At 45.9% G+C, this 72089-nt stretch overlaps 1 protein-coding gene across 1 annotated transcript; it reads right to left on the reverse strand.

Moving 5' to 3' along the window:
* Positions 1-15434: 15434 nt before the first annotated feature.
* Positions 15435-41881, reverse strand: FBXL3 (F-box and leucine rich repeat protein 3). The gene is made up of 5 exons (XM_068135016.2): positions 41851-41881; positions 40974-41455; positions 40488-40610; positions 40233-40404; positions 15435-17311 (listed from the first exon to the last, which is right to left on the reverse strand). The coding sequence occupies exons 1-5, from the start codon at positions 41879-41881 to the stop codon at positions 16650-16652; spliced, it is 1470 nt and encodes a 489-aa protein (XP_067991117.1). The 3' UTR covers positions 15435-16649.
* Positions 41882-72089: the final 30208 nt, after the last annotated feature.

Genomic DNA, 72089 nt, shown 5'->3' on the forward strand with positions numbered 1-72089 from the left:
GGCAACATGTTTACAACTTTCTGTATAGAGACTGGGGTTTGGGAAAGTACAAAGGGAGTGGACACTGCAAATGCATCATTCTACAGGATATCTGGCAAGGTCTCATGGGAGGCTAAGGACAGCCACTGCAACCAAGGCCAGGAAAGGGGGAACAATGGATTATGCCGACACAAGGCAAAAGCTCACAAGCAGCAGGACTCCTTATTAGGGTATAACACATTCTCAATGAACAGAAAAGGGCTATGAGCATTTAAAGCATACAGCAATCAGTTAAAAGGAAATATATAATTGGTTATGCTTGGATATTGGTAAAGATACATAACAGAGCAAGGGGGGAGGGACATAACAGTCCCCTACATATTGTAACGAATTTGGAAAGTGTAAAGAATGTGAGAACTGGCTTGCTGTGTTTTAACTGGCCCTCGTAGAGTAAATAAGATCGAAAGACGTCCCCCTAGTTAATTCCATGAACCTACAGACAGGCCACGATATATCTTTTTAAATAGCTTATTTCCTCATTCTATGTAGGCTAAATATGTGTTTCCCACTAGATTGACTCTGCATTGCATCAAACGAAATAAGCGTAGGCCCCTCCGATGATCCATGGCAGCTCAAGTGCCAGGGATTCCTCCACTTGAGCTTTGACAGCAACCGTTTATTGCAGTACTGAACTGCTGTGCAACGTGACGGCGCATTACCTGCAGCTGCTGACCGGTTTTCGACATTTGCGGCCATTACAAACAAGGGGAGTGGCTAGAGAAGACCGGTCGCCCCCCTCGTCATAGGGGGGAGGAGTAAGTCGGCCCCGCTCATCCAACCCAGAACAACGGGTTTGGCTAAGAGAGGGCGGAGCGGGAACCCCCGAGAAAGTGCGCGAAGGTTCGGTGAGAAACCAATATAAACCGCCGCGGGACGCACTCCGTCCTTTTGCTCTGACCCCGTCCTCTTGCTCTTACCCTGTCCTCTTGCTTGCTGTCGCTCGTTTTTGCTGGGGAGAAGGAAGACGCCTGAACGAGCAGGTGTGACCGAGCCTGCGAGCCATCATGCGACCAGCTGCGCTGCAGCTAAGGGGACGCAGGCCACGAAAAGGGCGCGCCAGGCAGCAATCCACGCTGGACCCTCCATTGCCTCCCAAAACAACCATCCATCCTCAAGCCATACCTGCCTGCAATTTCCCCTGTGTAAGTGTGAACGTCGTCTGTCTTGAATGTTGTTCTGGGGTTTATAAGTAAACTGCATAGTATAAGCTAATGATTTCCCTGTGTCACCTGCTTCTTCCATCCATTGCTTGTAAATAACTTGATTGCTCCTTTTCTGCTTGTGTATGTATAATAAATCTGTTCTTCCTCTGTACTCTGTCTTCCTCCTCTCTTCCTTCTCTTTCGGTCGCTTTAGAGGTTTCCAAATTGAATACCTGTGGCGCGATTTGGTCAACGTTTGGGGGAGTCGGGCTAATCGGGGATCCTGTAACGGTCGCGGTTGACCATCCGCTCGGCCCAAAGTAACATCTTGTCCGCGACCCGTAACAATTGGTGTCAGGAGTGGGATACGAGGCCCGAACCAAATTTTTAAAACGTGTAGAAAAAAATTTGGTCAAAATTACGAGCTGCCGAAATTTTGTTGTTTTATAAAACCCGAATTTTGAGATCGCGCCATGGACAATCAAGGCGATCGGATGTCGGTGGGGGAGATAGACGGGTTAGGGGTAACCCAGGACTTAGGGGAAGAAAGGGAGGAGGAGAGCAATGAGGTGGTTGAGGGTGTATCAGACGCACAAAATGGCGCTCTCGCGCACGAGGTTACGGGCGCGCAAAATGGCGCCTCGCACATGGCCACGGCGACCGCGCCCGTGACCGTAGCAGCGCCACCGGTGGATTTGAACCTTTTTGTTATACAAATGATGGCCCTTATGGACAAGAATAATGAAGAAATGGAAAACAGAATGATGGGGGCCCTTATGGGACAAATGGGAGACCAAATTGGAGGTTTGAAAAACAGTATGGGGGCAATGAGGGACGAAGCAAGGGCTCAGAGTGAGCAATTGGGGGTAATGAGGGACGAAGCGAGGGGTACCGGTGAGGGGTTAGACAAGAAATTTGGGAAGTTAGACAATAATTTTGAGGGGTTAGACAATAAATTTGGGAAGTTAGACAATAATTTTGAGGAGTTAGACAACGGGATAAAAGAGGTGAAAAATGGGTTAATGGGGTTAGAAAATAGGATGGAGGACAAATTGCGGGAAATAGGGGAACAATCTGCCCGGGAAATCAAACGAATGGGGAACCAGATAGAGGAGGTGCAAATCGGGTTAGAAAGTAAACTGGATGCTCAGAGGGATGAATTGGGACAGATGAGGGTGGCATCTACAAAAGAGATGGAGGAGATGAAAGAGGGGATACGACGAGGTGTAAGTGAGGAGGTTTCGGGGCTACGCGAGGAGGTAAAGCGAGGTGAGAAGCATATGGAGAAAGAGGTGAGGAATAATACGGCGAGGTTACAGGGGGGCATAGAGGGTCTGACGAAGGGAGTAGAGCAGCTGACAGTAGGACAAAGGGAACTAGCGGACCAAGTGGAAAAGAACACTGCAATCATCGGGGGTTTAAAAGCGACACAAAAGGACATTAAAAATAAATTAATAGCGACACAGAAGGAATGTCAAATGGTACATGAGGGATTGACGAAGAGGTTGGAAGAGGTGACAGAAGTAATAGAGACGAAGGACCGGGAGGTGAGGACGCACATAGAAACGGTTAAGGTGGCGTTAGAGGAAGAGATAGAGGGGGCGCACCGGGAGATGAAGGAAGTAAAGGAAAAATTAGAGGAGGTGGAAGAAGGGGTGAGTGAAATTAAGAAGAGACGAAGGGAAACTAAAAAGGAAATAAAGGAGGAGGTGATGGAATTGGTACAAGGTCTGTGCTCGAATCGTGATGAGGTGCTCACTAACCAAATAAAGAGTTTGCAGGTGGCAGAAGAGGTGCGATGAAGAGGTGCCAAGGTGAGTGGCGATATAATCGGAAATGTATATGATGTGAGGGGAGCTTCAGTCGGCTTGGGGGTTGTTGTGGACCCGGGTGTTCGTGAGAGGCCATTGGTGAAGTGTGCGACAGGTCTGGTGTGCGAAAAAAGAGGTGTGCGAGAATGTCCGACCATGGGGTGTGTGAGGAAAAAGTGTGCGCCGAGGAATGAGTGTGCTGTCGAGAGTGAGTCGGTCGTAGCGCGTGTGCGAGGGAGCACATGGAAGCGCGTAGTGAGAAGTGTTACAGAGGATGTAACGGAAGCATGCACGCCTGTGGTGAGTGTTACGGAGGAAGTAACGAAAAAGTGTGCGCAAGAGGATGCGTGAGAAAGGTGTGTAACGGACAGGTGCATGAGGAAAGAGTGCGCTGTCGAGAGTAAGGGTGAGTGCGCTGTCAAGAGTGGTGGTGAAAGTAGTGAGAGTGACACGGAGCGTGAGTTGGTTGTGACAGGTGAGCGAGGATGTACACCTGGAATGGAAGGATGCACACCTGGAATGGTAGAGCGTGTATGGGAATGCATGCTGGAATTGGTCGTGAGGCACGTGGTGGGGTGTGCGAGTGAGAGCACACCTGTGATTGTCACAGAGGAGGTGACCGAGGAAGGGGCGCGAAGAGGTGTGTTGGTGAGGTGTGCGAGCGACGAATGTGTGCAAAGGTGTTCGGTGGTCAGGTGTGTGACCAAGTCTGTGAGTGGAATGAGTGTACCTGGGTGTGTAAGAGAAGGTGCAATGACCAAGAGCAGGGAAACGGCTGGATGTATGAGCAAGAAAGGGGTAGCGTATGTGTGTAAGCATGCAGGTGAGGCATCGACGGTAACCGGGTTAGCGGTTAGAGCGACTTATAGCTGAATCGGGCCCTCGGTGCGTGCTGGGCTTCGCGTACCGCGAGAACCAGCGGGGATCCGAGCCACGGCGGGTTCGAAAGGACCGCCGTACGCGATCCACGCTGGGCCTCGCTTGGAACGGCCGCGTCCGTGCTCCACTAGGCGGAACGGGCAGCCCGATCGGAAGGGTCGTCATGGCGACCACTTTTTGTTGAGACGTTCCGGCAGGTCGAGATCGGGCCATTGGACGGCTCGGTGCCGAGATGGTGCGTGGGATCTCGGCCCGGGTAAGCCCCCGTCCCTGCCCCGAATGCGGGACGTATCCAGCCGCTGGCACAAAACAACCCACATTCATTGCTCGGCTGTACGAAGCCGAGCTTTAGAAGGGAATTGGCGCACCGAGAGGATCTAATAAGTAGACGGATGATGATAATAGTGATAGTGGTTTTGATCCAAAATTTAGAAAAGTGAATAGAATTGGCAGTAAATAGAAAATTTTTGATTGGTTGGAATTTGGACGAGCAAAATTGATAGTGGGACCTCCCCGATGTGGTGGGATGGCAACTCTGTCATCCCTCACGGGGGAGGGGGGGGGGCAAAGGAGCACTAGGTTTAAGGGGTGTATGGCAGTGTAAGCTCGCCGAGGGAGGGTTTGGATAATGTGTAGGGACCTAGAAGATGACATTAGGTAACGTTAAGTTTAGTTAGTGACTGATACCTGTAGTGGGGACGCAGGTAGATTAGAGTGGATGATAATGACGTGGTATGTGCTTAGTTTAAAGGGAAGACGGAGAGCACTAAGTTAGCAGGGTAACAGGTAGATGAGTAAATGATTGTGTGTGAGGAACAGGTGTGATTGCACAGGTGTGCAACTGAACAGGTGGATGGAGCAGTGTATGAGGGAGTAGTGGTGATGTGTGTTGTGTTGACCAAATGGTCCAGGAAGGTAGGAGGGTGCAGGTGGCACCAGGTGTGAGTGCACAGGTGTGCACCAACGGGTGTATGGAGAATGGTTGTGTGAATACATGGAGTGTGGAATATCTGGAGTATTGGAATGGATGGTCGTGGAGTGAGTAGGATGGGAACTGTGGAGTGGAGTGGATGGTGCGGAGGTGTGAATGGGGGAAGAGTGGACCCCCATCACGAATACCCGGGGCGGGTAGTGTAAGTGTTAGGTAGAGGGTATAGGTAAATTGTGGTTGGATATTGGCATCTGTGGTGCGGGTGAAAGAATGGTATTTGGATGGGTGCATTAGTGTTGTGGAAATGGCTGGGCGTGTAGCCTGTTAGTGTGTGTAGTTGGTTTGGGCACTCCACCACTGTGAGGATGTCGGCCAGGTGAGGCCACAGGTGGGCTCTGGGAGCCGGTAGAGTTGTTGTGGATGGGGCCCGAGGATCCGGAGGACGGACCCGGGTAGCCCAGTGCCAGAGGGCACCAAGGGGTGACAGAGCCAGGAGGGGCCTTCCCCAGTAGATAGGTTAGGTTAAGGAGCAGGTAAGCTTGGGTGGCAACTGCAGTGGTGGAGGTGTGCAGGTGGGTAGACCTGCTGGGAGAGCTACACGTCACAGCCCAGAAATTGTGCAAGGGCACCGGGAGATGAATCGGGGGAGTGAGACCCCAAATTGAGAAGCACCACAGTTGGTCAATGGGGATTGGTTCTTAAAACCACATAGAGTAAGATGGCCAATGGATTGGCAGGGAAAGACCCAGGGTAGTGTAAAGTGTGTTAATGTCATTTAGAGGATAGTTAGGATTGAAGTCTCCTCGCACCATCTGCATCCACTCACCTGAGATGAGGTAACTCCACACCATGCCATGTTTTATTATTTTTCATTAATGCAAATGTTTTGGATTGTGAGACGCATCATGACGTGGGTGTGACATTGTGCGTAATTCCATCTCTCCCTCCTTATGAGGATTGATGATGAATTGGTGATGGCAAATTTTGGATAGGGGGATTGGAGACGAATTTGGTGTAGAAGGGAAAGATGGGGAAGACAAGACGTAGTGACGAATTTGTAAAGGTGTAAATTGTTGTAAATATGGGGTAAGGGCAAGGGTAGTGTAGGTGACAGGGGGGGTGACGTACGGTAGGGACGAGTCTTTCTCACTTCGCTCTCCGTACGCACTTCACCCTGCATTGCCTTTATTGACGTGTACCCTTGTGACATTAACCCTCGCTCATTTGTCTTCCCCCCTTTTGTCTCCCACTTGAGGACCTGTGTGCCATTGGGCGCCGAGGGGAGCGTGCGTGAGGTGGCCATTGTGTGCACGAGATTCTCAGAACCAGCATGCATTGCGTTGATGTACCACTTTATGGACCGCTGTTCTGCGGCCAAGTACCACTTGATGGACCCCAGGTTCTGGGGCAGGGCACCTCTGTTGGAGACCGGCCATAGTGGCCAGGGAATCTTGCTTGCGGACCTCGGTAAGGTGGCACCTATGCCAAACAGGTGGACCACCCTTAGTTGGCCCCTGAGGCCCTAAATAAAAATGAACACAAGTTGTGCTTTTTATTATTTCCAAGTAGGCCGCATGAAGCCAGAAGACGTCGGGAAGAACATCGGCCCAGCAGAAAAAGAGAAGACCACCACCAGTTGTTTTGTTGTGTTTATTATGAACAGTGGTGACTGTGCACCGAGTGGTGCTTTTGGTGCTTTTTGGTGCTTTTGGTGCTTTTGGGTGCTTTGGTGGTATTGGTACTGGTGCATCGATGCAATGCGTGCTGTCTCCTCCCTCCCAACAGGAATTTCATTTTCTTGTTCCCTAAAAAGGAAAAAAACACAGGTCCTGGGTTGCGTTGTAAATAAGAAATAACGTCACTGTAAATAATGCTCCACACCGTAAATGTATAGTTTGAGAACAATTCCGTAATTCGGTTAGCTGTGGGCTTGAGTCTGTTAGACAGGGTGCAATGCAATAGGGGGACATACTTATTTGTGTTTTAAAATCGTCACACTCAGGGTCAGGTTAAAAGTAGAGGGAACTACACCTACGTGTCACACTAAATTAAAGTTGTAGGCCCGGGGACGAACCTGAAGAAAGGAGGGTGCAGTGTAACGAATTTGGAAAGTGTAAAGAATGTGAGAACTGGTTTGCTGTGTTTTAACTGGCCCTCGTAGAGTAAATAAGATCGAAAGACGTCCCCCTAGTTAATTCCATGAACCTACAGACAGGCCACGATATATCTTTTAAAATAGCTTATTTCCTTATTCTATGTAGGCTAAATATGTGTTTCCCACTAGATTGACTCTGCATTGCATCAAACGAAATAAGCGTAGGCCCCTCCGATGATCCATGGCAGCTCAAGTGCCAGGGATTCCCCCACTTGAGCTTTGACAGCAACCGTTTATTGCAGTACTGAACTGCTGTGCAACGTGATGGCGCATTACCTGCAGCTGCTGACCGGTTTTCGACATTTGCGGCCATTACGAACAAGGGGAGTGGCTAGAGAAGACGGGTCGCCCCCCTCGTCATAGGGGGAGGAGTAAGTCGGCCCCTCTCATCCAACCCAGAACAAGGGGTTTGGCTAAGAGAGGGCGGAGTGGGAACCCCCGAGAAAGTGCGCGAAGGTTCGGTGAGAAACAAATATAAACCGCCGCGGGACGCACTCCGTCCTTTTGCTCTGACCCCGTCCTCTTGCTCTGACCCCGTCCTCTTGCTCTTACCCCGTCCTCTTGCTTGCTGTCGCTTGTTGTTGCTGGGGAGAAGGAAGACGCCTGAACGAGCAGGTGTGACCGAGCCTGCGAGCCATCGTGCGACCAGCTGCACTGCAGCTAAGGGGACGCAGGCCACGAAAAGGGCGCGCCAGGCAGCAATCCACGCTGGACCCTCCATTGCCTCCCAAAACAACCATCCATCCTCAAGCCATACCTGCCTGCAATTTCCCCCGTGTAAGTGTGAACGTCGTCTGTCTTGAATGTTGTCCTGGGGTTTATAAGTAAACTGCATAGTATAAAAAACCACCTTTAGAGGCCATTTTTCCCCGCAAGTGGGGGTTGGCCTTTTTCGGGAACCGTGGTAGTTGTTGTTTTTCGGTCCCCTTTTTGAAGCAATGTTTTACGGCCGGATGCCCTTCCTGACGCCAACCCTTTTTGCCACCTTTAACGACAAGCAGGGAATTACCAGTGAACTGGTACTCAATTAGCCGACCTCGGAAGGATGACAGGCTGAGTCAACCCCCCTGGCGTTAATTCAGCGATCGACCGGGTTTCGAACCCAGGATCCTAAGCTGACACCCTAGCCGCTAGCCCAACACCAGGGTTTGTATAAGCATAGTATAATGAATACATGAATAGTATATATTCAAACTGCATAGTATAAGCTAATGATTTCCCTGTGTCACCTGCTTCTTCCATCCATTGCTTGTAAATAACTTGATTGCTCCTTTTTGCTTGTGTGTGTATAATAAATCTGTTCTTCCTCTGTACTCTGTCTTCCTCCTCTCTTCCTTCTCTTTCGGTCGCTTTAGAGGTTTCCAAATTGAATACCTGTGGCCCGATTTGGTCAACGTTTGGGGGAGTCGGGCTAATCGGGGATCCTGTAACGGTCGCGGTTGACCATCCGCTCGGCCCAAAGTAACATCTTGTCCGCGACCCGTAACAATATATACATACATACATACATACATATATATATATATATATATATATATATATATATATATGTATGTATGTATGTATGTATGTCGGTCATGCATTTAGTTATGCCTTATCTAATTATAGTTTGCATTTAAAAGTGGTTGCTTTATAAAAAGGATTAAGCTTTCTATGTTCCCTCTTGCTTCGAACTATGCTTTACTGTCCTTTACTTTACTTTACTGTTCTTTACTGTGGCAAGGAATGTAGAAATATAGTGAAACTGCTTGCTCTGTTACACTCCCTCGTGAAAACACGTCTTTTTGTCCTTGACCAAAAGCCAGCATGAGAAGGTGCTCTTTCTCCCGCATCTTTCCCTTGGCTCATGCCAAAGAAGATAGGGTCTCGGTGGGTGGTATCTAGCCCGTTTTCCTTTGTCCGCGCTCATTTTTCAGCGGAGGTTTTTTGTATATTTTTGTGTATATAAAGAAACTCTGGGTTGCCAATTTTCCAGGAGTGTCTGGAGTTGTGCTGTTCAATTGAATTGTATAACTCTTACACCCTCCACAGCACTGTGTTATTGGTTCATTAATAAATGCTTGTTATCCCTTGAACTCAAGGTGTGGAACATGGTTCTATTCCAGAGAATTTGGTGTCAGAAGTGGGATCCAACTCTGAGCGATATTTGGGAGGCAGACCCTGTGGAGACTCAGCGGAGAGGCTGGCCAGCACTGATTTGATTAAGGTGAGCTTTCATGCTGAGGGGTCATTCCAAATTGAGCTCCATTCACTCACCCCGGCTGTCTGTCTCCCATTTCGTCGCTCCGTGCTTGGATCACAAACAAAATTGGAATCTGGTTTGTCAGTGCAGGCCTATTTGGCTCGGGGTAACGAGTTGTCTGTTGATCTACCAAGGAATGGGGGTCAGTTAGCAGAAAGGGGGGACTTCTTGGTAAAGCCAAGAACTTCCCAGGCAGGGCAGTCTAGAGACAAGATGGAGTTGATGGGGTTGATAGTAACCAGAGAAAGTATTGGCTGCGGGCTAACGAAGGAGACCCAAGGAATATGGCCAGGATAAGTAATAAGTTAAGCTAGGTTAAGAAGGGAGAACCCCTTTAGGGAAGCCCCGGCATGGGTTAAGTTAGACAAGTTAGAAGCGAGTTAGCGCCGCGGGAGGACCGGATTGGGGAAAGTTCGGCGCAGTAAACCAAAAGGCAGGATTTTTCGGTGGATGGCCTCGGGGTGCTGCCTCGGGGCGCTTCCTTGCGCCTTGAACGCATCACGACCTGCTTCTTGCGAATGGGGGTCGTGCTGCCATGCGCCGGGAGCGACCGCCTGGGCGCATGGACGGGAAAATGTTCCGTGCACGTTAATTAATATCTTAAGGGAGATTAAGGTATGTCGGAGTAATACTCAATCTGAAGTAAACTAGAATGATTCGAGTTCTGGAGACGGAGTGCGTGTATTCGACGCATTCGGGTGGCCGAATCAGGTGGAAAAACGATTATATTGAGCCAGGTACAATGATTAAAACGAGTGAGATATGGAAAGAAAATGATGCAGCTAGGTGTTGTTGAGCTGCACCTTTATGAACAACGTGAGTATGAAGTTGCTTGGAGGATGTGTGCCCAAATGCATTGTGGGCCATTGCGACTTTGCTGGATGTCGATCGTTCTTGCTTTGCTGGTGGGATGTTTCATGCGGTGTGCTATGCTCCATGTCAGTATAGTGGGGGCCAGTGACTCCTGCCATGCAATGTCATGAGGAATACGTTGTTTGATAATGGAATTATAAGAGGAATGCTGAATAAACGTTGATAATAACGGGAAGTATATAAAATGAGGCAATTGACGTGGTCGAATGGGGGATTTCAAGACAGTAATGAATTTCCGGTGCCAACAGGAAGTCTTGTCCATACAATGAATGATGTACAGTGTGGATGAGGTCTCTCTGAATGAGGTGAATGAGGTTGTCTAGAGCGGATGAAATAGAGAATGGCAGTTGCAAGATCGAGGTGCGGATGTGATGTGGAATGGCAGCTGGAAGATGCATCGGCACATTTGTGTTGATCGATGCGCCGGATAAAGACCTTTGCAGGTGAGCGATGGTGGTATGGTTTAATTATCAAAATGCATATGGGTCTCAGGGCAGATATGCGGGACAAGCTGCCCCACAGGCAGATGGGGGAAAGTATTGGAGACGTGGCAGTTTGGAGAAGATAATGTGGGTCGAACGCTCATCCGAGGGATGAAAACGGTCGAGGTTTCAACTGTCGGTATGTGATGTGGTTCACGCCGGGCGAATGATGTGTGGATGGGGTGCGTGATGCATCTTGGAGATGCGTCGGAGCGAAGACACAGGGAAGGTGGTGAGAGTGACACGGAGTACGAGTTGGTTGGCGCAGGTGAGAGAGGGTACATGGAAGCGCGTGATCGGGTGTGCAAGAGAAGGTGCAATGACGGAGGGCATGGAGACACTTGGATGTGTGAATAAGGAATGTCGAATGGTTTTGTCAGAGGTTGAGGTTGAGGAGGTTGAGGTTTTTGGTCGTGTGAAATGTGGGGCTGAATTAAAGGGATATGCTGAGCGAGCACAGGTGCGGAAGTTGTGCACCAGGTAGAGAGGGTGCTGCATGGTAGAGCATGCCTCCCTAGAAAGGCTGTGGGGTTTGAGGTGAGAGCAAGTGCTCCGCACTTCAATTGAAGATCATTAGAGGTGCCTTGTGTTGGCGGAAGTTCCTGGACGGACCGGTTGGTTGTTTTGGGTACATCGGGTGTGTGCATTTGCAATGTGGAGCTCTTGCAGAGGCAAGTTGTATTTTTTAAGATGACATCTGTTTTAATTTGCTTTGGGATTGATTGAGTTTGGGATTTGACTTGGGAGGATGACAGGCTGAGTTGCTGTCGGCATGGTTGAGGTGTGGCTGGAACCTCGTGTGGTTCATCAAATGGTTGCAGTTGTAATGTGGAGCCAGTCTGTCTGTCTGTCCATCTGTCCGGATGCGGAGCTCTTGGAGGCAGGATGGGATGGGATTGACCAAGCAAGTGTTGGAGTTGTGGGATGGAGACGTCTGTTAGGCGGGCTGGAGTATTCTTTTGATGGGTGATCTGCCAAGAATGACATGTGGTGCTGGGGGTCATGACCTCACCACGGAGGAGGAATAGGGGTTATGGGTTCACCCCTGTGACCATCTGGGTGTGTCTGACTGCGCTTGCAGGTATGGATCAAGGAGGAGGAGCGGTGTCTGTTATGGACCTGCGGTGTCTGCGGTGGTGTCTGCGGTGTTAGGACGTTGGGGGTACGTTTATCTGTCTGTCTGTCTGTGAGCAGGACGTCTTAGAAAGGTGTGGACGGATTGGTATGCAATTTGGTAGGGCTAGGCATTGTAGGGCTAGGCAACCAATTGGCTGGTTACATCATTTGCAATTTTGGGTCAGACGTTAAGGATCAGATAAGTTGTTGTTGCGATAATTCGTGAACTAGGGATGAGATACTGACCAATTTGTGTATGGAATGATGTAAACTAAAAATTAAATTGAGTATATATGGGGGACAGATGTGTGCAACAAAGGTAAATTGATTGGATTTTGGCAAGGTTGAGTCATATATGTGGTTGGATGGGGTGTGGAGGCGAGTTATGACTGCTCCAGGGAGCAGTCCTGGTGTTGGGTCTCATATAATCGTGGTTAAAGTACATGTGCAGACAAAAGTGTACTTTGGTTTGTATGACTGGAAGAGAAAAGACAACATGGGTTTGTTTTTTGGGAATGCTAGCTTTGTGGGGGTGCAAAGGTCACGGCATGCTGGGATATCTTTGTGTACAGTTGATGGCTTGGACTGGCTTGTGTGCGGGGAAAAAGAAAACAATTGGAGCTGTTTCGGAAAAACGGTGGCTGGGTTGGCGGTTGGGATCCAATATTATGTTAGGAGCACGCAATCCTGAGCAGAATGGATTGCCATTGGGCATGTTAATGATTTTAACAGAATGGTGGCTCCTGAGCAAGGGAATGAGTTCTGGGGAAAATGAATTCAATGTTTTATGTATACTGTATTGGTGTGCTTGAGCAAGGCTGTGCGATACCATTCGACACAGGAGTGGTGGAGAGCTTTTTTTTTTTTTTTTTTTTTTTTTTTGTATACCAGATCGAGGCTCGTGAAAGAGCTAAATATGTGATGTGGTTTGAATTTGAGCGAGCTAAATATATGAGCTAAATATATTTTATGAGCTAAAACATAAATATATGAGCTAAATATATTAGCTAAAATACATAAATATATGAGCTAAATTTGAAAGAGCTAAATATATGAACCACATTTGTGATGTGGTTTGAGCTGAAGTGAATTCTGCCAATAGGGTGCAATAGGGTGACAACTGATTTTTGTTGGAAAACTATTTGTTTGCAGTCTTGGTTTGTACGTAAGCTGGCAAAGAGATTATACCAGTCTGAGGAAGTTGTGTCCTTTGGATGGGAGCTGGAGCCTTGTTGGGTTGGGGCTTGTGGCTCACCATTGTCTGTCTGCCAATTATGGTGGGCAAGAGGGAGTAATGATGCTCTGGCCTCCTGCTTGGCAGAAGGTAATTGTGGTTATTGCTGGTTTCACCCCTGTCCAAAATTGAGCTCTCGGGAGCTGAAGTGTGAAAGATGGGGACGTTGTCTTGTGGACAATTTGTGAATGGCTAGACAGACGCGCCTGGAAGGGGAAATTGTTTTTATTACTCATGTGGGTTGAGTCTGAAGGAAAGGTTCAGGAGGAAGTGTGAAGAAGGTTGTTGGAAGTGCAAAGATGATAAAGGAAAGTCGAATCAGATGGATTATTTGTCAATGACAGGTGACTCTGCAGGGATTTGTTGAGAAGGGGAAGGGGTTGTAAAAAGTTGATGGTAAAGGCAGGGAAGAAGGGAAAGTGGTTGTGGAATGTTGGTTTAGTGATAAGAAAGTGATAAAGGTGGTTAGCTTACACTTGGGAGAGTGTGCCAACGAATGGAAAGTTGTGAATTGTATCTAACAAAATTGTGTTAGATTGCTACACGCAGATTGACCCCAATCAAGGAGGTGGTTGGGGGCTGGTGCAGAGTGGATCACGGCTCTGCAGACCAGGTGAACAAAACTCCACCAGGTACGTTGGGATCACATCAATTGAATTATTGCTCATAAGGGGAGGTGATAGGGCAAAATGAAGAAGATTGTCATGGGGACCACAAGGCTAACCCCCGTTCTTGCAGGGAAATGGCCTTGGGATGCTAGTTGTTGTTGGGTGACTAGGTTCTCGAACCTAGGACAAAGTGCAGGGAAAGGGAATATTTTTCCAGTGGTTTATACTGGTGCGAAATTCGCTTGACTAGGAAAAGGGGAAATGGTTGGTAAATCATGTATTATTAGATGTAGGGAAGATGATTAAAAGGAAGGAATTTTTGGAAATTGGTGAAAGTAAATATAGCATTTGAATTTCCAGACACGACGCAGGAAATGCGGCTATGAATAGCCAACTATCTGAGAGATGAGGTAACTAAATGCCAATTGGTGGGGTAGGGGGGCTAGGAATTTGATCATGGTGTGTGTGAGAAAGTATTTTTCAGGATGGACGATGAAGAAATCGCCGACGGAAGACCATGATCTTGACCGCCGAGGCCGTCGACCTGAATGAGCCCCTGGGCGATGCCGATGTGACCGGCGCATCTGAACACTGTTGATTTATTGTGATGATTTTGTTGTAAATCCCCTGCGGGAATTGGCTAATGCTTCTTATGTTTTATAAGCACACAGCTGCACATCTCCGCTTGATCCGACTATGGATCTGACTGCGACGCTTGGTCTGGCTGCCAAAGGACCTGACACTGATACTCTGGATCCACAAGCTGATTATGCGTCCATGAACGACTTTGACACAAAAGGAAGTTTCTCTCCTTACTTTGAATTGAAATGCTCTGCACTCTGACCAGGAACACGTGACCCAAGATATTAATTACATTATGTATTCCTCAGAACAACAGCATGGACGTCGATTAACTTCGAAGATCTGCAAGGACTGCGTCTGTGTGAGGACGGGGAGCCCTTCGATTGGGGGGAATTTCAGCTGCACCTACGCCACTGCAAGGGTGGGTTGGGAGACCCCCCCGGGCAACGTCCCCGGCCGGACCAGGCGCCTTCGTTGCGGATCTGAAACGTTAATAGATCTTCATGTTCTGGACCTTCATGTTCCAAACACGCACAACATGACACACCTTTCAAGTGTGCATGCGGGGTGCTTTGTGTGCGTGGGAGGACACACATACAACACTAAATAAAGCCCGATGTGGCCACATATAACACTATTCTCTTTTGTTTGCGAATAAAGCCCGATGTGGTCTTGTCTCTGTGATACGTAGTCTCGGTAGAGACAAAATGGGGGTATGTCGGTCATGCATTTAGTTATGCCTTATCTAATTATAGTTTGCATTTAAAAGTGGTTGCTTTTTAAAAAGGATTAAGCTTTCTATGTTCCCTCTTGCTTCGAACTATGCTTTACTGTCCTTTACTTTACTTTACTGTTCTTTACTGTGGCAAAGAATGTAGAAAGATAGTGAAACTGCTTGCTCTGTTACACTCCCTCGTGAAAACACGTCTTTTTGTCCTTGACCAAAAGCCAGCATGAGAAGGTGCTCTTTCTCCCGCATCTTTCCCTTAGCTCATGCCAAAGAAGATAGGGTCTCGGTGGGAGATATCTAGCCCGTTTTCCTTTGTCCGCGCTCATTTTTCAGCGGTGATTTTTTGTATATTTTTGTGTATATAAAGAAACTCTGGGTTGCCAATTTTCCAGGAATGTCTGGAGTTGTGCTGTTCAATTGAATTGTATAACTCTTACACCCTCCACAGCGCTGTGTTATTGGTTCATTAATAAATGCTTGTTATCCCTTGAACAAGGTGTGGAACATGGTTCTATTCCCGAGATATATATCCCCCCCACAATATATATATATACACACACACACACACAAAACCACACGATCCATTGGCCAGATGTGTACGAAGCTGCAATTATTTCCGTGTGTTGAAGACTTTATTTCGATGTTGTTAAAAGGTAAGATCTTGCCGTCCAGATCCAAGCGCAACGCCAAAAATGGATGCATGTTCTTTTCCATGGTAACAGTCACTCGTTTCATCAAAAGAGGCTCGGGATTTAATAAAGCACCAAAAGCTGCAATAATAGGCCATGGCTCAGGTATACATCACAAGGTAGTTCTTCATTGAAGAAACATTGGCCAGTGATGCACTATCCATTCAGGGTATGGATAGACTCGACGACCAACGAGGGCAGCTCCAGTTCCAAACACAAGCAAGTCCGAGTCAGTGCGATTCCAACAAAAACACCCGCTCGTCTTTTATCAGGTTAGCCTCCACCTGAAGCTTCAATCATTACATTTCACATGACAAATGGCAATTAACATTAAAAATAAAATGTGCACTTTGGAAACGACAATGAGATTATCATTAAAACAATGTTCACCCATTTTCCGAAACAAGGATAACTACCAAGGATTACAAGGATGAAGTAGAATGTTGGAAAGTTGATCATGAACCAATTGGCCTCTAACCTGAGCCAGTGTCCCAAGCAGCGAAAGCTTGTGAAATGATGAATATGGATTGGGGGAACGAATGCGACCAGGAAGCACAAATTGATTATAAACACAGATCAGTTTGTGGTCATGGCACTCGTAGACCAGTTTGTGATCATGGTTTTCGTCGACCAGTTTGTGATCATGGTGCTCGTAGACCAGTTTGTGATCATGGTGCTCGTATACCAGTTTGTGATCATGGTTTTCGTCGACCAGTTTGTGATCATGGTGCTCGTAGACCAGTTTGTGATCAGTGTTCGTAGACCAGTTTGTGATCATGGTGCTCGTAGACCAGTTTGTGATCATGGTGCTCGTAGACCAGTTTGTGATCATGGTGCTCGTAGACCAGTTTGTGATCATGGTGTTCGTAGACCAGTTTGTGATCATGGTGCTCGTAGACCAGTTTGTGATCATGGTACTCGTAGACCAGTTTGTGATCATGTTGTTTGTAGACCAGTTTGTGATCATGGTGTTCGTAGACCAGTTTGTGATCATGGTGTTCGTAGACCAGTTTGTGATCATGGTGCTCATAGACCAGTTTGTGATCATGGTGCTCGTAGACCAGTTTGTGATCATGGTGTCCGTTGACCAGTTTGTGAGCATGGTGCTCGGAGACCAATGGCTGGCTTCCTGGTTCTCACCAAGTGGGCATCGCGTCTGGATACCAGGGACGACCGAGGTGCCGCGACACTTCTGCCTGAATGTCTTCGAGGCTGCAATAGAGATGGTCGGGCACCAGAACGTCCTCCATGATGGACAGCTGCGTCAGACGATGTCCGCACATACGTACAAACTGCACAAACGCCGAACAGGACACCTCGCACTCCCCGAGCCCGATGGCGGTGAGCGAGAGACAGCACCCCGCGATCCGCAGCAGCTCTTCGTCCAGGTGTTGCATCCCGTTGGCACAAACCACCAGCTCGAGGAGCCGCGGGCAGTACAGGCCCACACGGCCCAGAACCGCCTTGCTCACGGAGCGGCCAAAGTACAGGTGCGTCACTGGTGTGAGGTCGAAAAAAAAAGGCTCAAACTCCTCCTCGGCATCCAGGTAAAAATACATTACCAGGTTGACCGACGGCGAATGACGAAGCAGGGCTTCCCAACTGGAGCGTCGGATCGAACGGAAAGGAAGTCGAGGCTGTCCGGTTGTTGGATCTTCGCTCACCACGTCGACACGCAGGTGCTCCAGATGCACGTGACACTCTGTGGACAGTGCCAGGAGCAGGTCATCGGACAACAGGTGGTAATTGAGCGCCAACTCGCGCAATCCTTGGCATTGATCGGCGACACACATGATACCTGTGGGAAACACTGTGATCACACACCTGGATGCATAATACAATGGTTAAACAACAATGCTCTTCAAAGGTTTGTCATCTGTCAAGAGGCAACCAGCCGGCCAGGTGGTCATCTGTCAAGAGGCAACCAGCCGGCCAGGTGGTCATCTGTCAAGAGGCAACCAGCCGGCCAGGTGGTCATCTGTCAAGAGGCAACCAGCCGGCCAGGTGGTCATCTGTCAAGAGGCAACCAGCCGGCCAGGTGGTCATCTGTCAAGAGGCAACCAGCCGGCCAGGTGGTCATCTGTCAAGAGGCAACCAGCCGGCCAGGTGGTCATCTGTCAAGAGGCAACCAGCCGGCTAGGTGGTCATCTGTCAAGAGGCAACCAGCCGGCCAGGTGGTCATCTGTCAAGAGGTAACCAGCCGGCCAGGTGGTCATCTGTCAAGAGGCAACCAGCCAGCCAGGTGGTCATCTGTCAACAGGCAACCAGCCGGCCAGGTGGTCATCTGTCAAAAGGCAACCAGCCGGCCAGGTGGTCATCTGTCAAGAGGCAACCAGCCGGCCAGGTGATCATCTGTCAAGAGGCAACCAGCCGGCCAGGTGGTCATCTGTCAAGAGGCAACCAGCCGGCCAAGTGGTCATCTGTCAAGAGGCAACCAGCTGGTCATCTGTCAAGAGGCAACCAGCCGGCCAGGTGATCATCTGTCAAGAGGCAACCAGCCGGCCAGGTGGTCATCTGTCAAGAGGCAACCAGCTGGTCATCTGTCAAGAGGCAACCAGCCGGCCAGGTGATCATCTGTCAAGAGGCAACCAGCCGGCCAGGTGGTCATCTGTCAAGAGGCAACCAGCCGGCCAGGTGTTCATCTGTCAAGAGAGGCGAAAATCATAGACATGGACCATTCTTCACCAATTCATGCGGGATTGACCGTTATGGACAAAGCTAGCACAGAGTACATCATGGACAAAGCTAGCACAGAGTACATCATGGACAAAGCTAGCACAGAGCACATCATGGACAAAGCTAGCGCAGAGTACATCATGGACAAAGCTAGCACAGAGCACATCATGGACAAAGCTAGCGCAGAGCACATCATGGACAAAGCTAGCACAGAGAACATCATGGACAAAGCTAGCGCAGAGTACATCATGGACAAAGCTAGCGCAGAGTACATCATGGACAAAGCTAGCGCAGAGTACATCATGGACAAAGCTAGCGCAGAGTACATTATGGACAAAGCTAGCGCAGAGTACATCATGGACAAAGCTAGCGCAGAGTACATCATGGACAAAGCTAGCGCAGAGCACATGATGGACAAAGCTAGCACAGAGCACATGATGGACAAAGCTAGCACAGAGCACATGATGGACAAAGCTAGCACAGAGCACATGATGGACAAAGCTAGCACAGAGCACATGATGGACAAAGCTGGCACAGAGTACATCATGGACAAAGCTAGCACAGAGTGCATCATGGACAAAGCCAGCACAGAGTACATAAAGGACAAAGCTAGCACAGAGTACATCATGGACAAAGCTAGCGCAGAGTACATCATGGACAAAGCTAGCACAGAGTACATCATGAGTAGTGTATATATGTTGCTTCTGGGACACTTTCATTTTCCCATTGACTTGCATGTTAATTTTTCCCCTCCCTCATTGCCCCTAAACACCTCTATTTCTCTCACCCTGTTCTTTACGAACCTTCTAACCTTTTGACATGTTATCCTTATTCATTAGACCACTTAAACAATGGTCCTTCTGTGTGAACCTGTGATCCTTCTGACCTTATGGACCATTTAACCTTTTACTCTTAATATCATCTGGTGAATCATCTTTGACCCACTCAAACAACGACCCTACAAATATTTGTTTATGTGTGGGAAATAATTTAATTCTCCTACAACTCTCCTCACCGTCTAATACATTAACAAAAAATATGTTTGAGTTTGGTTCTTTATTAAGATATTTTAACTGAGCTAAGATAAAATGGTAAACCTCCCTCAATGTTCTTGTTTGAGCGCCTCCAGTGCCACACACTTTTTGGTAGGCTCTGCCCACCTTTTGTTAAGCTCCGTCCACTTTTTGGTAAACCCCGGCCACTTTTTGGTAAGCCACGCCCACTTTTTAATAAGCCCACCCACTTTTTGTTAAGCCACGCCCACTTTGTGCTATGCCCCGCCCACTTTTGCTAAGTCCCACCCACTTTATAAACTCTTCAGCATTGTATCATTTCCAGGTAATACATTACATCATTTTCAGGGAATTTCCATCACATCATTTCCAGTTAAGACACGCCCAGGGAATTTCCACAGGAAATGACACACACCCAGCCCTTCTTATAAAAGGCACCGACCACACAGGCTTTTTCAAACACGCTTTCTGCTTCACTTGAGAATGGACTACTATGCCGAAATGGAATGGGATAACTTTGGTATCCCTTGGAGTCCTACACCTGTGAAGCGCTCAACCTTCAGATTGATGAACTGGACTCGAACCTCTTATCAATGGAGGTAAGTTTGTTTATTTATTTATTTATTTATTTAATTCTTTATTTAAATTTTTATTATTTTTATTTTTTAGATGAGACTCATGTAAGAGTTAACAAAGTTTATTTTAATATTCATAGAGCTTGATTTATACAAATAAAAATATTGTATTAAATTAATACATTGTTATTTTCTTTCACAGGAAATTGTATCTGAGATACGAAATGAAAATTCTGCTTTTAACACAACTTGGGATGAAGTTATTTTTTTGTTTGAAGACATTTTGAACAACCAAGACCCCCAGAACGAGTTCTACCTTGATGACCCAGCCAAAGAGTTATACCTTGGAGATCCACAAAATCCTGAAAAAGAGTTTTACCATGATGATACTTGTTGTGAGTTATCAAAACAAAACCCACTGAACAAGTTCTACCTTGATGAGCCAGAATACAAGTCATACATTGGAGACCCACAAATTTCTGAAAATTGGGAAAGGGGAGTTCTCCCTGATGGTCCGCAGTTATACTATGTGAGACACATCATAGAAACCCTAAAAAATTGTGAAATGGGAATTCTCCCTGATGGTCCGCAGTTATACTATGTGAGACACATCATAGAAACCCTAAAAAATTGGGCAAGGAGAGTTCTCCCTGATGGTCCGCAGTTATACTATGTGAGACACATCATAGAAACCCTAAAAAATTGTGAAACGGGAATTCTCCCTGATGGTCCGCAGTTATACTATGTGAGACACATCATAGAAACCCTAAAAAATTGGGCAGGGAGAGTTCTCCCTGATGGTCCACAGTTATACTATGTGAGACACATCATAGAAACCCTAAAAAATTGGGAAAGGGAAGTTTTCCCTGATGGTCCGCAGTTATACTATGTGAGACTTATCACGGAAACCCCCAATATTTCTGAAAATTGTGGTTCTACCTTGGGGACTTGGAAAGATGGTTATATTTTTGGAGACTCGGAATGGGGGTTTTGTTTTGATGACTCGGAATGTGATACCTATCTTGGAGGCTCAACAGGAATGTGGTTATACCTTGGGAACTTGGAAAGTTGGTTTTATTTTGGAGACTCTACCTGTGGGGTCCATCTTGGAGACTCTTTGGATTCTAAAGCAATGAACAATGTTCTTTGTTTAATGACGCTTGATTTAAGCAATATCAAGAAAGTTCGAGGAAGAAAATGCTGGAAAATTCTTTCTTCCCATTTCTACTTCTTCAAACTTGAAAGCCTTGAAAGACAGAATTGGGAGAAGAGGAAAAAAAAAAAAAAAGAAATACATATTTTAAAAAAAGAAGAAAAAAAAGATTATGTTAGGGTTTGGGTGGGATTTTGAATGTGAGGGTTAGGGATGGGGTTGGGTTAGGGATGGGGTTGGGTTAGGGTTGGGATTTTGAATGTGAGGGTTAGGGTTGGGGTTGGGTTAGGGATGGGGTTGGGTTAGGGTTGGGATTTTGAATGTGAGGGTTGGGGTTGGGTTAGGGATGGGATTGGGTTAGGGTTGGGATTTTGAATGTGAGGGTTAGGGATGGGTTGGGGTTGGGTTAGGGATGGGGTTGGGTTAGGGTTGGGATTTTGAATGTGAGGGTTAGGGATGGGGTTGGGTTAGGGATGGGGTTGGGTTAGGGATGGGGTTGGGTTAGGGATGGGGTTGGGTTAGGGATGGGGTTGGGTTAGGGATTGGGTTGGGTTAGGGATTGGGTTGGGGTTGGGTTAGGGATGGGTTGGGTTAGGGATGGGGTTGGGTTAGGGATGGGTTTGGGTTAGGGATGGGTTTGGGTTTGGGATGGGTTTGGGTTTGGGATGGGTTTGGGTTAGGGATGGGGTTGGGTTAGGGTTTGTATATTATTATGACTCACTCACACATACACAAAAGTTAAGCCCCAACTGGAAAGTTGAGGGATTCTGTGTTTGGGGTTCACAGATTTAAAAACGTATCCCCATTATACACACACAAAAGTTAAGCCCCAACTGAAAAGTTGTGGGATTCTGTGTTTGGGGTTCACAGATTTAAAAACGTATCCCCATTATACACACACAAAAGTTAAGCCCCAACTGGAAAGTAATCCATCATTGCTTCGGATATGAAATCTTTCCTCTTCTCCAATGGCTTGATCTCTGATCATCAATTTGGTTTCAGACCTGGTCACTCTACTCTGGACATGCTGCTTCTGCTGTCTCAACAATGGATGGAGGTCCTCAATGCCAAACAGGAAATTAGAGCTGTCTCCCTCGACATATCACGTGCCTTCGACACGGTCTGGCACCCCGCTCTGCTCACCAAACTCTCCTCCTTTGGTATCCATGGAAATCTCCACGCATGGCTGGCGGACTTCCTCTCTAGTCGTCGTCAACGTGTGGCCCTGAATGGGTTTCTCTCATCTCCTCTTCCTGTTCAGGCTGGAGTTCCCCAAGGCAGTGTTCTGGGCCCCGTGCTTTTTCTGGTCTTCATCAATGATCTCTCTGACTCTCTCGAAAATCCTCTCTATCTCTTTGCTGATGACTCCACTCTCTGCCGCTCCATTCCTCTTCCCTCAGATCGGCAGTCTGCTGCCTCCTCACTCTCTGAAGACCTGGACAAAATCACAGACTGGTCAAACAAGTGGAACATGTCTTTCAATCCTGACAAATCTCACACTCTTACTATGTCTCTCCGAAAAGATCGACTGGACAACCCTCCCATCTACTTTCTCAACAATCCTCTCCAAGAAGTTCTGTCGCTCAAGATTTTGGGTCTCACTATCTGCCATGATCTTTCTTGGGAAAACCACATTTCCAAGCTGGCCTCCAAAGCCAGTCGCCGACTGGGCATCCTCCGTCGTGCGAAGTCCTTCCTCGGCACACCTGAGCTCCTCACCACATACAAGGCTTTCATCCGCAGCTCAATGGAATACTGTTCTCCCCTATGGGCCGGTGCTCCTGCCTCACACCTAGCTCGGCTTCACGCTGTTGAAACCAAAGCTTTCAGAATTATTGGAATCTCCCGCGATGAAGCTATCTCTGAGGGCCTTTCACTCACTCACCGCAGGCAGGTAGGTGGTCTTTCTGTCTTCTACCGACTCCTCTCCGGCCTTGCACCCCCAGCTCTCTCTGTGCTCTGTCCCCCAAATATTCCTACAGGTCGCACAAGATCTGCCAGCAACCCTCTGATGGTTAAACTGCCGAAATCTCGGCTCTCTGCTCACCTTCACTCTTTCATTCCTCTTTTCTCCCGCCTCTGGAACAAACTCCCTCACTCCCTTCAATCCCACTCCTCCCTCCAGGTCTTTAAAACAGCTGTTCACCACCATCTCTTATCTTCCCCCATCCAAAACCTTGATCTTTTCTACCCCCGCTAATTCACCCCAGATCCACCTTGTTTGAAATTCCAACTTCTTTCCTGGAAGTCCTGGCAATGTCCATATGTTTTATACCTCTCCCACCGCCCCCTTCCCACGCCCCCCCCCCAAAGCCCTCGCCCTCTCTCAGATCTCTCGATGTCTCCATGTCTCTCGGTCCCTGCTCTCAAATGTTGTGTTTTGTGTCCTTCCCCCTCTCTCCCCATCTTGTCTACCGCTCCCTATGTTATATGTTTTATGTGTCGGTTTGTCTTTCTGTGTGATTAATGTTCGCTCTTTCACGAGCCTCGACCTTGTATACAAAAAAAAAAAAAAAAAAAAAAAAAAAAAAAAAAAAAAAAAAAAAAAAAAAAGTTGAGGGATTCTGTGTTTGGGGTTCACAGATTTAAAAACGTATCCCCATTATACACACACAAAAGTTAAGCCCCAACTGAAAAGTTGTGGGATTCTGTGTTTGGGGTTCACAGATTTAAAAACGTATCCCCATTATGCACACACAAAAGTTAAGCCCCAACTGGAAAGTTGAGGGATTCTGTGTTTGGGGTTCACAGATTTAAAAACGTATCCCCATTATACACACACAAAAGTTAAGCCCCAACTAAAAAGTTGTGTGATTCTGTGTTTGGGGTTCACAGATTTAAAAACGTATCCCCATTACATTTTATTTATTTATTTATTATTTTCAAGGGTATTATCTGCTTACTTGTGTTTTTTGTAATTCTTGTGAGTAAAATGAACCCAAGATTTCTTCTCCATTTCAATCATATAATTTGTAGGTCCAAGGGACTGTATCCATTACATCAACGATTTTAAATAATTCATTAGTCCATCTCTTTGTATAACCTTTCTCAAAATGACTTTTCCATTTGTATATTCTTACAATATCACCAACTTTAAACTTGGGCTTTCTCAAATTAATCTCCTTTTCATATTCTAATTTTGTAAATGTTTCTGATGGTTTTGATTGTGTTGATGAATGAACTGTATTATTGTAATTATCTACAATATCCTGAATTAAATACACCCATTTTTGAGAACCGAGTTGTGTGAATTTTTTATATAATTTCTCTTTTAAAGTACGATTAAAACGCTCAATAACAACTGCCTTTCCTTCATTAAAGGTGCTGTATAATTTAATACCCTTCCCCTTAAGAAATTTCATGAATATTTTGTTATAGAACTCTGTTCCCTCATCAGTCCATAACTTCTTTGGTTTCCTTTTATCCCGATCAAATATTAGCTTAAAGGCTAACATTAAAGTATCACCCCTTTTATTTTTTAAAGGGACAACCCAGGCAAATCTACTCCTCAAATCAATAACGGTTAAAGCATACCTGTATCCCCTGTCATTATTCAATTCAATTAAATCAGCGGACCATATGTGGTCGGTGTATTTAGAATAAACCTTCCTTCTTTTAAACTTTGTGATTATAGGTTTGTGTAATTCTTCAGCCAAAAGCTCCTCAGTCTTGATGACATCATTAGAGCCTAATAGTTTTTTGAGGAATAACCAAGACCAAGTTTCAATTTAGCATTTATCAAATTTCTCACAATAAACCTATCAACTTTCTCTCTCAACGTTGGATTTTGTATCAAAGACAAATTATACAACATTTCGCTGTCGGCTTTATGTTTTTCAGTCAACGTAGTGGTTTTCCCATAAGCAATATCATGCTTCATACACACTTCGTCAACCCTATTTGTAGGTTTAGACCAAGGTTTAGGATTGTCAGCCTCATCTAATCTTTTATCCAAGTTTGTTCCTGGACCACAGAAACAATACACTGGAAGGTGTAATTCCCCTGGAATTCCAGTTGTTGTAAATTTACTTCCTGACAGAAACTTTTGTATGTCTCCTCCTCTTTTAGGAGAGATGAATTGGCACTTTTTAGAGCCACATACTTGACATATTCCTTTTTGATAAACTCTATTATTTTTAGCTTTAACATAAGAGATATTTTTAGATTTAGTTTTCTTTTTACATTTGAGACAATAACTCATATTTATTTATCAGAAAAATTCTGACAGAGTATCAAAACCTTTTTGGTTTTCAACATATACATTTCAATCTTTATTTTTAAAACATAAAGAATCCTAAGGAATGCCTTCACTCTCTCCTCCATTTATTTACAAATAAAAACTAACTGAAGTCAATGACACCAACATCATCAATCACATAATCTTTTCCTTCTTCTTCTTCTTCTTCTTCTTCTTCTTCACCACTTTCTCGTTGAAATCTCCTCCCTGAAATTGAAGACATTGACGTTGTTATTTTTGAAACCATTATCTTCATAAGAGTTGTTAATTCTTTAATTTCCTCTTCGGTGCATTGAGATTGATTTATTTGCTGTAATACACTCAATCTTTTACGAATCTCACTGATTTCCATCTTTTTATATTTTTCCTCCCTCTCTCTTTGCTCCCTTTCCTCCCTCTCCTCCTTCTCCTTTTTCTCCCTCTCCTCCTTCTTCTTTTTCTCTTTCCTCCTTCTCCCTTTTCTCTCCTTCCTCCTTCTCCTTTTTCTCCCTCTCCTCCTCCTTGTTCTCCCTCTCCTCCTTCTCCTCCCTCTCCCTTTCCTTCTTCTCTCTTTTCTCTCTTTCCTCCTTCTCTTCTTCAACTCCTTCCTCATCCCTTGCTACCCTTGAGTTTGAACCCCAAAGAATATTATACATATACTCATCTGGATTTTGTGATATTCTTGTATCTATAATTATTTTTCTCATAATAGGATACCAATAAGATTTGTTGACGATTTCTAAAAGAGTTTTATATTTCATAACTTTGAGAAGTTCATTTTTATTTAATATTTTAAACAAGTCTCTATTTGTGGGTTTAACAATATCAGTATAAGGCCAGTTTTTAATGACAAAATTCCCATGTATATGCTCCAAATCATAAGGTATGTAATACCGAGCACCCTTTTCTTGTAGGTATCCTTGAATACAAAAATTATAATTCTCTTGTAGTCTTCTTCCTGCCATTTATGTATCAGAAATATATGTGAGATTAATATTATGACAGGTAATACCACCCCATCTTCCCACTACCAAATTGGTTTGTATTCCTTGGCTTTCTATCCTTATCTCATGACCTTCCTTCTTTGTCATGCTAACCATCGCTATACTATCATATATTTTTCTTTTCTTAAAACCATGTATTTGTTGTTTATTAATTGTACTTCCACATAAATCCTTATCCTCACCAAGTGGATAATATTCTTCTTTACGAGACTGATTAAAATCATGTAGGTCTTCTATGTTTATTGAAAAAGACCAATTATACCCTAAATCAGGCATATCATACCCCCATTTATTAATTCGCATATTAACTATATGTCCTTCTTTATAAAATTCAATTGTAAGCAGGTAGTTAAATTCAATGAGGAAAGGTGTATGGTCAGTATAACCAGGTGTTGTGGTTGTAAATTTTACTTGTTTAACAAAACGTGCTGTTTTCTTATAAAAATATATATTGTGATAAATCACTTAATCTAATTAAGTCATTCGCATCTGTAGGGTTTGGATAATTGATTAATTTATAAATATTCTTCACATTAATATTTTTACTTACACTATATTTTTGTCGTTCAGCCTGTGCCTTTGTATAATAATTTGATAAATCAATATCCTGAGAGGATTTTCCAAAGATAGAACCATCTTTTCCAACATAAGTCATTTATATTAGATTAAAAATGATATCATAAAAATTTTCATTATTGTTGAGTTGAAATAATACATATAAACATAATTGACCACAACATTTAGAATTAATTTCTTGAACTTGAAATGTTTGATAAACACCATTCTGTAAGAATTGTATTACTTCAACAGGTGGTGGCATACCATAACTATCAAAATAATATTTATCCTGACTATTATGAATACAAACCCAATGAGAACCATTCTGTGTGTCTAAATTCATAATAATATTCTTTGTATTCTTATTTATATGTATTAATTCATCTCTCATACAAATAACCACATTATCAATTTTTAGTGTTTTACAATACTTAGCTAGTTCTATATTTGACGTTGTATTCTTTCCAAATTGTTTAAACCATTTATCCATTTATTTATGAGAAAGATACAATCCATTACCCCGTTTAGTTAGTTTAACACCCGCTTGAGTGATAGAGGAAAGCATATCTCCAACCAACAATCTAGCTTTATCAGGTAGACTTTCAAGTTTTTGAGCAAAATCTACAATTACACCACTTCCACTAATTTGTTTCTCCAACTCCTTGTTATGTCTTTCCAATTCTTTTTGAGCTTTTAGTTGTGCCTTCCTTTCGTTAGCAGTTTTTACCGCTGCTGAAATACCACCAGTCAATGCTCCCGCCGCACTTAAACCAGCAAATAAAGGAATTAGAAACGGGAGAAATCCTCCTCTTGACTCGTCTATTGAATATTTCTTTAACATAGGTTTCGTCATTTTAATTTTAAGTGATCCAACATCATTTAGTGTTTTTACTTGTGTGTGTGTGAGTAAAACATCAATTCTTACAGCTCCTTTTCTTTGAATTGTATTAACATTAATAATACAAGGCTTTTGATTTTGAATACAAGATGTTAATTTATTAAGATTGATTTGATTAACATATACCCCAACCATTTATTTATGAGAAAAAACCTATGTGATATTAATCATAACACCATTATCTGTATTAATCTGTAATTCTGTTTCCTCCAAAAGCAAACAATATGCATTAACCTCTTCACTCTCCCCTCTTTCAATGTATAGAGAAGTATCCACTCGATTAGACTTTATAGTTTCCTTTTGAGAACTCAGGTCAATTGCGTAGATTGTATAAAGTTTTTGAAACGCAACCATATCCAAAATAGGATCATTATTACCATTACTTTCACACACCTTTTGGTAGGACTTGTAGGCTTCCGCATAATCATTTTTTTCCCAATCAATTTCCAATCTATCTCGTGGATAAAATGTGCCATCAAGAGAAACCCGAAGTTGTTTCACCTTAGCATTATCACTCAGGGCATTATTCTTATTAGTACCGTCCTCTCCATCTGGTTTTTTAAAAATGAGCCAGAGGTATCGTGGCTTTCCTTGAAGAACACCCAAATTCCAAGTGTAGGTAGTGTGTTCCAGTTTAACGTGTTGGCATCTTCTTTTAAGGTACGATACATTTAGCGGTTTCTTTGAGTTAAGTCTTCTATTTAACATCTCTTCCGTTTTAAGATTAGGAGTATATTCACTGATATACCAACACAAATCATTAATAACAAATTTATTATTTTCTCCAAAAGCATTTTCAACCCCAAAAAGCAACCTATTTACATTATCATTCCTTTGTAGTTGAAATCTAATTTTAAGACCATACAAAACTTTGTCATAATCACAAAATCCAAATATACCTTTCAGAGGTACTGCTACGGTAAAACTATTCTCTGGTTTTGTGTCATCATTATACATTGCCTTCCTTTGACTATAACCAGGGTCTGTGTTTGTACCCATTGACATATCAGGAATAAAACCTTCAACAGCTCCCTTACCCATTCTATCACCAAACGAATATAGTGTAAATTTCATCATTTCAGATGTAGCAGAGACATAATCAACCACTTCAACCTCTTGTGTTCCAATATACAGGCGAACACTATCAAACATTTTCCAGAAGAAATCATTTACGAGTGTAGCATTAGTATTATTCGCAGCCTTAGTGAATTTAAATTTACACAGCAAGAAACTATCAGCTATATTCAAGTAAGTTTGTTGATTATTTATTTCAAAACTTTTTGTTCCGTTTGAATTCCAGTCTGTTCCTGTTATAGCATTTACCTTAAAATAGTCTTCCTTTTTCGTGGAGTTTGAAATGATAATTGTATCATCCAAATCATAGATACTATCAATCGCTTCCATACTTGTATTTATATAGTATTAAAATCGTTGAAACCCTGACCCAAGTATTTTAATGATTTTTTGTCGTTCTTGTGAAGATAGTTGAGTTTTACCTTTTTTTATTTCTTTGATTGCTTGTAATTTATGAGACTCCTTTTGAGCATCTTTTATACTCTTTATAGCACCCGCAACGGAGCCCATGGCAGAAGCAGTTGAACCAATTAGGTCTTTATGTTTAAGGATGGTTGAACCAATACCCATTAGAGTATCAATTATCCCATCTCCTTTATTTCGAAATTGATGACCTACACCTCGTTGTCTCTTAGGTTTATAGTATCCTCTACCCACATACCTTGTATAGTATGGTGAAAGGTACATGCCCTCCCCTGTAATTATTTTATATTTTCCCAACTCGTGTTTTCTCACAATAACCATTATTTATTTATTGAAAAACTTCACGTAGGTGAATTCTGATGGATATAATTTCATCATTAAAGGATATCATACGATTATCTTGGTCGGTTATCCTAAAATTTACTCTGTATATGGTTTTTCCTGACACAGGTAAATAGACAAGATTTTTTGGTTCCATATTAAATTTATAACCAATCGGGGTTGAGTATGCACTGAATGAAAATATTGTATTTGTTCTTATTCCATCGTTATAAGCACCATCAATCAAATCACAATGAATTAATACTGAATTTATACCGGAGGATATTTGAATAACATTATCACTGTAAAACGTCCCGTTATTTTCAATCTTTTTTGAAGAGAAACCCAATAGCTCTCTAAACGAATTTTCAATCGTGAAATCAACTTTATAATTATTTTTAAGTTTAATAGTTGATTTTGAAGTGTGTTTTTGAATATCTATTACAATATTTTTTGGTTCATCACCTTTTTCTTTCATAAGGCGAGAGACTTCTGAAGATATTTGAGAAATCTCGTAAGCTCCAGGTGAAACGGTTATAGTTTTATATCCACTTCCTGGATTATAACTAAACTTGTTGTTTTTCTCTGTGATATTAAACAAGGTATTATAAGTTTCCATCGACAATAAAGATGCCTCATATGAGGTAAGGGGGTCAAGTTGTAGTGGGTAAGGGAATGAAGCTGTGTAATCGCTCGTTGTGAAATTAAAACTAAGAATTGTGCTTCTCATCTTATTTAATATCTAATAAAATATCTTTGTATTGACATTTATTAATTATTTTCATATTCATCAACCGATCTAAAATGGCTGAGGATTCATTAAAACAATTGTTGTTTCCAGCCTTCTTACTACCTAACAACAATAATAGCCTATTAACTAATTGTGATGGGTCATTTGGAAGAAAACTAGCACCTGAACCAAGCTTACTTAAAGCATCAATAATATGTTTCTCCTTCTCATTCTTCTTACTTTTACCAGCGACAGAAACTCCATAATCAAGTGCATTTAGCAACTCAATATATACCCTATCTTCCTCTCTTTCCATATCAAGTGGTTCCTCAAAATATTTTGAACCGCTGAATCCGGGGTTTGTTAGAAGAAACATTTATCTTGGAGTTAATTTAACATTTGGTTGAGTAGAACTCAAGAACATCAATTCATCATTAAATATCAATACCTTTTCTTCCACAAGATGGAACACTGCTGGTTCTTCTGTTGGAATGAGACCTGCTCTGGTTTTTGAATCTGCCAAATATTCATTGTTTTGAAGAGCTTCCACTACATAATTAGGGGGTTGATTTACCTCCTCAAGTTTCTGAAATAATTCTTCATCATTATATTCGAATTTTCCAAGTTCTTGTTTTGTTATCTGACTAAAATCTTTGAGCATTTGAAGTTTTTTCGGAGTAAATTCTACCGTGGGAACTGTAGGGTGTTGAGTTTTTAAAAGCGGTTTAAAAAATTTCTCTTGTTTTCTTTCAAAGGCTTCTTCACCAGTTAGTTTCCGTCTCCGTTTCTTCTTCATCTCTTCCTGTTGTTTTACAACTTTTGAAACCAACTCTTGATGTGCTTTAAACTTTCTTGCTCTTTCTTCGGTATTCATTTTCTGTATTTATTTATTGAAAAATATCATTTAATGAATTGTAAAGGTCAATGGGAAAATTTTCCTTTTCTTCATCATTATAGTAAATGTGTTGAAATAAATCCTTTTCTTTAAATATTTCATCAAATTCTTTATTGGTATTAATACGAGTTGTTATTTCTTCTTCACTAATACTTGTATCTCTGCTTTTCATACGTTTGCGTTGTCTCCTCATCGATATCAAAACCGAATGATAAAATCTTAACTCCATCACCACACAAATGTTTAATAATTTGTCTCATTCCTTCAGGATTAGTTTCTAAAATCCCAAGACCATTAGATTTCACTTTATTTAACTCACTCCTACAATGTGAATATTTTGTAGAACCAAGAGAGACCTCCTCAAATATTTGACCTTCGTTCCTCAATCGCATATGTTCCTCCATTGAAATGTAGTAATAATCTTTCCCTTCTACTTCTCCTGGTTGCTTTGCTCTGGTTGTAGTACTCACAAAACGAATCATAGGGTGTTTTTAAAAAAAACTTACAATCTTTTCATTTTTACTATTCAAGAGTTTAGATTTATGAAAGTTCTTTCCAGAAGCAGATTTACCCACAAGGTTAATAATAATTGTTGTCATTAATATATGTAATTATGTTTAAAATAAAAATACATCCTTTAATATCTCATCTTGTTTCACAACAATATATTTATATTTTCCAATCGTGTGTTTCATATAATTTTCAAATTCTTTTTTACTACATAACGTAGAGCAATTATCTCTCCAAAAATTATTTACATCTATTGAATTTAACTTAAATAAAATAAAAGTATTGGCATTGTTTCTTATTGAGCGTCGAGGGAGTTGAAAATATGACTGACTAAGATAAATACAATTACAAGAAGAATGTCTCCCTCTTGTATAGTAGCTGTCCATTACTGTTTGGTTTCTCTCATTAACACAATCATCAAAGATGACGAGGTTCTTTTTTGATTTATCTAAATCTTGAGGTGAAGGTATATCATCCGTATTATCACTGAGAATACAAGTTATGGGTTTTGGTTTCGATTTTGATTTCTGTGTATCACAAAATAATTGTATTATATCTTCAATATTATAATCATTTAGTTTGTTTTGAAGTTTAAATAAACCGATAATGTCTTCCTTTTTAAGACCTGCATTAAAACCCTGTGAGAGTAGTTGATACTCGGGTTGAAAACTAGACTTTGTAAAAATTATTAAATTATCATAATCTAAAAAATTAGGACCAAGGAGCATCTTTAAAAGTAAACAGGTTTTTCCACATCCGCTTGAACCAACTATTAGACATCTCAATGAATTTGGAATGTTTTTATGGTTATTAAATTTTATCTTATTTTCCCAAACGGGTAAAAAATCATTCATTTATATATTTTGAAAACAAGTCATCTAACTTTTTTTGAGCTATTTTAGAAACTCTACATTTTATCCTGAGTTCGGGTTTAATTTCAAAATAATTCATTATTTTATTTATATAGTATCTTGTATTAACATTTCCATTAAAATTATTTTGAATAATAAATATCATTAAACCCTTATACATTTTCTTAATACAAATAGTCTCTTCCCTTGAAAGAAATGGTGTATTATCATCACAATACTTAACATTCATCTCTCTTATTAATCTTGTAAAGTAATTCATTTTTGGTTCTAATTTAAAAGAGTTATATATATTTTTATATTTTTTATTATCATTAATTAAAATTAAATCACAGAATAAACATTGTTTATATGAATCCTCATCATTAAGCCCCACTCTATCACAAGCCGGACAATTCTCTAATTTATCATATGGAGAGTCTGGAAATTCTAAATATCCTTCAGAACTTATCATATTTATGTGGTAAATTTTTACTTAAACTAAATGCAAGTTTATTCATTAATAAATACAATGTTTCAAAGCACAAAAGACAAATTTCAATCAATCTCTACTTCGGTGGAAGATATAGAAAAATATGTCAAAGATGTTAAATTGAACAAAGATAAATATGGAAATTTTTGGGTAAAACCAGTTATGGAAAATAACATGAGCCCCTCTATTTCATTTAAAGGAAGAGCTCTAACTATACCTGGAAAGACATCCATTAAAGTAAATCTCACAAAAGTTTCTCCTCTACTCCTGGCAATTTATTCAAAGCTTGAAAAAGTGATTGACCATGATACTTTGAAAAAGAATGATAAGACCATCAACAATACTCGTGGAGAAATTTGTATTTACTTTAATAATCCAAAGGGTGTAGATCTAAGTAAAATGAATGATGTTAATATTTCTGGTGAAATGTCATTTCGTTCTATGATAGTTAGAGATTATTTAAAGATAACTTTTGATATTAAAAATGTAGAGATTGAATCCGTTAATGAAAGAAAGTATATTGGTATAGATGGAAAGGTTTTTTCTGCTAATTAAATACGAGTCATTACAGCAGTGAAGATTTTACTATTTCATTGAACTCGGACAATAGTGATGATAGTATTTCATTGAACACAGATGATAGTTATGATACTAATAGTTTGTGCTCAAATGATAGTTATGAGAGTAGCTTTATTGATGACTCTGAGTATGATTCTGAGTATTCATGTGATAGTTATGACTTAGATGATTCTGAGTGAAAAAGTGTTTTAGTTTAAGCACAGCGATATATATAAAACGGAGCTGTAAAGCTCAAAAGTGTTTTATTTTAAGCACAGCGATATATATAAAACGGAGCTGTAAAGCTCAAAAGTGTTTTATTTTAAGCACAGTGATATATATAAAACACCACGTTTTCTCACGCTATAAATATGGTTTATTGTGATACTTGCGAGAAGGAAGTAAAATATTATAAACAACATTCTCACCGCAAAACATACATACAACATTCTTAACAAACTTTCCCCTCTTCCACCTAAAACAAAACATTGTAAGGTCTGTAAAACAACCATCCTCAAGAAGGGGTTTAAAGCCCATCTTAAAACTAACAAACACTTGTCAAAATTGTTTACTATTAAAAATACTGATGGTGCTTTCAAAAGACATATCAGGATTCGAATCTTTAACTTCAAACCTCCCGAACCAAAGTCTATAGTTGATGCTGTTGAAATAGTCAAACCTGCTGTTCAAACATTGATTGAAAAAACACTAAAAGAAATGAAACCACTTAAATTTTATATGGGGGTAAAATTAGAAATGACAAAGGATGAAGGAGTTATAGATGCACCATACATGAGAACTGAGCCACACTTTATATCTTCATATCAAGATTTTAAAACATCAGGAGTCTATGATGAACTTATTAAACAAGAGTAAGATGTGGATAATTCAATCGTAGGAAGTGGATTCAATATAGGAAAAATTATTTACATAGACATTCATATTCTTAAATCAGATCCTCTAAAAGCTTCTTCTTACATTGATTTACCCAGTTTTATCAAAAATAGAAAAGCAGTTATCAATATCAAAAATAAAGACAATAAATGTTTTCTCTGGTCTATTTTAGCACACTTACATCCTCCACATTTTCATGATGAAAGAGTATCTCATTATAAAAAATATGAGAATACATTAAATACGAAAGATCTAAAGTTTCCGATGACTTTAAATGATATTCCTAAATTTGAAAAGATGAATAATTTATCAGTTAATGTTTATGGTCTAACAGAAACAAACAACATTCAGGTTTTAAAGCTTTCTGACAATTGTAAACAAACTCATATTAATCTTCTATATTTTAATTCAGAGGAAAATTCACATTATACATACATTAAAGATATTGCTAAATTAATAAAACCACAAGTATGTAAAAGAACAAATAAAATATATATTTTTTTGCGTTGTCTTAACTTCTTCCATACACAAGAAAGATTAGATCAACATTCAAATTATTGTGGTCAACATAAATCAACGGTAATCAATATGCCTAAAGAAGGCTCAAAGATCACATTCAAAGATGAAAAGAAAAAGATCAAACATCCATTTGTTATATATGCTGATTTTGAAAGTATTCTAGAAAAAATAAATACTGCTTCTCCAGATCCAAAAGAATCATACACAAATAAATATCAAAAACATATTCCTTGCGGTTTTTGTTATTATATCAAATCATCCGTTGGTGATAAATATAACAAGTTAGAGGAGTATAGAGGCTCAAATACCCCAGAGGAGTTTGTGAAACGACTAGAAAAAGACTGTGTCCGATTAACCAAGATAATGAGAGAAACCAATAAACCAATGTCCTTGATGAGTGAACAGAAAAGGGAATTTAGAAAAAACAATGTTTGTCATATTTGTGAGGAAAAAATTGGTGAAGGTCTAAAGGTTAGAGATCATTGTCATCTCACTGGTAAATATAGAGGTCCGGCTCATCAAAGTTGTAATATTAATTATCAACTCCCCTCTTTCATTCCTGTCTTTCTTCATAACAATGCTCATTATGATACGCATCTATTTATTAATGAACTTTCAAAGACATCTGGACACATTTCAGCAATTCCTAACACGGATCAGAAATACATTTCATTCACAAAAACAATTCACACATCTCCTATTACTCATATCACATTTCTTGATACATTTAAATTCATGGCAAGTCCATTGGCTAACTTGGTTCAAAATCTAAAAGAGTTTCCATGTCTTTCAGAGTATTTTTCAGATAAAGATTTTCTAACACAAAAGGGAATTTACCCCTATGACTATATGGACTCATTTGAGAGATTCAATGAAACACAACTTCCTTCAAAAGAAAATTTCTATAACAAATTAAACAACAGTAATATATCTGATAAAGATTATGTACTCGCACAAAATGTTTGGGAAAAATATAACATCAAGAATCTTGGCGAGTATCACGATTTGTATCTCAAAACTGATGTGCTTTTATTGGCCGATGTATTTGAAGCCTTTAGATCTGTTTGTCGCACTGGATATGGATTGGATCCTGCTCACTACTACACAGCACCTGGATTGGCCTGGAGTGCGATGTTGAAAATGACAAAACAAGCTTTGGATTTCATAACCGATGTTGATATGCTTTTGATGATTGAAAAGGCAAAAAGAGGTGGAATTTCACAAGTCTGCTCGAGTAGATACGCAAAAGCAAATAACAAATATCTTCCAAATTATGATCCAACGAAAGAGAGTTCTTACTTGATGTACTATGACGCGAACAACCTGTATGGCTGGGCAATGTCTCAGGCTCTTCCTTATGGAAAATTTAGATGGGTAAAGGAAAAAGACTACAAAAACGTTTTACAAGATGTATGTATCTCTACACAAAAAGAATTGGATGAAGAAAAAGTTGGTTATTATTTTGAAATTGATTTAAAATATCCAGAGGAACTCCATAACCTACACAAAGATCTCCCATTTGCTTGTGAGAAAGAAAGTCCAAAGAAAGAATGGTTGAGTGATTATCAACGATCGTTTGATATAGGTGAATCAACAGAAAAATTACTTACTACATTATATAACAAGAAAAATTATGTTCTACACCAAAGAAATTTGCGACAATATTTATCAAAAGGTCTAAGAGTAGAGAAGATCCACAGGGTTCTAAAGTTCAATCAAAGTCATTGGTTAAAGGGGTACATCGATTTTAATACACAAAGAAGAACAGAGTCAAAAACAGATTTTGAGAAAGACTTTTATAAATTGATGAATAATGCAGTCTTTGGTAAGACTATGGAGAATGTGAGGAAAAGACAAAATATCAGACTATCAACATCTTGGGAACAAGCATCAAAATTAATTAATAGACCGAGTTTTACTCGAGCTGAGGTCTTTACTGAGAACTTTTGTGCGATCCATTTGATTAAAGAGAGTATTGAAATGAACAAACCTATTTATATTGGAACAACAATTCTTGATTTATCAAAGTCATTAATGTATGATTACTTTTATAATAACTTGAGGAAGAAATATCAAAATGATGTTAATCTACTTTATATGGATACAGATAGTTTTATTTTGAAAATTAATAACAACGATGTTTATTCAGACATGAAAAGAGACATTAATATCTATGACACGAGTAATTACAGTCCAGAGAGTGAGTTGTTCTCTTCTAAAAATAAAAAGGCGATTGGAAAGTTCAAGGATGAATTAGGAGGAAATGTTATGAGTGAATTTGTGGGATTGAGGTCAAAGGCTTATGCTTATAAATACATTGTGAATAACGTTGAAAAGACTGATAAGAAGTTAAAAGGTGTTAAGAAAAATGTTATTAAAGAAACAATAAACTTTAAGGATTATTATAACTGTTTAACAACAAAGAAAGAAGAGTTTAGAAAGATTAATGGAATAAGAAGTTATAAACATCAATTATATTCAGAAGAGATAAATAAGAAAGCATTGGGGGCTTTTGATGATAAGAGGTTTATTTTAGAAAATGGAATTGATAGTCTCCCTTATGGTTATATAAGTATATAAGTGATAAGATATATATAAGTGATAAGATATACATAAGTGATAAGATATATATAAGTGATAAGATATATATAAGTGATAAGTTAAAAAGGGGGGGTTGGGGATTTTAACGGGCTACCGCTAAAATGTCTCAGGCTCTTTTTTACTATTATATAAATGATAGAACCAAGTATCAACCAGACTAAAGAGTGGAGGTGTAATCAACCTTGGTATATAAATGGAAAACATAATGAATGTGAAAAATATCAAATAGGTATAATTGAAAAGGCAACTGGTAAAAAAGTTCACAAAACAAATAAGAGAATCAATTTAAATACCGGTGAGTTGGGTAAAAAAGATAAAAATATTTTTGAGTGGACGGAAAACTTTGATGGTTGTCAGGAAAATATATACATTAATTTAAAAATGGTATGTGGGAGAGGAGGCACTCAGACAAGAACATTGAGGGAGGTTTATCATTTTATTTTAGCTCAGTTAAAATATCTTAATAAAGAACCAAACTCAAACATATTTTTTGTTAATGTATTAGACGGTGAGGAGAGTTGTAGGAGAATTAAATTATTTCCCACACATAAACAAATATTTGTAGGGTCGTTGTTTGAGTGGGTCAAAGATGATTCACCAGATGATATTAAGAGTAAAAGGTTAAAAGGTCCATAAGGTCAGAAGGATCACAGGTTCACACAGAAGGACCATTGTTTAAGTGGTCTAATGAATAAGGATAACATGTCAAAAGGTTAGAAGGTTCGTAAAGAACAGGGTGAGAGAAATAGAGGTGTTTAGGGGCAATGAGGGAGTGGAAAAATTAACATGTAAGTCAATGGGAAAATGAGAGTGTCCCATAAGCAACATATATACACTACTATCATGGACAAAGCCAGCGCAGAGTACATCATGGACAAAGCTAGCACAGAGTACATCATGGACAAAGCTAGCGCAGAGTACATCATGGACAAAGCTAGCGCAGAGTACATCATGGACAAAGCTAGCGCAGAGTACATCATGGCCAAAGCTAGCACAGAGTACATCATGGACAAAACCAGCACAGAGTACATCATGGACAAAGCTAGCACAGAGTACATCATGGACAAAACCAGCACAGAGTACATCATGGACAAAGCTAGCGCAGAGTACATCATGGACAAAGCCAGCGCAGAGTACATCATGGACAAAGCCAGCACAGAGTACATCATGTACAAAGCTAGTGCAAAGTACATCTGGACAAAGCTAGCACAGAGTACATCATGGACAGAGCTGGCGCAGAGTACATGATGGACAAAGCTAGTACAGAGCACATGATGGACAAAGCTAGTGAAGAGTACATCATGGACAAAACCAGCACAGAGTACATCATGGACAAAGCTAGCGCAGAGTACATCATGGACAAAGCTAGCGCAGAGTACATCATGGACAAAGCTAGCGCAGAGTACATCATGGACAAAGCTAGCGCAGAGTACATCATGGACAAAGCTAGCACAGAGTACATCATGGACAAAGCTAGCGCAGAGTACATCATGGACAAAGCTAGCGCAGAGTACATCATGGACAAAGCTAGCGCAGAGTACATCATGGACAAAGCTAGCGCAGAGTACATCATGGACAAAGCTAGCACAGAGTACATCATGGACAAAACCAGCACAGAGTACATCATGGACAAAGCTAGCGCAGAGTACATCATGGACAAAGCTAGCGCAGAGTACATCATGGACAAAACCAGCACAGAGTACATCATGGACAAAACCAGCACAGAGTACATCATGGACAAAGCTAGCGCAGAGTACATCATGGACAAAGCTAGTGCAGAGTACATCTGGACAAAGCTAGCACAGAGTACATCATGGACAAAGCTGGCGCAGAGTACATCATGGACAAAGCTAGCGCAGAGTACATCATGGACAAAGCTAGCACAGAGCACATGATGGACAAAGCTAGCACAGAGCACATGATGGACAAAGCTAGCACAGAGCACATGATGGACAAAGCTGGCACAGAGTACATCATGGACAAAGCTAGTGCAGAGTACATCATGGACAAAGCTAGCACAGAGTACATCATGGACAAAGCCAGCACAGAGTACATCATGGACAAAGCTAGCGCAGTGTACATCATGGACAAAGCTAGCGCATAGTACATCATGGAAAAAGCTAGCGCAGAGTACATCATGGACAAAGCTAGCGCAGAGTACATCATGGACAAAGCTAGCGCAGAGTACATCATGGACAAAGCTAGCGCAGAGTACATCATGGACAAAGCTAGCACAGAGTACATCATGGACAAAACCAGCACAGAGTACATCATGGACAAAGCTAGCACAGAGCACATCATGGACAAAGGTAGCGCAGAGTACATCGTGGACAAAGCCAGCACAGAGTAGATCATGGACAAAGCCAGCACAGAGTACATCATGGACAAAGCTAGCGCAGAGTACATCATGGACAAAGCTAGCGCAGAGTACATCATGGCCAAAGCTAGCGCAGAGTACATCATGGACAAAGCTAGCACAGAGTACATCATAGGGATTCAAATCTGTAGCTTCATCACCTGTTGTTTTGTGTTGCATCACCTGCGGGTTATGTCGTACCTCCAATGGTCCAGGTAGCTCAGCATGACATTTATAAACTAAGAGATTTCATGATAAATTTGACCTGAAGACATTTGATTATATCAATGGGTTTATTTTTTAATGGGTTTAACGAGTGAGTTTAAAGTGAAGATCAAGTTCTCAAAACAAAACAACTATTGCACGTTTTAAAAATGAAGGAAGCAAAGCCAGGGGTAGTTCACCTGCAGGTGAAACGTGTGGACAACTGTTCATCTTGAGGAGCTTCAGTGTGTCCCTGTTGTTATCAACGAGGACCTTGAGCGAAGGGTCGTCCATGGGAGTGTCGTCGACCCTCAGTGATGATAAGGACTTTGAGTTTACAAAGACGACGGTCAGAGCAGAGATAAAGTGTGACTGCGGACAAACAGACATTTTTCAGACGCTCACCTTCACAAGGAGATGTTTGTGGTGCTGCACACAGATTAAAGGTTCATCACCTGGGACACGTCCAGGAAGCTCGGTCGAGCTGTAGATATGAGTCCGAGGGTCTTGAGTGAGCAGTTGACCAGTTGCGACAGGATGTCGCACGCCGCTTCCGCCGATTCTTTGCTGCTATCGACCTGTACACAATGCAGGTACATAAACACCAACAACCGGGCATCACCGTTCCTAGTAGCTGCTCAAATGACTCAACTCTGTTGCAGCATCTTAATGTAGCTGTCTGTCTACTTTTCCATTGGACCTGAGCCCATGGACATGTACAGGAGCAGCTTGTCTTGTGCTGCAGACAGGGGACATCGATTGCCGTGCTTTAATTCTGTCTTTTTCACCGTCTCAATCCAACAGTGGTTGGAACTGAGGTATGTATGGAGGGCTCACTCAAGTGCAACAACAATGCACCTGAGCAGGTGGCACAATGTTAAAACGAAACAACTACAATTGTCCATTTCCATTAACCAGGTACGCCAACGTGCTTTTCGCACCTTGAAACTGAGGTAATGCAGGTGGCTTGAGTGACGTTTGACGATCTGCTGGATGAGGTCTGGATGTGTCGCCTTCAGGTACGAAGTTCCTGGGTGGCTCAACTGGAATTCAAAGCGTCTCCAAAGCTCAGGCTGGTGGGACACGTCGTTCCAAGCGTGGCACACCTGTGATGCGCGTGCACGATCTACCAGCGGGAGAAATTGAAAGATGTACAAGAGCAGTTCAGGAGCAAGATGTCCCCAGTGGGTGCGATGGGAAAAGGTCGCACGAGGTCCGGTGTATCGAGCAGTCGGTGTGAGCACCGGCAGGAGCGCTGGTGTGGGCGGTGCCGCCTGTTGGCTCAGGTGAGTAAGCGTTCGGGAGGGGGGGGATCCGGTTTGGTGGGGGTGGGTAATGGCTGCATCGGGGTGGGGTGCGGTTGGGTGGGGGTGGGATGTGATTGGGTGGAGGTGGGATGTGATTGGGTGGGGGTGGGTAATGGCTGCATCGGGGTGGGGTGCGGTTGGGTGGGGGTGGGTAATGGCTGCATCGGGGTGGGGTGCGGTTGGGTGGGGGTGGGATGTGATTGGGTGGGGGTGGGTAATGGCTGCATCGGGGTGGGATGCGATTGGGTGGGGGTGCGTAATGGCTGCGTGGGGGTGGGATGCGATTGGGTGGGGGTGGGACGTGATTGGGCGGGGGTGGGACGCGATTGGGTGGGGGTGGGACGCGATTGGGTGGGGGTGGGACGCGATTGGGTGGGGGTGGGACGCGATTGGGTGGGGGTGGGACGCGGTTGGGTGGGGGTGGGACGCAATTGGGTGGGGGTGGGACGTGATTGGGTGGGGGTGGGACGTGATTGGGTGGGGGTGGGACGTGATTGGGTGGGGGTGGGACGTGATTGGGTGGGGGTGGGTAATGGTTGCATCGGGGTGGGATGTGATTGCGTGGGGGTGGGATGTGATTGGGTGGGGGTGGGTAATGGCTGCATCGGGGTGGGATGCGATTGTGTGGGGGTGGGATGTGATTGGGTGGGGGTGGGATGTGATTGGGTGGGGGTGGGTAATGGCTGCATCGGGGTGGGGTGCGGTTGGGTGGGGGTGAGATGCGATTGGGTGGGGGTGGGGGTGAGATGCGATTGGGTGGGGGTGGGGGTGGGGGTGGGTAATGGCTGCATCGGGGTGGGATGCGATTGGGTGGGGGTGGGACGCGATTGGGTGGGGGTGGGACGGGATTGGGTGGGGGTGGGACGTGATTGGGTTTGGGTGGGTAATGGTTGCATCGGGGTGGGATGCGATTGGGTGGGGGTGGGTAATGGCTGCATCAGGGTGGGGTGCGGTTGGGTGGGAGTGGGATGCGATTGGGTGGGGGTGAGATGCGATTGGGTGGGGGTGAGATGCGATTGTGTGGGGGTGAGATGCGATTGGGTGGGGGTAGGTAATGGCTGCATCGGGGTGGGATGCGATTGGGTGGGGGTGGGTAATGGCTGCATCGGGGTGGGGTGCGGTTGGGTGGGGGTGAGATGCGATTGGGTGGGGGTGAGATGCGATTGGGTGGGGGTGAGATGCGATTGGGTGGGGGTGAGATGCGATTGGGTGGGGGTGAGATGCGATTGGGTGGGGGTGAGATGCGATTGGGTGGGGGCGAGATGCGATTGGGTGGGGGTGGGTAATGGCTGCATCAGGGTGGGGTGCGGTTGGGTGGGGGTGGGGTGCGGTTGGGTGGGGGTGAGATGCGATAGGGTGGGGGTGGGATGCGATTGGGTGGGGGTGTGATGCGACTGGAGGAGCCAGTAACACGGTGCCTCCATCGAGCACCACGGTTCCGGCCAAGGTGACATTGAGGATTGGTTCACGGGACGAGCAAGCCAGACTGGCAGGAAGATCGGAGGTCGCCATAACTGAACAGGATGAAATGGGACATTCTGTGTTTATTCCTGACCCCGTTGACCTCACATGTGCAGCAGCGCGCAATCCACGGCCTCCCAGATCTTTCAGGTGTTCCCTCTCTCCATCTCCACATTTCATCTTGTTGAAAGTTCTGCAAGAAACACTTGTTCGTCACATTTAGAATTCGGCCGTTCGACATCGTGATCGCTCATCACCCCCTTCCCCGTTCCATGTTCACCAAGCTATATACAGTACATGGATACATGAAGAAATGTCCTACTCCATGCAGCACCATGAGGAAGACTGACACCACCAACAGCACCGTGAGGGACTGACACCACCAACAGCACCGCGAGGACGACTGACACCACCAACAGCACCGCGAGGACGACTGACACCACCAACAGCACCGCGAGGACGACTGACACCACCAACAGCACCGCGAGGACGACTGACACCACCAACAGCACCGCGAGGACGACTGACACCACCAACAGCACCGCGAGGACGACTGACACCACCAACAGCACCGCGAGGACGACTGACACCACCAACAGCACCGTGAGGACGACTGACACCACCAACAGCACCGCGAGGACGACTGACACCACCAACGGCACCGCGAGGACGACTGACACTACCAACAGCACCGCGAGGACGACTGACACCACCAACGGCACCGCGAGGACGACTGACACCACCAACGGCACCGCGAGGACGACTGACACTACCAACAGCACCGCGAGGACGACTGACACCACCAACGGCACCGCGAGGACGACTGACACCACCAACGGCACCGCGAGGACGACTGACACCACCAACGGCACCGCGAGGACGACTGACATCACCAACGGCACCGCGAGGACGACTGACATCACCAACGGCACCGCGAGGACGACTGACATCACCAACGGCACCGCGAGGACGACTGACACCACGAAGACGACTGACACCACCAACAGCACCGCGAGGACGACTGACACCACGAAGACGACTGACACCACCAACGGCACCGCGAGGACGACTGACATCACCAACGGCACCGCGAGGACGACTGACACGACCAACGGCACCATGAAGACGACTGACACGACCAACGGCACCATGAAGACGACTGACACCACCAACAGCACCACCGCAAGCGACCGCTGCTGTCACAACCCTATCTCAAAATTCAAAAACACACAACTACTTTCAAAGGAACAACCACTTTTGTCCACTTCGTGCACCTCACCTTGAGACGACTGTTTTCTGCATTTGTCTTGCGATCACAATGATTTAGACTTGTGTTCCCGATTAGAGCAACGGACCGAGTGACGAACACATTCACTTTGATTTAGCAGCACCAACTTGGAAACACAGCGGCCCCGACAAGAGCAAAGCTTCACCTGCCCCACTTCGGGTTCGGGGATTCCCCGCCCCCGTCACGTGCGCATCGATCCACGTGAACACCTCGCACGCGGACCTTCATCCTTCGGCACGCGTCACGTCATACGTCACCCGCACCCAGAGCAAAACGTGCACTGGATTGCGCATGCGCAGAACTGCGCACACGAAAAGGGTCAAATCGGGACAGAAACGTTCACATGACATCTCAACATGAACTTTATGTGTTGTGTTTATGTTTTATGAACACTACCCTTTATGTGGGAACATTTACACTACCCTTTATGTGGGAACATTTACACTACCTTTTATATGGGAACATTTACACTACCTTTTATATGGGAACATTTACACTACCCTCCATATGGGAACATTTACACTACCCTTTATGTGGGAACATTTACACTACCCTCCATATGGGAACATTTACACTACCTTTTATATGGGAACATTTACACTACCTTTTATATGGGAACATTTACACTACCCTCCATATGGGAACATTTACACTACCTTTTATATGGGAACATTTACACTACCCTCCATATGGGAACATTTACACTACCTTTTATATGGGAACATTTACACTACCCTCCATATGGGAACATTTACACTTCCTTTTATATGGGAACATTTACACTACCCTCCATATGGGAACATTTAAACTACCTTTTATATGGGAACATTTACACTACCCTCCATATGGGAACATTTACACTACCTTTTATATGGGAACATTTACACTACCCTCCATATGGGAACATTTACACTACCTTTTATATGGGAACATTTACACTACCCTCCATATGGGAACATTTACACTACCTTTTATATGGGAACATTTACACTACCCTCCATATGGGAACATTTACACTACCCTTTATGTGGGAACATTTACACTACCCTCCATATGGGAACATTTACACTACCCTTTATGTGGGAACATTTACACTACCCTCCATATGGGAACATTTACACTACCTTTTATATGGGAACATTTACACTACCATTTATGTGGGAACATTTACACTACCCTTTATATGGGAACATTTACACTACCCTCCATATGGGAACATTTACACTACCCTCCATATGGGAACATTTACACTACCCTTTATGTGGGAACATTTACACTACCCTCCATATGGGCACATTTACACTACCCTATATATGGGAACATTTACACTACCTTTTATATGGGAACATTTACACTACCCTTTATATGGGAACATTTACACTACCCTCCATATGGGAACATTTACACCACCCTTTATATGGGAACATTTACACTACCTTTTATATGGGAACATTTACACTACCCTCCATATGGGAACATTTACACTACCCTTTATATGGGAACATTTACACTACCCTCCATATGGGAACATTTACACTACCCTCCATATGGGAACATTTACACTACCCTCCATGTGGGAACATTTACACTACCTTTTATATGGGAACATTTACACTACCCTCCATATGGGAACATTTACACTACCTTTTATATGGGAACATTTACACTACCCTCCATATGGGAACATTTACACTACCCTTTATATGGGAAGATTTACACTACCTTTTATATGCGAACATTTACACTACCTTTCATATGCGAACATTTACACTACCTTTTATATGGTAACATTTACACTACCCTCCATATGGGAACATTTACACTACCCTCCATATGGGAACATTTACACTACCCTCCATATGGGAACATTTACACTACCCTCCATATGGGAACATTTACACTACCCTTTATATGGGAAGATTTACACTACCCTTTATATGGGAACATTTACACTACCTTTTATATGGGAACATTTACACTACCCTCCATATGGGAACATTTACACTACCCTTTATATGGGAACATTTACACTACCCTTTATATGGGAACATTTACACTACCCTTTATATGGGAACATTTACACTACCCTTTATATGGGAACATTTACACTACCCTTTATATGGGAACATTTACACTACCTTTTATATGGGAACATTTACACTACCCTCCATATGGGAACATTTACACTACCCTTTATATGGGAACATTTACACTACCCTTTATATGGGAACATTTACACTACCCTTTATATGGGAACATTTACACTACCCTTTATATGGGAACATTTACACTACCCTTTATATGGGAACATTTACACTACCCTTTATATGGGAACATTTACACTACCTTTTATATGGGAACATTTACACTACCCTTTATATGGGAACATTTACACTACCCTTTATATGGGAACATTTACACTACCCTTTATATGGGAACATTTACCCTACCCCTTATGTGGGAATATTTACATTACCCTTTATATGGGAACATTTACACTACCCTTTATATGGGAACATTTACACTACCCTTTATATGGGAACATTTACACTACCCTTTATATGGGAACATTTACACTGCCCTTTATATGGGAACATTTACCCTACCTCCTATGTGGGAACATTTACCCTACCCTTTATATGGGAACATTTACCCTACCCTTTATATGGGAACATTTACACTACCCTATATATGGGAACATTTACACTACCCCTTATATGGGAACATTTACACTACCCTTTATATGGGAACATTTACACTACCCTCCATATGGGAACATTTACCCTACCTCCTATGTGGGAACATTTACCCTACCCTTTATATGGGAACATTTACCCTACCCTTTATATGGGAACATTTACACTACCCTATATATGGGAACATTTACACTACCCTATATATGGGAACATTTACACTACCCTTTATATGGGAACATTTACACTACCCTTTATATGGGAACATTTACACTACCCTCCATATGGGAACATTTACACTACCTTTTATATGGGAACATTTACACTACCCTTTATATGGGAACATTTACACTACCCTTTATATGGGAACATTTACACTACCCTTTATATGGGAACATTTACACTCCCCTTTATATGGGAACATTTACCCTACCCCTTATGTGGGAATATTTACATTACCTACCCTTTTATGGGAACATTTACACTGCCCTTTATATGGGAACATTTACCCTACCCCCTATGTGGGAACATTTACCCTACCCCTTATGTGGGAATATTTACATTACCTACCCTTTTATGGGAACATTTACACTGCCCTTTATATGGGAACATTTACCCTACCTCCTATGTGGGAACATTTACCCTACCTCCTATATGGGAACATTTACCCTACCCCTTATGTGGGAATATTTACATTACCTACCCTTTTATGGGAACATTTACACTACCCTTTATATGGGAACATTTACCTTACCCTTTATATGGGAACATTTACCCTACCCTTTATATGGGAACATTTACCCTACCCTTTATATGGGAACATTTACACTACCCTATATATGGGAACATTTACACTACCCTTTATATGGGAACATTTACATTACCTGTTATATGGGAACATTTACACTACCCTTTATATGGGAACATTTACCCTACCCTCTAAATGGGAACATTTACCCTACCCTTTATATGGGAACATTTACCCTACCCTTTATATGGGAACATTTACACTACCCTTTATATGGGAACATTTACACTACCCTTTATATGGGAACATTTACACGACCCTTTATATGGGAACATTTACACTACCCTTTATATGGGAACATTTACACTACCCTTTATATGGGAACATTTACACTAGGGCACCCTTCATACAGGAACATTTACACTACGGCACCCTTCATACTGGAACATTTACACTATGGCACCCTTCATAGAGGAACATTTACACTACCCATCATACTGGAACATTTACACTATGGTACCCTTCATACAGGAACATTTACACTACGGCACCCTTCATACTGGAACATTTACACTACGGCACCCTTCATACGGGAACATTTACACTGCAGTACCCTTCATACGGGAACATTTGCACTACAGTACCCTTCATACAGGAACATTTACACCACCGCACCCTTCATACAGGAACATTTACACAACGGTACCCTTCATACTGGAACATCTACACTACGGTACCCTTCATACCGGAACGTTTACACTACGGCACCCTTCATACAGGAACATTTACACTACGGCACCCTTAATACAGGAACATTTACACGACGGCACCCTTCATACAGGAACATTTACACTGCAGTACCCTTCATACAGGAATATTTGCACTACAGTTCCCTTCATACAGGAACATTTACACTACGGCACCCTTCATACAGGAACATTTACACGACGGTACCCTTCATACTGGAACATCTACACTACGGTACCCTTCATACCGGAACGTTTACACTACGACACCCTTCATACAGGAACATTTACACTACAGCACACTTCATACAGGAACATTTACACTACGGCACCTTTAATACAGGAACATTTACACGACGGCACCCTTCATACTGGAACATTTACACTGCGGCACCCTTCATTCAGGAACATTTACACGATGGCACCCTTCATACTGGAACATTTACTCTGCGGCACCCTTCATTCAGGAACATTTACACTATGGCACCCTTCATCCTGGAACATTTACACGACGGCACCCTTCATACAGGAACATTTACACTATGGCACCCTTCATATAGGAACATTTACACTATGGCACCCTTCATACTGGAACATTTACACTATGGCAGTACGGCACCCTTCATACAGGAACATTTACACGATGGCACCCTTCATACAGGAACATTTACACTACGGCACCCTTCATCCGGGAACATTTACACTACGGCACACTTCATCCGGGAACATTTACACTATGGCACCCTTCATACAGGAACATTTACACTACAGCACCCTTCATACTGGAACATTTACATTACGGCACCCTTCATACAGGAACATTTACACTCCGGCACACTTCATACTGGAACATTTACACTACGGCAACCTTCATACTGGAACATTTACACTACGGCACCCTTCATACAGGAACATTTACACTACGTCACCCTTCATACAGGAACATTTACACTGCGGCACCCTTCATGCAGGAACATTTACACTACGGCACCCTTCATACTGGAACATTTACACTACGGCACCCTTCATACTGGAACATTTACACTACGGCACCCTTCATTCAGGAACATTTACACTACGGCACCCTTCAGACTGGAACATTTACACTATGGCACCATTCATACAGGAACATTTACACTCCGGTGTAGCGGTTACCGGAAGCATGACACAATCACCTTGCACCGGTCGATGACGTAACCCGCGGGCGGTTACTTGCCCGGACTCGCCCGGACGTGTCCGGACTTGCCTTGCCCGGGCGGACTCTCGATTTGCATACCATGCCCGTTGAGAGGCGTGGCTGACTTATTTGCATACCACGCTCCACTTGAGAGGCGTGGCTTTTGTGTGGTGAACTTTTGATATAAATTGCCGCCCGTGTTAACGGGCTATTCAGTGCTTTTGAGTTCTTTCGAGTTGAGCTAGAATAAATAGCTCAGTGAAACTTCGTTGCTGGTGTCATCCATTTTGTCCAGCTTTATCGTGCGAGCATAGCTCCACAATTGGTGACCCCTTTTCAAGAACATGGCGATGGAGTCATCTGTAGCTTTGAAGCTCCTTGGCTTTTGGGAATCGCACGCAGCCGTCTGGTTCGCCAAAGCGACTTCTCAATTCGCCCTGCGGAACTTTACGGAGGACACGATGCGCTACCACCATGTGGTCTCTGCGCTCAATGCCTCCACTGCTGCCCGGGTCCTCAGCTTCCCACAGAACCCGCCGAACGCCGACAAATACGGCGCGCTCAAAGGCCTACTCCTCAGTGCGTTTGGACTCACGGAGACCGAACGTGCGCGACAACTGCTCGACCTCCCGGAGCTGGGTGAGGCCCGCCCATCCGAACACATGGTCCACATGCTTGCTCTACTCGGTGACCACAGCCTAGATTTCCTCTTCCGCGAGCTGTTCCTCCGGCAGCTACCTGGGCAGGTACGATTAGCTTTGGCTAATTCGCCCATCACGGACCCTCGCGCCCTGGCCAAGGAGGCTGATAAATTTTTCTCGGCCAGGCGACACGTCGGAGCGGCCACCTTGAATCCTGGGCCAACCGAGGCAATGCCCGCGCCACGACCGGCGCCACCACCGGCCGAGTTAGCGCCACTGGCAGCAGCGGATGCCCCGTCGACCGAAGCCGACGCGACCGCTGGAGCCTCCACCAGAGTGGACCATGTGCTACTACACGCCAGGTTCGGGCAGAAGGCCAGAACGTGCCACCCACCGTGCACTTTCGGCAGGTCAGGAAACGACCATTCCGGCGCTCTTTGCCTGCCATGAGCATCGGCCATTCAGGCAGCCTTCTGTTTATTATGGACACAGCGTCCGGGCGGCGTTTTTTGTGCGACACCGGCGCTCAGCTGAGCGTGATACCCGCCTCGGTGCAGGACAAATAGGCCGCGCTTTGCGGCCCCGCCTTGGTCAACGCAAACGGCTCCTCCATCCGCACCTTCAGTTCGCGCAGCGTCGCATTCTGCTTCGGGGGCCAGCGTTTCAGGTGGGACTTCATGACGGCGAACGTGCCCATGGCCTTGCTGGGTGCAGATTTTCTGTGCGTGCATGGGCTTTTGGTGGACGTCAAACGGCGTCGGCTCATCAACACGGAGACCTTCAGCTCGCTCGCTTGCTCATTGAGCGGCTCCACACCAACCATGCTGGCCTGCGTGCTCCCGGTCGCGGACGATTTCACCCGCCTGCTCGCCGAGTTTCCCGCCCTCACGCAGCCGTCGTTTTCGGCCGTCGCCGTCAAACACGGCCTCGAACACCACATCCCGATCACAGGTCCACTGGTCTACGCCAGGGCTCGTCGCCTCGACCCGACCAAACTCGCCGTGGCGAAGGCGGAATTCGACGCGCTGGAGCGATTGGGCATTGTGCGGCGCTCGAATAGCGCGTGGGCCTCGCCCCTGCACATCGTGCCCAAACCGGGTGGCGGATGGCGACCATGCGGCGATTATCGCCGCCTCAACGATGCCACCACCCCCGACCGGTACCCGATACCACACATACAGGACTTTTCCGCCCGTTTGGCGGGGCGGGTGATCTTTTCCAAGGTCGACCTCATTCGGGGCTACCACCAGGTACCCGTCCGGCCGGCCGACATGCCGAAGATGGTGGTAATTACACCTTTTGGCCTCTTCGAGTTCCTTCGCATGCCGTTCGGCCTTAAGAACGCGGCCCAGGCCTTCCAGCGGCTGATACACAGCGTGCTGCGTGACCTCACCTTCCTTTTCATTTACTTGGACGACAAGCCAGCACTTCCTGGGCGGAGCACCTCATCCACCTGCGCACGCTTTTTGAGCGCCTCGGCCAACATGGCCTCATCATCAACCCAGCGAAATGCCAGTGTGGCGTAACGGCCGTCGACTTCCTGGGGCACCGCATCACGAAGCGCGGGGCTGTCCCGCTGCCTACCAAGGTGGAGGCAGTCACAAGTTTCCCGCGCCCCCGCTCCATCAAGGCCCTACAGGAATTTTTGGGGATGGTAAATTTCTACCACCGGTTCGTGTCTCGCACCGCCCAACTCATGCGCCCCCTGTACGAAGCCCTCCGGGGCAAGCCGGCCAAACACGACGTCGCCTGGACCAAAGAGATGGACGAGGCATTCACGGGCGCTAAGCTGGCCCTTGCCAATGCGACCAAACACCCGCACCCGGCGCTCGACACACCCATCGCCCTCACCACGGATGCTTCCGACTACACGGTGGGCGCCGTGCATGAACAGTGGGTGAACGGGGCTTGGCAACCGCTGGCCTTCTTCAGCCGGCAGCTTTGCCCTAACGAGCACAAGTATAGCGCTTTCGACCACGAGCTCCTTGGCCTTTACCTGGCCATTCGCCACTTCCGCCATCTTTTAGAGGGCCGCCCGTTCACGGCGTTTGTGGACCACAAACCCCCGATCTTTGCCATGGCCAAGGTTGCAGAGCCATGGTCGGCCCGCCAGCAGCGCCACCTCTCTGCCGTGTCCGAATTTACGACAGACATCCGGCATGTCGCTGGCAAGGACAACGCTGTGGTCGATTGCTTCTCCCAGTCTGGCACGAACGCAGGCCTGTGGTTGGTTGACGTCCCCTTCGAGGACACAGGCACAGTTCTCCTGTGCGACGTTTCCCTGGGCCAACCTCGCCCCATCGTGCCCACCGGATGGCAGCGGCACATTTTTGACGCCCTCCACGGCCTTTCCCGCCCGGGCCGTAAAGCGTCGCAGAAGCTCATGGCAGAAAAGTTCGTCTGGCACGGGCTCCGTAAGGACGTCCGCGACTGGGCCAATGCCTGTCTCACCTGCCAGCGCGCGAAGGTCCACCGGCACACCCAGGCCCCGTTGGCACCATTCGACGTGCCCGCGCGGCGCTTCGACCACGTCGATGTAGACCTGGTGGGACCCCTTCCCTCCTCGCGGGGCTTCACCCACCTCCTCACGATGGTGGACAGGACCACCAGGTGGATGGAGGCCGTCCCGCTGGCATCATCAACATCTGCCGACGTGGCGCAGGCCTTCATTGGCACCTGGATTGCCCGTTTTGGTGCCCCCTCGGACATCTCCTCTGACAGAGGCCCACAATTCACCTGCGAGCTTGGGGCGCGGTCGCCCAGGCCTTGGAGGTCAAGCTACACCGCACCACGGCCTACCACCCCCAAGCCAATGGCTTGTGCGAGCGGTTCCACCGCTCAATGAAGGCCGCTCTCAGAGCCAGCCTCCAGGACGACGGTTGGGCCGACAGGCTGCCGTGGGTCCTATTGGGCCTCCGAACGGCCCCTAAATAGGACCTCCAGGCTTCCACTGCCGAGCTGGTCTACGGCCAGCCACTGTGCGTGCCGGGCGAGTTCATCCCTGAAGCCACCGGCCCCTGGTCCGCGGCTCGCCAACGCTCGGTCCTCTAGGAGGCCGCCAGGAGATTTGCCCCTGTGCCCACGTCTCACCAGAGCTGCTCCCAACCCCACGTCCCCCCAGCACTTCGCACTGCGGAGTACGTTTTTATCCAGAACGACGCACACCGGGGACCGCTCCGGCCGCCGTACGATGGACCTTTCCGGGTCCTGAAGAGGGACGACAAGTGTTACGGACTCGGCCTTAATGATTGTTGTTATGAGTATTGTTCCTGGTTCGAAGTATTCTAGATATTATGCTTATTGTGACTTAAGGGAAAGGGTTGTTGTGAGTAAAAGATTTAAAAGCGCTCCTGGTAAAATATGGCCAGAAATCCGGATCGAGACCGGAAGAGGTGGAGCGAAGAAAAGGAGGTGGGAGGAGATCAGAAGGAGGTGGTGGTGGAGGCTCCGGGCCGAGCGTTCGACGTACAGTGTGAGGGAACTTTGCGTCCTTGAAAGGAAGTTTGGTCGATAAGAAATATCGCCGGAGTGCAGGGAGCCTGTGTCGCCGGGTATTCTCAGTGAGGGTCCGGAGGATCCAGGCCTTGAGAATCCGGGTTGGAGTGAAAGCCGTCCACCATCTTGGGCACACATGCACCCTGCAGGGAACAGGCTTTCGTCGTGTCGGCTGGGCATTATTCCCTGGTGGATTGCCGGGAATGGCTGTGCCAAAAAGGGACACGTGAGAATTATACGGAGGCTCGCGGGTTGAACCGCAACGTGTACGTCGGAGCGCATCTTTGTGAGGTTCCTCGCCACCGCTGTGCTGCTGGGGGAAACGACCGTCCCCTTCGATGAACTTTCCTAGTTCCTCGATGAACTTTCGATCACCCCTTCAGTGAACTTTTCTACACGGATTAACTGTGAACGCCACGTTCCTAAAGGCGTCCATGTAGTAAACGTTCCTGCACGGACTAACCGTGAACGTCACGTTCCTAAAGGCGTCCATGTAGGGAATACTCAGCTCGGCCTCCCGGGAAAAAGTGCTATTAGGAAGCAATAGGTGGTTTGTTGACAAGTTGGCCTGCAAAGAAAGTTTTCGCTGTGGTCAAACTTTCTTTCCTGAAGGGGGGGAAGTGTTATGGACTCGGCCTTAATGATTGTTGTTATGAGTATTGTAGCTGGTTCGAAGTATTCTAGATATTATGCTTATTGTGACTTAAGGGAAAGGGTTGTTGTGAGTAAAAGATTTAAAAGCGCTCCTGGTAAAATGTGGCCGGAAATCCGGATCGAGACCGGAAGAGGTGGAGCAAAGAAAAGGAGGTGGGAGGAGATCGGAAGGAGAGGTGGTGGTGGAGGCTCCGGGCCGAGCGTTCGACGTACAGTGCGAGGGAACTTTGCGTCCTTGAAAGGAAGTTCGGTCGATAAGAAACATCGCCGGAGTGCGGGGAGCCTGTGTCGCCGGGTATTCTCAGTGAGGTTCCGGAGGATCCAGGCCTTGAGAATCCGGGTTGGAGCGAAAACCGTCTGCCATCTTGGCCACGCGAGCATCCTGCAGGGAACAGGCTTTCGTCATGTCGGCTGGGCATTATTCCCTGGTGGATTGCCGGGAACGGCTGTGCCAGAAAGGGACACATGAAAATTATACGGAGGCTCGCGGGTTGAACCGCAACGTGTATGTCGGAGCGCATCTTTGTGAGGTTTCTCACCACCGCTGTGCTGCTGGGGGTGGAGCACGTGACCTCGGGGTCAACTCGCTCGTCCGCGCCTCAATTGACCACCGGGCCTTGACTTCCCGATCGCGGGAGCGCACAGAGACATTGGGACTTCGCCTTGGAGGGGAGCAGAGACATTGGGGGAGGTGCCGTGAGTGGGGTTAAGGGGCTTGCCACGGATATTATCGTAAGATTTGAAAGTAGGGGTGATTGCCCCATTGCTGTATGGCTCTTTGTGTGTGATTTATAATATAGTATGGTTTGTTTATAACTTGGTGTGGTTGCATCCTTGGTTCGGCTGTTTCATTTGCTGGATCCATTGAGGGACGTTATTTGGCTGGGTTTCAACCAGGGATAACACATCTTTCTGCCGGGGACCCTCTCGGGTTCAGAGGTCCACCGAGACCAGGGGTAAAGGGGGGAGGGGGGGGGACCCCGTAACACAAGTCGTTCATCATTGACATCGGCAGCAAACCGGACCGCATCTCCGTGGACTGCCTCAAGCCGGCCTATTTGGACCTCGACCAACCTCCACGGTTGGCCCTTCCTCCACGACGGGGACGTCCCCCATCAACCAAGCCCCCCGCCCGACCATCCACCGCCACGCCACCTACCACCCCCACACGAATCGCCAGGGGTCGTTTCGGCCGGGTCAAGACCCCCCTCAAACTGACTCTCCCGGTGCAAGTTAATTCTGGGGGGGGGGGGGGGGGGGGGGAGGGGTGCATGTAGTGGTTACCGGAAGCATGACACAATCACCTTGCACCGGCCGATGACGTAACCGGCGGGCGGTTACTTGCCCGGACTCGCCCGGACTCGCCCGGACGTGTCTGGACTTGCCTTTCCCGGGCGGACTCTCGATTTGCATACCACGCCCCGTTGAGAGGCGTGGCTGACTTATTTGCATACCACGCCCCACCTGAGAGGCGTGGCTTTTGTGTGGTGGACTTTTGATATAAATTGCCGCCCGTGTTAACGGGCTATTCAGTGCTTTTGAGTTCTTTCGAGTTGAGCTAGAATAAATAATAATAATAATAATAATAATAATAATACATTTATTTTATATAGCGCTTTTCAGGAAGCCCAAAGACGCTTTGACAGAGTGCAAAACATAATGCATAGCAAAACATAAAGACAATTGCAAAAAAAGAAGAATCAATAGGGAAATATTCAAAGCACAAAGGAGGGAGAAGGAGAGGAGATAGTCAGGGGTTAGATGCTGTGGGTTAAATGTTGAATGCAATGTTGAACAGGTGGGTCTTGAGTGATGTTTTGAATGTGGTGAGTGAGGAGGAGTCTCTGATGGTGTGAGGTAGCGAGTTCCAGAGGGTGGGAGCAGCGATGGAGAAGGCCCTGTCCCCCCAGGATCTAAATTTGGTCTGGATGGGGGGGGGGGGGGTCAGGAGGTTGGTACCAGCAGAGCGGAGGTTGCGGGTGGGAGTGTGTCTGGAGAGGAGGTCAGCCAGGTAGGATGGGGCCAGGTTATGGAGGGCTTTGTAGGTCAAGAGGAGGATTTTGTACTGGATTCTCTGGGAGATGGGGAGCCAGTGAAGCTTGTAAAGGACGGGGTTGATGTGGTCATGGGTCCGGGAATGGGTGAGTAGACGGGCAGCGGAGTTCTGAATGTATTGGAGTTTATTGGTGATTTTTGAGGGTGAACCATAAAGGAGGCTATTGCAGTAGTCCAGACGGGAAGTGATGAAGACGTGGATGAGGGTTTCTGCAGCCACGGAGGAGAGGGATGGACGGAGACGGGCGATGTTTTTCAGGTGAAAGAAGGCTGTCTTTGTGATCTGTTTAGTGTTTTTGTCGAAGGAGAGGGTTTGGTCAAAGATGATGCCAAGATTCCGGATGTGAGGGGAGGTGGATACTGGGAAACCGTCGATGTTGAGGGCAAAGTTATGGGTGGTCTTGGTGAGCGTTTTTGGGCCAATGATGATTATTTCAGATTTATCACAGTTAAGTTTGAGGAAGTTGATTTGAAGCCAGGATTTTATTTCAGTGATGCAGTTTGTCAGGATAGAGTGGGTGGCGGTGGAGATGGACTTGGTGGAGATGAAAAGCTGGATGTCATCGGCGAAGCAGTGGAATTGGAGACCATGACGGCAGATTAAGTGACCGAGGGGGGACAGGTAAAGGATGAAGAGGAGGGGGCCAAGAACTGAACCTTGGGGGACACCTTGGGGGAGGGGAGCAGTGGGGGATTTGCAGTTATTGATGGAGATGAACTGACGTCTGTCAGAGAGGTATGATTTAATCCAAGAGAGGGCAGTGCCGGTAATGTTAAAGGTGGTTTCAAGTCGGGTGAGGAGGATGGTGTGATCGATGGTGTCAAAGGCGGCGCTGAGGTCAAGGAGGATGAGAATGTTGAGGTTGCCAGCGTCAGAGGAGAGGAGAAGGTCGTTGGTGATTTTGAGGAGGTGAAATAGCTCAGTGAAACTTCGTTCCTGGTGTCGTCCATTTTGTCCAGCTTTATCGTGCGAGCATAGCTCCACAACGGCACACTTCAGACAGGAACATTTACACGATGGCACCCTTCATACAGGAACATTTACTCTACGGCACCCTTCATACAGGAACATTTACACTACGGCACCCTTCATACAGGAACATTTACACTACGGCACCCTTCATACAGGAACATTTACACTACGGCACCCTTGATACTGGAACATTTACACTACGGCACCCTTAATACAGGAACATTTACACTCCGGCACCCTTCATACAGGAACATTTACACTACGGCACTATTGAAGAATTCCTAATTCCTACTACTAAACTCCAACAAAGAAAACTCCAACTTGTTTCTCACACAAGGTTTATTAAAAACTGTAGAGGGTTGTTACATAAACGTACTAATTCAAGATATTGACTAACTAATGAACTAACTAAACTTAACGACACGTCGTTCTGCCGGTCGTGGCACTCCACAGTCTTCTTCTGTGCGCAGCTCTCCCCAGTTCCTTGGCCAGCGATCTATATAGCAAAGGCCTCTTTCCTTATATGAGCATGGATTTCAGAATTCCGCACAGGGCCTTTCGGCTCAGACAGTGAGATATTTGCAAACCTCTGGTTTCTATCTTGAAGAGTTCCAAAAGCCTTTTTTGACAGCTGTTATCATTTAAAATGGCGAACACTCCATTATCTTATTCTGGAAAAAAACATTCTGGAAAAGAAGAATATGAGAACATATATATGAGAACATATATATTTGTATGCTTCCACAATCCCTCATTTTTTCTTTTTGTTTATAGTAATCATTAATCTAAACATCAACCTATTTAATATTCGAACCATAAATTTGGTAATCCAATTTTCCCATACATAAGGCATACACCGTCATTCTGGAAGAATATGATCACAAAACATTTCTCTTTCCATATTGATAATGCAATTCACTTCATTTGCATAAAGCATAAAACACTTCACCTTTACCAAAACACAATAATTTCAGTTCACCATTAAAATAATAAAGCATCTGCAACATTTGGCAATACGTGTTGCTTCGACACAAATGTTGACTTTTTTTGTTGAAAAGAAGGGGCTGATGACTCGTGTTTGAAATTCAAGTATGAAACATTTTCTTCTGATGTCTTCATGGCACCTACACTATTTTGCGTAGGATTTTCTACTGTTGTGATAGCTGGGCGGAGTCACAAACTGACCCTGCTCTGCATGTAACATTCTTGCCTCTCTTGCTGTGAGCCATAGTAGATTTGAACAAGGCCTTCATCCAGTTGTCGTCGACTTGCCTCCTCACTCATCATGAGTATGGAGCAAGTGTTAATGTGATGTTGATTGGCCAGCAAGATGTGGAACAGGGATGCCAGATGCATCCACAATGATGTTGGGACCATGGTGTTCAAGTCGTCCATGGTCCATATCAGGAGCAACCAGCAGAATTGTGCACAGCTGTTGTGGAGGAAAAGGCACAGCCATTCGCTTGCAACTCCATGCTGGCTCCCCGGAAGTTGGTGAAGTAATAACACACGTCACCGTATCCCGTGGAAGTTGCAGGTAAAATGTCATCGTCCTGCAATTGCCGACGTGATGAATGTTCGAGGCATTCAAACAAAAGTAAGTGATCGCCCTTCTTTCATAGTGTTGCGGATATGGGATTTACATCCATCCATATCCGCTTGTAAATATTCCCCTATTTCCTCAATACTTCCCAACTACCCCCAATCCCCCATTCCCTAGTCCCATTTTCTGTAAACAACACTCTGTAGACCCGACCTCCCCCTATTTCCCCCATTAAATGTCGCACCCAGGTTCACCGCATCTCATGTAAGACAACTATAGGACATCTTGCTAGTTATTCTTAGTCTATGTCAGTTAAGGACTCGTTTCCATTAATTCTGACTCTTCGTTGCACCAGAATGTGATTGTATGGCACTGTTAGGAAGTTTAGGACCTCCCAATACCTCCACGCAGCTCTTCATCACGGTTCAGCAACAACAACAACAACAACAACGGCGGCGGCACGGGGAGTGCGCGTCCTCACTCCGGCTTGGTTGGTAGGGGGTGTTGGGAGGGCACCAGGCCTTTCCAACGAGCCGCCATCGAGCATGTGCTCGACGGGGTTACCACGTAGGGGCTCGCTGTCAGCTCCTCGTCAAGGGCGGAGCACGGTAACCCCCCGCACCCAATAGAAGTGGCGGACCCGTCCCATCTGGGGCGGAGCCAACCAGCCGAGGGCGTGTGACTCCCCGCTGAGCATGCGCAGGAAGAGGGAGGTGACGTCAGATGCGCGCTGAGCTTGGAGAGAGAAGGACGCCACCTCCGAGCGCTGTGACACCTCCCCGCATCTCTGGACTGGACCGTGCTTTATCCTGTCCCTGAGCCAAGGTGCACCTTGTGCTATCAACCGACCTGTCCTTCCCTGCCATCAATCCCTGTGTAAGTCAGTCTTGTTCCGTTTGTCTGTGGTCTGTCGGGGAGTAGATAAGATTGTATCTAAGTGCCTATCTCTTCTGTGTCTTTTACCTCACTCTACCTTGTAATCTACCCCTTTTCTCCACCACTAATTATATCCTCCTCCGGAGGTCTTGAGAACTGTACCCCTTGCGTCGTTTCATTTATCCCAGTCGTTGTGTCCTTTCCATCATTGATTTAGCGTAGCGCGATTTGGCCAACGTTCGAGTGGAATCGGGTGCGTTGGGGGGTAATCGGGTAAACTGTGCGAACACGGCGGCCATTCCGCTCGGTCAAGCAACATCTTTAGCCGTGTCCGTAACAATGGTGTCAGGAAGTGAGATTGGACCCGAAGCGCGCTTCACACGCTCGAAATTATTAACTGTGAAATTTGTTTTGTTTTAAAATAAAAACCCGAATTTTAAAAGTCGCGCTATGGCAGATCAAGACGGCTGGGTTCCGGTAGAGGAGAGTGAGGCAGGGTCGATCCAGGACCAAATTGAGGGACATGAGGAGAGCGAAGCAGTGAGGGCGGCAGGTTCGCAAAATGGCGTCCTCGCGCACGAGGTTTCAGGCGCGCAAAAAGGCGCCTCGCACGTGCGCGCGGTAGCCGAGCCCGCTGTATCAGCGGGCTTTAACATGCAGCCGATTGACATGCAGGCCGTCATTGCGCAGCTACAGGCAGCTGTACAGATGAGTATGGGAGACCAAATTGGAGGTTTGAAAAACAGTATGGGGGTAATGAGGGACGAATTGAGGGCTGATAGTGAGCGAATGAGGGACGAATTGAGGGCTGATAGTGAGCGAATGAGGGACGAAGCGAGGGCTCAGAGTGAGCAATTGGGGGTAATGAGGGACGAAGCGAGGGCCCAGAGTGAGCAGTTGGGGGTAATGAGGGACGAAGCGAGGGGTACCGGTGAGGGATTAGACAAGAAATTAGAGGGGTTAGACAATGGGATAGAAGGGGTGAAACATGGGTTAATGGGGGTAGAAAACAGAATGGCCGCTCAAGAGAATCAAATGGAAGGGATGCAAAAGGGGTTAGAGGGGTTAGAAAACAGTATGGAAGGCAAATTGAGGGACATGAGGGACCAAGCGGAAAGGGAAGTTAAAAAAATGGGGCAGCAGATAGAGGGGGTCAGAATGGGGGTAGAAACTAAATTGGATGCTCACAGGGAGGAAATGGAGCAGATGAGGGTGGCATCTGGGCAGGAGATGCAAGTGATGGGAGAGGAGATCAGAAGAGGAGTGAGTGAGGAGGTCGGAGGAGTGCGCGAGGAGGTGAGGCACTGTAAGGAGCGCATGGAGAAGGAGGTGAGAAAGGGGACTCTAAAATTGCAAGGTGGTATAGAGGAGTTGATGCTGGGAGTAGAACAACTGACAGTGGGACAAAAGGAGTTGGGGGACCAGGTAAAGAAGAACACAGCGGTAATAGAGGGTTTAAAATCGACACAGAAGGAGATGAAAAAGGACGTAGGGGTAATTAAAAAAGAGTGTCAGACGGTACATGAGGACCTGACGAGGAAAATGAACAAGGTGGTAGAGGTGATGGAGGTTAAAGAGCGGGAGGTGCGGGAGCACATAGAAAAAAATAAGGTGGAGTTAGAGGAAGAACTTAAGGGGGCGCACGAGGAGATGAAGGAGGTGAAGCAGAAATTAGAAGAAGTGGAAGAAGGGGTGAGCGAAATTAAGAAGCGACGGAGAGAGGATAAGAAAGAGATAAAGGAGGAAGTAAAAGAATTGGTCCAAAGTCTGTGTTCGGATCGTGATGATGTGCTCATTAACCGGATGAGGGATTCGCAGGTGATGGAGGAGAAGCGAAGAGAAAGAGGACCCGGTGTAAGTGTGACCAATATGGTCGTGCGTATGATGCGCCAGGTGATTTAATAAGCTTGGGGGTCGAGATAGAGCCGGATGTTCGTGAGAGGCCAAGAGTGAGGTGTATGGCTGGTCCGGAGGGTATGGAACGAGGGTGCGAGCGAGAGGGTCCGGTGATGGGAGAGGTGCGAGGTGTGAGTGAGCAAGGTTGTGGTGGTATGGAATGGGTAGCGGGTTGCGGAAGTGTGACCCATGCATCGACACCAACAGGGGTAGTTTTTAGAGGGACAGGGGAGGCACGGGAGCCCCTTGGGGGTAATGTACTGTGGGGGCCCGGCCGGTTCGGCCCCGCGCTGACCCCGCAAGGGGCGATGCACGGGGTCCGGCAGGCGGGCAACGACTTGCATACGAGGTGGTCCCACAAGGTCCCACTCGCGCCGTATGACGGCAAGAGTGATCTATGTGCGTACCTGGCGCAGTTTGACTGTGTGTGTAAGGGCAACGGTTGGGGTGAGGACGAAGGTGGAGTACACCTGGTGGCCGCATTGCGCGACGTGGCGGCAGAGGTGCTGATGGCATTACCAGCGGGTGCTCTCACCCTGCCAGCCCTCCACGACGCCCTAATTAATCGATTCGGCATTGAACAGCAGAGCGAGCTTGTTAAAGCTCAGCTCGCGCTGCGAAAACGCAAGCCCCAGGAAGCCATCGGGGAACTTGCCCACGACATTCGCCGCGCAGTGGGGATCGCACATGCTAGCATGGCAGCGGATTCCTGGGAAAGCCTGGCGCTGGACCATTTTATCCAGGCCCTCCCGGATATTGAGCTCCGGCAACAGCTTGCCATGTGGCGCCCGCAGTCTCTGAGCCAGGCGGCTGATGCTGCGGCCCGTTGGGAAGCAGCGAGGCCCCTGGCCCGGGGGAGCGAGCGTCACGCAATGGCGGTCCGCCAGGTGGGACCCCTGATGGAGGGCGGAACCCTTAGGGGGCCCGCCCCGACGTGAGTCCTGACCTGGCGGGCATGGTCCGGAGGCTGGTGGACCTGCGCCTGGCAGGACCTGGACCATGGCAGGCGGCCCCGGAGGTGGCCCGCGGTGGACCACGAGCGGGTAATCCAATTCGGACCTTCAGGGGGGGGAATTTGGAATTCCGGAGACAAGCACCTTATCAGGTGAGGTGCTATACTTGCAACCGTCTGGGTCACCTGGCGCGGCACTGTCGAGCCACGCGCCGGGATGACCCCCGGCGGTTGAGGTCCTCAACTCCACCCAGGGGGGAGCGGGTTAGCCGACCCCAGACACCCCCCCGCCAGACCCCGGGAAACTAGAAGGTGTCAGGCACGTAGGGCGGTGTTCGGCAGAAGAGGATGGAGGAGAGCCCTCATTGACGCGACAGGTCATTTATTGTGGCCAGATTGGAACCGGTAGCCTGACAATCAGATGCAAAATTGCCGGCGTGGGGGTAGACGCCATAGTGGACACAGGAGCTAGCGCCACGATCATCAGCCCTGTGGTCCTTGATTCGAGCGCAGGCGGCTGGGATAAGATCCAGCGCCTGCAAACTTATAGTTTGCAACTTGCTACCGGGGTAACGGCCCCGATCATAGGGCGTGGTTCTGTGACCCTCAAGTTAGGGTCGGTAAGGAGGGAGATAGATGTTTGGGTGGCGGAGGTGTGCGACCCATGTTTAATAGGATTGGATTTGTTGACTGCCAGCGGTTGTAAAATCGACTTGTGCCGGGGGATCCTGCAGGTGGGAGTAGAAGCGCTGCCGTTAGGGGGAGTGAGCACGGCCGAGAGAGCGGAGCTGGAGGCTTCCGAGGCCGTGACCATTCCCCCAAGGGCCAAGGCGATAGTGCCGGCCCGGTGGGCAGCTCGCCCAACATGGCAAGAGTCCTGCGGCCTGGTCGAACCGGTGGCAGCGCAGTCCATACCGGGTTTAATCGTGGGCCACACCCCTGTAAAAACGGACGGACCGGTAGTGGCCGTCCGAGTAATAAATATAAGTACAGAACCACGCACTATAGTAAGGGGCACGAGGGTAGCTGGCTGCACCCCAGTTGAGGAAGTCGCGACAGTGAGGGGCGAGAACGTCCAGCCGAGCCGACCCCGGGGGGAGCCTTCAATAAGAAGTAGGAATTGGCCCGATCCCATTTGCGAGATGGTAAATCGTAGTAGCGTAGAGTTGGGAGGTACCCAGAGGGAGGCCTTACACAAACTGGTTGGGTCCCATTTGGACCTCTTCTCCCTGTCCACCGAGGATATTGGACGTACGGGCCTGGTGAAACATCAGATCCACACCGGTGAGGCCCGGCCTATTCGTCAGGCCGCCCGACGGCTCCCTTGGAGCAAGAGGGCGGAAGCTGACGAGCAGGTTGAAAAAATGCTCGACGCAGGCGTGATCGAGCCCTCGGGAAGTCCTTGGATGTCACCTGTTGTGCTGGTCAAAAAGAAGGATGGGACCACGCGGTTCTGCGTGGACTATCGCCAGCTAAACAACGTGACACTCAAGGACTCATATCCCCTGCCAAGGATTGATGACACCCTCGATGCCGTTGCGGGCTCAAATTGGTTCTCAACTTTGGACCTCAAGAGTGGGTATTGGCAGGTGGAGATGGATAGGGCAGGGAAGGAGAAAACGGCATTTTCCACAGGTAAGGGACTGTATCAGTTTACTGTGATGCCGTTTGGTTTGTGTAACGCCCCCGCCACCTTTGAAAGATTGATGGAACATGTACTAGGCGGCATGCCATGGCAATCATGCCTGGTGTACCTGGATGACGTCCTAGTACATGCCAAAACGTTCCCCCAGGCAGTAGCTAATTTGGACCAGGTGTTCGGGTGCCTCAGACAGGCAGGGTTGAAGCTGAACCCGAGTAAGTGCACTTTGTTTGCAAGAGAGGTGGCCTATCTAGGTCACGTGATCGGCCGCGAGGGGGTAAAAACGGACCCAGACAAAATTAAAGCGGTAGAGGAGTGGCCCGCACCACGTACCATCAAGGAGGTGCGGGGATTTTTGGGACTCTGCTCCTACTACTGGCGCTTTGTGGCGAAATTTGCGGAGTTGGCCCGTCCCCTCCACCGGCTTACGGAGAAGGGGACGCGATTTAATTGGACATGGGAGTGCCACGAGGCCTTCCAAAAATTGAAGGGGTGTCTAACATCCGCACCCCTTCTAGCTTACCCCACTAGCAACGGGGAATTTACCCTGGACACGGATGCGAGCCAGGAAGGATTGGGGGCAGTTTTGTCTCAGACACAGGAGGGCGTGGAGAGAGTGATTGGTTACTATAGTCGGGCCTTAAGTAGGCCCGAGCGAAATTATTGTGTCACTCGCAAAGAGTTATTGGCTATGCTGGCTGCCATGAACCATTTCCACCCGTACCTGTACGGGCGGAAATTTTTGGTTAGAACTGACCATTCCTCCTTGCAATGGCTCCTTCGGTTCAAGGAACCGGAGGGCCAAATTGCAAGGTGGTTGGAAAAGTTGCAGCAGTACGATTTTGATGTGGCCCATAGGGCCGGGAAGGCCCATGGTAATGCGGACGCACTCTCTCGGCGTCCTTGTCTGGGGGAAAACTGTAAATTTTGTGCGAGACACGAGGAGAGGGAGCAATTGGGCGATTCCGCCCTGATTCTCGTCGTCCGGGCAACCCGGGTGAGAGGGCCAATTTTGCCACTAACCGCAGATGAGGAATTCGGAACTTTGGCTTGGAGCGCGGCCCAGCGGGAGGACCCCGTACTGGGGCCGGTGCACGAATGGGTGAGATTGGGGCAAAGACCTAATGGGGAAGAGGTCACCCCCCTCGGGGCACAGACCAAGGCATATTGGGCTCAGTGGAAAACCCTGGAATTGAAGGATAACATCTTGTATCGCAAGTGGGTGGAGGTTCCTTCTGATAAAACTTCCTGGCTGGTGGTAGTCCCAAATAAATTTAAGACCGATATATTGCAACAGGTGCATGGTACCCGCCCCGGCGGCCATTTGGGCAGGACAAAGACGACATCGCAGGTACGCCGGAGGTTTTATTGGGTGAATATGGGGCGCGACATACAGGACTGGTGTCGGAGATGCGACGCCTGTACTGCCAAAAAGGGACCAGCACGGAGGATGAGGGCCCCCCTTCAATTACACCAGGTGGGGGCCCCCCTAGAGCGGGTGGCCATGGATATCCTAGGCCCACTACCCCGCACCCGCCTAGGTAATAAGTACATCCTCGTTGTGATGGACTACTTCACCAAGTGGCCGGAGGCCTACGCCCTCCCCAACCAAGAAGCAGGGGTGGTAGCGCAGGCCTTCGTGGAAGGATTTGTGTGCCGGCATGGGATTCCACAGGAGTTGCACACCGACCAGGGACGAAATTTTGAGAGCAAATTGCTAAAAGATGTGTGCAGTCTCCTGTCAATTCGGAAAACAAGAACAACGCCTTTAAGACCTCAATCTGACGGGATGGTGGAAAGATTCAACCGAACTTTAATCCAACAACTGGCACTGTTCACCGCCACCCGTCAGGATCACTGGGACGAACATCTCCCTTATTTGCTCATGGCCTACCGAACCAGCCAGCACGGGGCCACCGCATGCAGTCCAGCGTTGCTTATGTATGGGCGGGAGTTACGGGCTCCCGCCGACTTGCTATGCGGTCCCGTGCCAGACACAGTGGTTAACCCGCCGAGGGAGGGGTACGCACGTCACCTAGAGGAAGGCATGGAGCTAGTCCATGCCTTCGCCCGCCGCCAACTCCATCTGGCGGGGGAAAAGATGAAGCGCAGGTATGACCACCAGAGCCAGGGGAGTCAGTACACTCCGGGGATGAAGATTTGGTTCTTCAATCCCCGGAGGAGGAAGGGTAGGTGCCCGAAACTCACCTCTCCCTGGCAAGGCCCGGGGGTCGTCCTGTCGCAAGTCTGTGACGTGGTAGTAAAACTCAAAATGGGGCCACGAGCCCTCCCTCGGATCGTCCACGCCGACCGGATAAGGCCTTACACCGGCGAGCAGGCGCCCCCGTGGATTGCCTCGGCTTTAGATGCCGAGGCGGGACCCAGTACCTCTGAATAAGGGGGGCAAAGGAGCACTAGCTTATGGGGTGATGGCAGTGAAAACTAGCCCGGGTGGGTTAGGTTATATTGTAGGGATCTAGCGAAGATGACATTAGGTAACGTTAAGTTTAGTTAGTGACTGATACCTGTAGTGGTGACGCAGGTAGATTAGTGTGGTTGATAATGACGTGGGAGCGCAATAGTTAAAAGGGACGACTGGGAAGCGCAAGTTTCAGAGGGGAGTAGTTAGCTGAGATGATGCCGTGTGTGTGAGGATTGAACAGGTGTGATTGCACAGGTGTGCAACTGAACAGGTGTGTGGAGCAGTGTATGAGGGAGTAGTGGTGATGTGTGTTGTGTTGACCAACTGGTCCAGGAAGAGGAGGAGGGTGCAGGTGGCACCAGGTATGATTGCACAGGTGTGCAACAACAGGTGAATGGAGGACAGGTGTATGGAATAAATGGTATGGAGTATTGGAATGGATGGTCGTGGAGTGAGTATGGTGGAAATTGTGGAGTGGAGTGGATGGTGCGAAGGTGTGAATGGGGGAAGAGTGGACCCCCATCACAGATACCCGGGGCGGGTAGTGTAAGTGTTAGGTAGAGGGTACAGGTAAATTGTGGTTGGATATTGGCATCTGTGGTGCGGGTGAAAGAATGGTCTTTGGATGGGTGCATTAGTGTTGTGGAAATGGCTGGGCGTGTAGCCTGTTAGTGTGTGTAGTTGGTTGGGCGCTCCACCACTGTGAGGATGTCGGCCAGGTGAGGCCGCAGGTGGGCTCTGGGAGCCGGTAGTAGTTGTTGTGGATGGGGCCCGAGGATCCGGATGACGGACCCGGGTAGCCCAGTGCCAGAGGGCACCGAGTGGGGTGACAGAGCCAGGAGGGGCTTTCCCCAGTTAGTTAGGTTAGGGTGAGGAGCTAGGTAAGCTCGGGTGGCAACTGCAGTGGTGGAGGTGTGCAGGTGGGTAGACCTGCTGGGAGAGCTACACGTCGCAGCCCAGAAATTGTGCGAGGGCACCGGGAGATGAATTGGGGGAGTGAGACCCCAAATTGAGAAGCACCACAGTTTGGGCAATGGGAATTGGTTTTTAGAACCCATAGTGTAAGTTGGCCAATGGATTGGCAGGGAGAGACCCCGGGTATTGTAAAGTGTGTTAAGGTCATTTAGAGGATAGTTAGGATTGGAGTCTCCTCGCACCATCTGCATCCACTCACCTGAGGTGACAGGTACTCCACACCATGCCATGTTTTGATTATTTTTTACTGTGCAAATGTTTGGATTGTGAGACGCATCATGACGTGGGTGTGAAATTGTGCGTAATTCCATCTCTCCCTCCTTATGAGGATTGATGACGAATTGGGTGATGGCAAATTTTGGATAGTGGGGGAGTGAAGACGAATTTGGTATAAGGGAAATAAGGGGAAGACGTGACGGTAGCGACGGATTGGTAATGTGTAGATTTTTGTACATATGGGGTAAGGGCAGGGGTAGTGTAGGTGACAGGGGGGTGACGTATGGTAGGGACGAGCTTTCTCATTTCGCTCTCCGTGCGCATTTCGCCTTGCATTGCCTTATTGACGTGTACCCTTGTGACCTTACCCCTTGCTCATTTCTCTTGTCCCCCTTTTGTCTCCCACATGACCTGTGCGCCATTGGGCGCCAAGGGGAGCGTGCGTGAGTCGGCCATTGTGCGCCCGGCACTCTCAGAACCAGCTGTCTGCATCGATGCACCACATTATGGACCACATGTCTGTGGCCGAGCACCACTTATGGACCCCATGGGTTGGGGCATGGCCCCTCTGCTGGAACCGGCCATGAGGGCCCGAAATCTTGCTGGCGGACCTTGGCCACAGGGCACCGATGCCCCACAGGTGAACCACACATAGTCGGCCCTGTGGGCCATAAATAAAGAAAATAAAATGGACACGTTGGGCACACTTTATTGCAAATAGGCCGCCAGTAAGAAAATGAAAGAAAGACAACATCTGGAAGAACAAATAATAATAACCAGCAGAGGGAGCCGAAGAGCAAGAGACCACCTGCAGGGTTAGGGGTTGTTGATTTTATTTTGATTGAACATTGATGAACTATGGTGACTGCACCGATGGGTGCTTGGGTGTGTATCTCGGGAATCGAACCATGTTCCACACCTTGAGTTCAAGGAATAACAAGCATTTATTGATGAACCAAGTACACAGCGCTGTGGAGGGTGTAAGGGTTATACAATTCAATTGAACAGCATAATTCCAGACACTCCTGAGTTCCTTACAGAAAGAACTTCCTTATATACTTGCAGAGTGTGATAAAAATCTCCGCTAATTTTGGCAAGTTTCAGCAGTATAATACACAATGGGGGAAACGTTGACCAGTACCCCCACCAATGTCCTATCTTCTTTGGCATGAGCAAAGGGCAAGATGCGGGAGGGAGAAAGAGCACCGTGACATTTTCAAAACTTATCTTCCATGTTGGCTTTTGGTCAAGGACAGACAGACGCGTTTTCACTAGGGGTCTAACAAAGTAAGCGGTTTCACTATCTTTCTACATTTTTTGGCACAGTTGGACAATAAAACATAGTTCAAAACAAGAGGGAACATAGTGAGCTTAATCCTTTTCACAAAGCAACCATTTAAATGCAAACCACAATTACATAAGGCACAATAAAAGGCATGATCTCGACATGTATTGGTGCGTTTTGGGTGCTTTCATGGTGCATTGATGCAGAGCAGACTGTCTCCCCCCCAGAAAGAACAATCACAGGTCCTGGGTTAGTCTTGTAAATAAAGTAGTGTCAATTGTAAATAATGCTCCCTACCGGCTGTATGTTTAGTTTGAAGACCATTCCGCGATTCGGTTATCCTGTGGGTGTGTTTCTGTTAGGAGAAGGGTGCAACGTCACAGGGGGACATATTTACTCATTTGTGAATATCTGTAAAACTGTCGCACTCAGGGTTGAGTTAATAGTAGAGGGAACTACATCTGAGTGCCACACTAAAGTAGGTAAAGATTTATCGGGTCGGGACGCCCCGAGGTAGAGAAGGGTGCAGTGTTGCGGATATGGGATTTACATCCATCCATATCCGCTTGTAAATATTCCCCTATTTCCTCAATACTTCCCAACTATCCCCAATCCCCCATTCCCTAGTCCCATTTTCTGTAAACAACACTCTGTAGACCCGACCTCCCCCTATTTCCCCCATTAAATGTCGCACCCAGGTTCACCGCATCTCATGTAAGACAACTATAGGACATCTTGCTAGTTATTCTTAGTCTATGTCAGTTAAGGACTCGTTTCCATTAATTCTGACTCTTCGTTGCACCAGAATGTGATTGTATGGCACCGTTAGGAAGTTTAGGACCTCCCAATACCTCCCCGCAGCTCTTCCTCATGGTTCAGCAACAACAACAACAACAACAACAACAACAACAATGGCGGCAGCGCGGGGAGTGTGCGTCCTCACTCCGGCTTGGTTGGTAGGGGGTGTTGGGAGGGCACCAGGCCTTTCCAACGAGCCGCCATCGAGCATGTGCTCGACGGGGTTACCACGTAGGGGCTCGCTGTCAGCTCCTCGTCAAGGGCGGAGCCCGGTAACCCCCTGCACCCAATAGAAGCGGCGGACCCGTCCCATCTGGGGCGGAGCCAACCAGCCGAGGGCGTGTGACTCCCCGCTGAGCATGCGCAGGAAGAGGGAGGTGACGTCAGATGCGCGCTGAGCTTGGAGAGAGAAGGACGCCACCTCCGAGCGCTGTGACACCTCCCCGCATCTCTGGACTGGACCGTGCTTTATCCTGTCCCTGAGCCAAGGTGCACCTTGTGCTATCAACCGACCTGTCCTTCCCTGCCATCAATCCCTGTGTAAGTCAGTCTTGTTCCGTTTGTCTGTGGTCTGTCGGGGAGTAGATAAGATTGTATCTAAGTGCCTATCTCTTCTGTGTCTTTTACCTCACTCTACCTTGTAATCTACCCCTTTTCTCCACCACTAATTATATCCTCCTCCGGAGGTCTTGAGAACTGTACCCCTTGCGTCGTTTCATTTATCCCAGTCGTTGTGTCCTTTCCATCATTGATTTAGCGTAGCGCGATTTGGCCAACGTTCGAGTGGAATCGGGTGAGTTGGGGGTAATCGGATAAACTGTGCGAACACGGCGGCCATTCCGCTCGGTCAAGCAACATCTTTAGCCGTGTCCGTAACAATATGTTGCAGTGTGATCCAGGCAAATGGTCACATAAATTTCCCTTGGTGAAGGTAAGCATCCATCTCCAATCTTACAAAGGAGTATGTCTTCATCATTCTTTGAAAAGGAGGGTGTATGCCAAGATTAACTTCATTTTAGCCACAAATTTTCTTTCTCGAACGTCTTCCCAATTCCGTTAGCACTCCTTTTGGGATGTGATCTGATCTTATCCTTTTACTCAGCCATATCTGAATCTGCTTTCCACACACACTGAATCAGATAGGGTACATCTTATCATAAAATCACCATATTTTAACTAATCATATATTTCTTATAAGTTTCACATTCAACCATTTGTTGTTTTCCTTAAAACATTCAAAAGTTATATTCATTTATATGTGTCACACAAATAATATTCAAATCAGGTATATATTTAACTACTAAACTAAGAATAACATTTAAAATTGCTTTCAAATCAATATCGTTTGAAAATTAAACTCATGCAGTTATTTTAACACTACTGCAAGGAAATATATGCATTTATAATGAGTGTATATGATTAAAATCACAAACAAGAATATCTAATTCCCAACAAATCTTGCAAACAAGCAAACTATGCATAATGTATTATTATCATAGGCTTCCCCACTTTTTTTCTTTTTCTTTAACAGTGTAACTTGTGGTGATATGAGTTCACTGATCTGATAAAACTGACGCAATGCATAACATTTTCATTATGCCATCATCTTACTCTACTGTGCGCATTTACAACATTACTTGATTCAATCTTTTAATCTCAGTATAATTCATATCATTATAAAATCTTTCTATCTTGGGTCCATATTTGTTTCCATTCTTATCAATCTCCTATGGTTTATCAATTCGTTCCAAAATACCACAACCAAATGTTTTAACCAAAGCTCTACCAAACTATTTCCAATTTGAACTCAAAATACTAGTGAAACAATTATTCGAAGAATTAACTTCAAGAGGTCTACAAATTCATTCTATAACCAGATCTAATTTTCCCCATCCAATAGTTTGCTTTGCCAAATGTCATATTATAACACTTTAATAAACCTTCAAAAAATGTTTCCCATCTCAACAAATTCCCTTTTACAAATAGCCATGTGTAAATTATGTATTTAACTACAATTTCCTCTCAATTTGTTTGGCCTAAATGGCCGCAAAAGTGGCTGCCAACATGCAGTACCTTTTTATCTACCAAGCAAGTGCTCGTCCACATAAGACCTCTACCAAAATGTTGTTTTTAAAAACAAATCTGGGATTTCTGATTACATGGATGCACACTCTCAGGACATTTCAGGCTGCTGTTAACAATCCACCATGATAA

This window comes from Myxine glutinosa, chromosome 14, assembly GCF_964187855.1.
Source record: "Myxine glutinosa chromosome 14, kmMyxGlut1.1, whole genome shotgun sequence".
Taxonomy (NCBI): Eukaryota; Metazoa; Chordata; class Myxini; order Myxiniformes; family Myxinidae; genus Myxine; species Myxine glutinosa.

What these genes read in the sequence shown, in the direction of transcription:
- FBXL3 (XM_068135016.2), bottom strand. Translation starts at nt 41,881, where the DNA reads ATGCAACCATTACCCACCCCCACCCAATCAC. An exon ending in GCTTCCTGGACGTGTCCCAG is followed by an intron (nt 40,405 to 40,487) that starts GTGATGAACCTT and finishes GTTTGTCCGCAG; the next exon opens with TCACACTTTATCTCTGCTCT. An exon ending in TCCACACGTTTCACCTGCAG is followed by an intron (nt 17,312 to 40,232) that starts GTGAACTACCCC and finishes TGTTTCCCACAG; the next exon opens with GTATCATGTGTGTCGCCGAT.